This window comes from Rhinichthys klamathensis, unplaced genomic scaffold, assembly GCF_029890125.1.
Source record: "Rhinichthys klamathensis goyatoka isolate OS25496 unplaced genomic scaffold, OSU_Roscu_1.1 h1tg000170l_1, whole genome shotgun sequence".
Lineage (NCBI taxonomy): Eukaryota > Metazoa > Chordata > Actinopteri > Cypriniformes > Leuciscidae > Rhinichthys > Rhinichthys klamathensis.
The window spans coordinates 1886304-1958392 of record NW_026606701.1 but is presented as its reverse complement, the minus strand read 5'-3'; the positions used below and the strand labels follow the sequence as shown (position 1 = coordinate 1958392).

The 72089-nt window shown below is 37.7% G+C and overlaps 2 protein-coding genes across 2 annotated transcripts; both read right to left on the bottom strand.

Moving 5' to 3' along the window:
* Positions 1–2904: 2904 nt before the first annotated feature.
* On the bottom strand, positions 2905–5681 carry ccn2a (cellular communication network factor 2a). Its single transcript, XM_056259873.1, has 5 exons — positions 5385–5681; positions 4924–5140; positions 4576–4827; positions 4194–4405; positions 2905–4103 (listed from the first exon to the last, which is right to left on the bottom strand). The coding sequence occupies exons 1-5, from the start codon at positions 5436–5438 to the stop codon at positions 3807–3809; spliced, it is 1032 nt and encodes a 343-aa protein (XP_056115848.1). The 5' UTR covers positions 5439–5681; the 3' UTR covers positions 2905–3806.
* Positions 5682–42641: 36960 nt separating this feature from the next.
* Positions 42642–61800, bottom strand: moxd1 (monooxygenase, DBH-like 1). Its single transcript, XM_056259870.1, has 12 exons — positions 61399–61800; positions 59912–60058; positions 59451–59618; positions 58911–58994; positions 51062–51241; positions 50879–50981; positions 50401–50567; positions 49375–49566; positions 48826–48885; positions 47403–47545; positions 43493–43661; positions 42642–42919 (listed from the first exon to the last, which is right to left on the bottom strand). Exons 1-12 carry the CDS (start codon positions 61666–61668, stop codon positions 42758–42760), a joined length of 1845 nt encoding a protein of 614 aa, XP_056115845.1. The 5' UTR covers positions 61669–61800; the 3' UTR covers positions 42642–42757.
* Positions 61801–72089: the final 10289 nt, after the last annotated feature.

The window sequence follows — 72089 nt, the reverse complement described above, 5'->3', positions numbered from 1 at the left end:
CCAAAATAATACAACATTACACACTAACAGATCTCCCCCTATAAATAATATGGAGCAAAACACATTAAATAACACTTAATTTCAATCAAAACATTTGCTCTCCTAGTCAGAAGCAAAGCATGCTGGGAACTAGAAATCTGTTAACTCATTCCTTGAATGTGTGTATATGTGTGAATATACATTCACCTTTATGGGAACATGTACTGTATGTGCAACATGTTACAGGATACAACTTGGTGAAAATTACATGTAATGCTATTTTTGTCTTCATTTATAAATATTTTATATGCATTATTATACAGCCATACATGGTATTGCAGTATTTTGAAAACTATAAGCACTGTAGTTTCCCATATATCGAAATGTAATGTAATATGTCACATTATATTTTGCAGTTATATTCCCATATATTTTTGTTCAGTAAGGGTGGTGCTGGGGGTTGTTTTGTTTATTTGTTTAAAACAGGCCTTTAAGTAGGTTTTGCTAATTAAATTTGGTTTATTTCTTGTGACTGGTCAGCTTTTTAATGTCTTCTTATGTTGGTCCTAATCTCTAGGGCAGCAGAACACGCCTCCTATATCACTACTATCATTATCATGTCATTCAATCCTGTTTGTGTGCTACAAAGGGCCATTTCACAAGTAATTATATGTTGTAGACTACTGGAAAAAGAAAATGAAAAGAAAATTAAGTTGAAATCACAGTGACCCGTGGCTCCTACAAGCATGGCTTAACAGCTTCGGAGCTCGTGTAAAATGTCTTTGAAAAGCCATACGTTAATGTTCAAAATCAATTTCTTCATTACGTAATTCGAGTCTGACTGCAGGTATGAATATAATGATAGGCTTGTTTGAGATGAGCAAAATCTGCGCAGAACCGATCACCGGTGATCAGCGCGAGATGCATGCCGGTTAGAAATGTGTCCGAGTGCGGTCCGCCTTGCTCTGATGTCATGCTGACGTGTGTCAAAAAACTCTCGCGACCGCAAGGCGCACCTGTCGGATTCTGCAGTCGCGCGCAGTTGCTCTCCACCGACTGCGCTGATCAAAAGCATGATGGGAAACGACTTACTGACGGCACAGCTAGCTTAATGCTCATTGGTTTAAACAACCGTGATGTATTGTTCTCTTTTAAAATGTTTGATTTTTGAAACTCTGATATCATGTTTTATGTCTATAAATTATGTGTGGATATCCCCAAACTCTCTGACAGTGGGATCTATGTGATGTAATATTTTTTTTTAAAAATAAAAATAAAAACACATATCTGTATTAAAGAAAAAAGTATTCATAAACATGTAGGCCTATTTTAAATGGAATTAAATAAGTACTTTGGGTGTCTTGTTCATTATATTTATTTTCATATTCAAGCAACAAAACTTAAATTACATCCAGTTTATTAGCAACACAGTGCACGAGTGTGAATCCCGTGAATCCCGCGATATCCGCCTTTGATCTCACAGGTGTCAGATCCACTGCGAAAAGAGCGATCTGTCCGGCTTGCCTGCGCTTTTTTCACTCCTCCTCTCACTGCAGCCGCCTACTCTCGACTACATTTCAGGCGAGGCAAGGCGCATCTCAAACAAGCCTAATATTTCACTACTACAGACAGCCGATGCACTAGATGGCGCTCATATGACACAACTTTAATCGTTTGAGAAAGAGAATCTCAAATCCTGTAAGTGTAAGTGTAATGTGTGTGTGGCATCCATAGACAGTAAAAGAAATGAGGTGGCATCCTCAAATTGAAAATGATTCTGAAATCAAGTAATTTTTTTTTAATGTTAACATTATTATAATCATGGCAAAATGATTGTATAGCTATATGTTTTCTAATAGCCAAAAGAGTATATCAACGTTGTTTGACTGTTCATATTGCTGGTGCCAGTTTTGACAATTGTACATCCTTCTCATTACTGTACGTTTAAGAGCTCAGACCCCCTCTGTTAAACCCACTGCCTCACAGCCAAATATAGCTACACATATTTTAGTTATTGTCCCTTTTTAAAACCGTTTACTATCTCCTCTGTTTACTACTTTCATCTTTCGCATGTAGGCTACATCTGTTTCTCTGTGTGCTTGACCCCTGTGCAAAGAACCGTTTAAAAGGTTTTTATTGAAATATTTTAATTTTTGTATGCGGCAAAGATGTATGAAATTGATCAAATGTGCCAGTAAAGAGTAAGACTTGAATTGTTACAAACGATGTGTATTTTAAAAAAATGCTGTTCCTTTGAACTTTCTATTGATAAAAAAATGTATCAGTTTCCACACAAATATTCAGCAGCACAACATAAATAATAAAAATAAATGTTTCTTGTGCACCAAATCAGCATATTAGATTGATTTCTGAAGGATCACGTGACACTGAAGACTGGAGTAATGATGCTGAAAATTTAGCTTTGCCATCACAGGAATAAATTACATTTTAAAATATATTCAAATAGAAGACAGTTATTTTAATTTGTACCAATATTTCACAATATTGCTGTTTTTACTATATTTTTTATCAAGTAACTGCAGCCTGGTGAGCTTAAGAGACTTTAAAACATTTAAGAAAAAAAAAAGTTCTTACCCTAAACTTTGAATGGTAGTGTATATCAGTTGTATATGTTTATGTTATGAGAGTGCAAATGAGAGTGTCTATTCACTGTCTGTTTTATACATTATCTAATCTATCTATTTATGTATGTATGTGTAGGCAGGAGTGTGTGTGTGTGGTCTTGAGCTTGATGGACCGCACACAATGTAACTGTGTGGTCCGCAGTAGTCATTTAAAAATGGCATCGAAGTAAGTGTGAACTTGAGAGGCCTTTGTGAACATGGTGGTGTTCATGTGTGGTTGACATCAGGTATAGAGGTAACTAGTTATATAAGAGGAAAAATGACTCGGAAGATGGCAATGTTTATATAAAAAATATATTTATTTAAAACTACCAAAGTGAAAACATGTAACTTTTTGGTCACACTTCTCAATAAAAATATTGGACAAGCTGTACCAAGAACAGTCATGTCAGCACATGAAGCCATCATTAAACATGGTGAAGCAAGAACATAAGAAAGACAAATGCTTTGAATTTAAATTAACTTAAGCTGTACAAATATGTACATTATTTACAGCTTTCAAAAAATAGATACTGTAATTAAAAAAAGAATGAAGCTACAATTCATCCAGTCTTTTTGACAGGGGTACTGACTCTCTACCAACAGGAGGAGCCAGATAGTCGAAGTCAAACACTCAGTGCTATATTAACCTTCATAGTTCTTGGCCAAACTTCATGTCTCAGTTCAGCTCAATCAAACTCTGAGCCAACAAATTCAACTAAACGTAAGAGCACATCAGTTTTTCTGTCTTTTTCTTCCGCCTTCTCTCAGCTTGGTGAGGCGATTAGCTTCTGGGGTTAAAAGCTGCCATCTGTTTCTTACTATTTTTGCTCTCAGAATCTGAATCTGCCCACCACAGTTTAGGGGAGGGGCTTGGCATCATCTGCCAATCAGTGACATTGGGCGTCACAGAGTCGGACTATAGTGCAGTATTGTTTTTTAGGGGGCGTCCGAACTGAGCCCGGTCATTTTACAAACCCCACCCCCTAGCCTTAGACATCCACCATGACAAATTAATACACATACAGCATATAAATCCAGAACCCATGTACAAGATACAAACACATACACGCAAAAAGGCGTAAAATGAAAGCAACAAACCATAAAAAGACAAACAAGTACTTTGTGCTGAGATATGAGATGGATATCTGTTCAATTCAAGTGGACAGTCACTGCATGGAACTCCTTGCCGCCGTCGTCTCCTCACGCCATGTCACCGACCATCTTCTTGTAGTACATGGACTCAAAGATGTCATTCTCCCCGGGGCAGTTGTAGTGGCATGCGCAGGTCTTGATAAACATCATCTGCTTCTTCATGAATTGGCCGTCGGGGCACTTGAACTCCATGGGCAAGGTGGCGGTTCTGTGAGGGGTGCAGCAGCGACCATCCGTGCACACACCGCAGAACTTGGGTCGGTAAGACTTGGTAGTGGTGCAGCCAGAAATCTCAAACTTCATGGGTTTGGAGACACGTGGCGTGCGGATGCACTTCTTCCCTTTCTGTAAAGACATAGAATGAAAAATTAGCCATCAAGTTATGTGATGTCGTCATGGTGTTATGATTAGTTAGTTGGTAGGTTGCCCGCTTACCCTGATTTTCTCCTCCAGGTGTGACTCGCAAGGGCGGACCATGCAGAGGCGGGACTGCTTCTCCAGGCGGCACTCGCGGTTGTCATTGGTGACACGGGTAGAGATTCCCAATCCGCAGGTCTTTGAGCATGCGCTCCATTCTGTGGTCTGAACCAGGCAGTTCTCTCTCATCATGGAGGGATCTGGCCCGTATGTCTCCTCTTCTCTATAAGCTACAAGACAAGAGAAGACGTTACTCAACATATTCCAACCAGCAGCATGATGTCATCCTACTATTCATATCATTACATCATCGCACCGGTATTCATTCCAACCTCCTTAATGGCGACCATTACTGTGTCAATTTTGACTCAGAGAACAGTCAAGATCAAGGAATGCTCACCTGCCAAAACTGGTCCCACAAAGGTGTTCTGGTGAGGGGAGTCACACACCCACTCCTCGCAGCACTTCCCTGGAACCTTCACCCTGCGGGGCATCGGGCAGTCGGGGCTGGGAAGTCTGATGTCCATTCCACAGAGGGGCACGCAACCTACTGCACCGTCCAGACATGTACACTGGTATTTACAACTGCTCTGGAAGGACTCTCCGCTGCGGTATACCATCCCACTGAACACACAAGTTGCACCTTCTCTGGCTGTGGAAAGCAGATGGAAGGGGGCTTACAACTCTGACTCAACTCAACAACAATAGAATCAGTATCTGTACAGTATGCCAAAGCCAAGACCCTCACCTGTGCAGACCCCGATACGACGGTTGCTTGGGGAGCCGTAGTCACAGTAAAGGCCTTTGTGGGGGTCGCAAACATCTCGTTCTGTGCACAGCTCGCCCAGCTGCTTGGCACACACCCGGCAACACCCACAGGTGTCCGGCACGAGACTCACGCCGGGCGAACACTGGGGTGGCACATCAGGACATAGGCACTGTCCACTGCACTCCTGAGCCACAGCCTGAGGAATAAGACACAATGTTCTAGTGAGAGTTTGTACATTTGCTCAACATTGACCTTAAAGGAAATCTCTGAAGGGTTTCATTCTAGAAATAGAAATTTTAAGGAATTTCATGAGCTGTTTGTGTCTGACAAAAATCTGAAAATGTAACCTGATCACACTATTTCATAATATTCTAGATTTCCTCTTGCATTCAGACATGAAAGCTGTCTCGAGTTCATAATAGTGCATTAAAAGGACTTACCCATCTTAAGAAAGTCAGGCACAGCAGAGCAATCAGATTCATTCCAGAAATCATGATGACCTCTTCTTTACAATCTGTATCAAGAAAATCTTCTTTTGTGATCCTACAATGTCTTGCCGCTGTACTGCAGTCTTCTCTTCAGATTTGATCAAGCCGATCTCGTTGTGTAGTCTTTGAATCTAGTTCCTCCTGTCGAGTGAAAGCTAGAGTTTAGCTTCGGTATGAAGTTTAAGCAGAGCAGAGCTGAGTTGAGTGACTGTTGCTTCTCTCTGGAGGACTTGAAGTGTTCTGATTCTCCAGCAGCAGCTGAGCTACCTTTATACACGCTGCGCTGCGGTGGACTGCCTCCACCTCAATGGAAAGCTGGATAAACATGGGCATTCCTGGCATTCTTTCCAAGTTTCCTGCCCCCCTCCGCTCTCCACTCCCCTCTCCCCCTCCGCTAGACCTGCACCCGCTGCCATCCTACATTCCTGGGCTGTCACACAGCAAAATAAAAGTGCAGTCTTGGCATTACCTTGAAGTGCTTGGTGGTAGTTTAAGCAATTTGTTTTAGAGATAGATGGGTGTTTTTCGAAATTTTGGCCATCTTGTTCTCCAAATAGCTGCGTGGTGATTGACAGTTCAGAATGATGGTGTTAGATTATCAGTGGCCAATAAGCATCAGTTAAAGGACAGTTTATCTATAAATGAAAATTCTGTCATTATTTATAAAAAGAAGACATTTGGAAATTTTGTCCATTCAATGAAACTCAGTGGAATCCAATGTTGTTTTTTAACCCCATTGACTTTAATTACATTGGCAAAAAGAGTTGAAACATTCCTCAAAATATTTTTTCTGTTTCACTGAAGAAATAGTCATACAGGTTTGGAAGGAAATGAGGGAAAGTTAATAATGACAGAATTTTAATTTCTGAGTGGACATAGCTTGTCACAGCATTTACTTTAAACAAGTATACAGACATCTTGAAAATATTTATTTATAATTCTGTGTGATGTATTACTATTTTTAGACTTGCATCATGGACTTTTTTATTTACATCTTACATAAGTTTTCTTGTAACACTACAACTTTGGCTGGATTCTGACTGAATGCTTTATCTTGATGTTTTTCTGTAATTGTATACTTTCACCTGGCTAATAACATTTAGTCAGCTGTGTGTTTTACAGTGCAGGTGCAGTACGATTCTATTTTACTCCTTCAGACAGCAGACAGAGCACAAAAAGAAGGGCAGCAGGAAAGTGGCTAGACTTTAGCGTTTGTATATATATTTTTTTTAAACAAAAAAGAAGGATCCCCAGACTCCCCTCCTCGCTCTTATGAAAGGGAGCACTGCCTCTTACCAGCCAGCGAATCGGAAATGAAAAACTCCCAGAGAAGAAACGGGAGGTGAAGGAATGTTATCCCCCTGCCAGCAGACATACTGTTACTACATTCACACAGTCTCAGAGGAAGACTTGCCTTATATGGGAATCTTCACTCTAGTCTAGGATCTCTTGTTGCACTCCTCCCTCCTGATTCTCTTGTCCACACTCTTTGTCGCTATAGTCTCAAAACAGTGTTGCTGGTGTTGAGGATTGTAATGTGCCTGTCTGTCAACAACCTCTCATTCCAGCTGAGCTGAAAGACATCCCCCCCCCCCCCCCCTCTTTACAGCAGAGATTAGGCTCATAATGCTGAGTGCATTTACATGTAGTCATACAACGAAATGCTGATAACAATACAACGTTTTTTATTAACATGCTTAGTCCTAAACACATATTTGTAAACACATAACAGCTTTTTTTTATTATAAAAAACAGACAAGGCAAAAAAAAAAACTGTCTGAATCAGGTGAATGAATGAATGAATAAATTGAATTTTTGATCAAATTTAAGATTTTGATATGAAAGATGCCACACACACCCCCACGCACGTACACACGCACGTACACACACACACACATATACAGTACTGTATATACACACACATCACACACTGTATTTCACACATGTATTTCACACAATTATGTAATTTGTCTGTGTATATATATATCATAATTTATATATATATATATAAATTATGATATATATATATATATATATATAATATATATTGCATATACAGATTATGTTTTTGAAAGAAGAGTCTTGTGCTAGCCAAGGCTGCACTTATTTAATAAAAAAATCAGTAAAACAGTAAGTGACAGTAGCTTGCACTGACATATCTTAAAATATGCCAGTGCCATTGTTTTGTCTCAAGATGTACACCAGTAATGTTGGTATGTTAATAAAATCTACTTAAATGTCCTAATTAAGATAAGGCCTAATCCTGGCTTAATCTAAGCCCAGCTGTCTGTGAAAACAGGCCATAAAAAATAATTTATTCCTGTGACGACAAAGCTGAATTTTCAGCATCATTACTTCAGTGTCATGTGATTCATGGGAATTTGTTCTTGCACATAAAAGACATTTGCTAAAAATAACATTTATCTTTTTATTTTTTTTAATGGGAAAACACTCCTGAATCGAATCGGCCAGCAGAATACAAGTTTTGATACAGTTGGCTTTGAACTTACCTGTTGTTTGTTAAAATAACTGGTAATAACTGGTGTTGCACCCTGTCAGTCATTAACAATGTGTTGTGCGTGTGTTGGACCGTGCAAGTTTTTCTGTGGCCAAGCAGGATGGACCGTGCCCATGGTCTGGCGACTAAATAAACATAACTGTGTGTGGCACAATTCAGGTGTGTGTAAGAATCGTGTTCTTACCTTTGCACTCTAAGCTCTTTTAGTGCCTGCAGCTACATTCCTGCCTCAATGAAGCAAAGATAAATACTTTCAGCTCTGCTAAACTTTAATGTCATGCAATACTACCTCCCTAGGAGGACGAAGAAGGAGTGAAACTTTACCACCAACAGAATATTTCAGAAACAACTTTCTGCCAGGTCTTTGAACAGAAGCATATCTGCAAGCTCCCTCATTGAGTTTATTCAAGTTGGCACACTGCTCTAAAAGAAAAGCAGATGATGTTGTAAAAGAGTTGGGAAGGAAAAAGGTGACTGTTTAATAACTGTCTTTAAAAAAGGTGGTTGTAAATGGTGACCCGATTCTAAAACTGTTAGGCGTGATGTGGACTGCAAACAGGAATTTGGTGAGCTAAGACAGTATTCATGTATCAGTTGCTGAGAGAGGTCAAAGGTCACTGTCTAATGATGTAATGGAAAAGACTCCAGGCATTAGGGAAATGAAAACCTGTTGACAGAAGTCACTGGGGAATGTGGTCACATGACTGCATTTCACTTTTCACAAGCGGTGTAGGGTCAGGGTTAGGCAGGTGGGTGTTCTGCACATAATTCGGAGGCCGGTTGTTTGTTCTCTAGACAAAAGCGAACAAAGCTTGAATACTTCGGAGTTGTATTCTGACAGCCAGTAGCAATTTTCCATAGCTGCACAATTCCAGCATCCCATTTTCATTCTGTCTGTCTGTCTGTCTGTCTGTCTGTCTGTCTGTCTGTCTGTCTGTAAGTAAGTAAGTAAGTAAGTAAGTAAGTAAGTAAGTAAGTAAGTAAGTAAGTAAGTAAGTAAGTAAGTAAGTAAGTAAGTAAGTAAGTAAGTAAGTAAGTCAGTCAGTCAGTCAGTCAGTCAGTCAGTCAGTCAGTCAGTCAGTCAGTCAGTCAGTCAGTCAGTCAGTCAGTCAGTCAGTCAGTCAGTCAGTCAGTCAGTCAGTCAGTCAGTCAGTCAGTCAGTCAGTCAGTCAGTCAGTCAGTCAGTCAGTCAGTCAGTCAGTCAGTCAGTCAGTCAGTCAGTCAGTCAGTCAGTCAGTCAGTCAGTCAGTCAGTCAGTCAGTCAGTCAGTCAGTCAGTCAGTCAGTCAGTCAGTCAGTCAGTCAGTCAGTCAGTCAGTCAGTCAGTCAGTCAGTCAGTCAGTCAGTCAGTCAGTCAGTCAGTCAGTCAGTCAGTCAGTCAGTCAGTCAGTCAGTCAGTCAGTCAGTCAGTCAGTCAGTCAGTCAGTCAGTCAGTCAGTCAGTCAGTCAGTCAGTCAGTCAGTCAGTCAGTCAGTCAGTCAGTCAGTCAGTCAGTCAGTCAGTCAGTCAGTCAGTCAGTCAGTCAGTCAGTCAGTCAGTCAGTCAGTCAGTCAGTCAGTCAGTCAGTCAGTCAGTCAGTCAGTCAGTCAGTCAGTCAGTCAGTCAGTCAGTCAGTCAGTCAGTCAGTCAGTCAGTCAGTCAGTCAGTCAGTCAGTCAGTCAGTCAGTCAGTCAGTCAGTCAGTCAGTCAGTCAGTCAGTCAGTCAGTCAGTCAGTCAGTCAGTCAGTCAGTCAGTCAGTCAGTCAGTCAGTCATGTTCAAGTTGGTAATGTAAATTTGTCAGTGTTGCCCTATGCAATAGACAATGGATGGACCTTTTTGCCTAAGAAATTTAACTGAAATATCGCTATTGTGACCACACCTTTAATCATATGAATTTCTTTAAATTTCAATTCATTTGAATTTACCTGCATTCTAATTAAAATTCCAAATCCTTTTTTATACCTCAATTCAATTGCTGAAATTGAATTTGAATTTCAAAGACATTCTTAATTCCAATCTCAAATTTGTTTTCCTGGCAAATTTGCTTTTGCATATAGCCTTGAAAAGAAATGTGTAGTTCGCATTCATTATTATTTCCTTGAATAAAAAAAGACAAAAATATAGCACCATCATGTATAAGAATAAACAAATAAACAGCTCCCATACACAAGTGCTTAAATTTCATTTAACAGAAACAATTTGGTTATAGATGTCCTCGGATTTGTGGCTTTGGAAGTTTTAGCAAGGATCAGTGAAAAATGGCGTAATGCTGTTTGTATGGGTAAACACTTGAAATGAAGCAGTTAGAAATCCTGTGTTATGTTTTTTAAGTCATTTCCTGCTCAGGGTTTCCTCTGTCTGGCTGGTGAGGTGGTGGTTGTGGTAAAGGGATGCCCTCATTTGCTTGGTTGTTGTGCAGCAGAGGTTTTTGCGGCCACATTCCTGTGGGATTCAGTGGAGCATTCCTCATGGGATTTGCCTGACGTTCCTTTCGCCCATGCATCTCTCACTTCTCCTCTAGTTACATCATCAGTTCCCCTCTCTGCCCATCCTATGTGTGATGATGCCATAGTTGATGCCTTGTGGTCGGTCATCAAATAGTGGTAAGTTGAGTATTTTTTTTTTAATTGTATTTAATGAGACTGAATGAAAAAATACCTATTTTATATAGAAAAACATTTCTACACAAGTAAGTATTACAGGTTCAACAGGTTCACATGTGTTGAAGATTGAGGCCTCAGTGAGGTCTGCTAACCTTACGTTGATAGAAACGCCAAAAATGATCCATATTTTTCCACCCTGCCTCTCAGTATGTGAACCAACTCGATTCACAAATGCATCTGTGGAATTGACCATATGGAAGGCATAAAATCCACACTTAACACCTCTGCTGCACAAACATTTTCCAGTGTAACATTAATCATAATTCAGCACATTCAAGCACATTTTTGTCAACAGAGTGGGTGACTGTAACTAATGATTTGAATACTGCAAATATCAGCAGAAGACAATAAACTTAAGCATCATAAATCAGGATTATTGATTATTACATGGTTATCGTCTCAATCTGCATTTTTGATACCTCCTGCTTGATTACTGCTGAGAAAGTTGAATGTAAAGACATAAATTAGAGTGGCTACATCATATATTTCAGTGTTTAAAGCCTCACAATTAAAAGGCTCAAGCAGCTATAAGTACTGAACCATAAAATAAACTCTAAGAAAGATCGTTTAGCCCTCAATCTGCCGCCTCATCTAAAGCTGCTGCCTCTATAATTGGCTTCTGGCTGGCCGTTAAAAGAATGTTCCGCACTTTGAAACTTCAAACTGACCCTCCCTCAGCCTCAGTTTAAATACCACATGTGCCAGACACGGCAGACGGAGTTAATGGTGGTTACGGGCTGTAGTTTTGGCCCTTTGAAATGGTGCGGCTGGGTCAGACTGAACTGATTCAAAGTCCAGACTGGCCCGAGCCCACCATACAACATCACATGTCTCGAAACTAAAAACCACACCGCTCATTAGATCATTTAAGGTATTCTGAGAGCAAAAAATGTGGAAATTGGGTCCCTCAGAAAGGGTTGGTTGATTTATGAGACAAGTAAAGGGGCATGATGGGGTGGGTGGCTTGTGCGAGTTTGTGAAAAAGGCTATCGAGTATTAAGTGTTGTTTTGTTTGAAATTTAAAGGATGGAATGTGGTGGGAAACAGTGGTTGATTTGTTGAAAGGTTTGATCTGAGAGAGGAAGCTGGGATATGCACAGGCCAGTTAAGTTTCATCCGCGCCACAAGCCCATTTTTGAAGGCGTCTAATGTTACCAGCAACTAAATGAAGAATTAGTTCAAAACTTGAGAAAATCTGAGATCCCCCCCCCCCCCCCATTTTTTTCTAGCATGGCGGACAGTAGCCAATACACTTAACGGTGCCCAATAAGTCTTGTTTCTGGAGGTCTTGGACTAAAGTAACCATCTGTGTGTATTTAGATCAGTTGTTACTGAGCAGTGTATAGAGAATAACTCACTAAAAGTAGGGACACAAGAACTCTATGAACTACATTTGTCAGTATCAAGAGTGGTTCAGCTGGTTCCAAAATGTTGTAACTTTTCCGGTAACAAGCCATTTTGCACTAGATTCAAGGTTCAAGGTGTTTATTTGTCATATGCACAGATTTACACCATGCAATGAAATTCTTAGGTTGCAAAAAGGGGAGCACTTCGCAAACACGTCTGCCACGCTGGGCGCCATTAGAGGTATATAATGACTAAGTCTAAGTCTAAGACTAAGTCAAACCTACATTGACATATGCAGCATTGGAAAGTCTAATTTATTCTAGTGAATTGATACATCCAAACGGCCCCCTTTGGAATACTGTATGAAGCTCTGGACTGTCCTATTTATTTTAGTCAATCGGTTCGTCCTAAACGGTTCTCTCTTATGTTGAGTTGGAAAGTCAAATTCATTCTAGGGATTCCGTTTGTTTGGATGATTCATTTTAAACAAAAAGATTAAAAACTATTCACTGACCACTGCATAATTTTATGTTTTTTTAACCCTCTGGGGTTCTTCATTTTAGACTCACACTCAGTACCTTCGGGTCAAAAATGACCCGGAGGGCGGCATTAAGATACATTTTATTTGAGTAAAATCAATGAAATATATTTTTGTTCAATAATATTTTTTCTTTTCTTTTTTGGTGTTTTGAGATAATTTTATGATTTATAATTAATATTTATGCAATAATTAAGACCCATTTTTTCCCATTGAATATAATAGAAAATTTATATAATAATTTTTTTTATTTTTTATTAAAGCTGTATTTCATTTTAGAGTCAAGTCTAGGCCTCATGAAAGCAATTTTTGAAATGAGATCGGAGCCATCTGGTGGACACACTGAGCATTTTATCACGCAATAGCACATTTTTACCACTAGTGGATTTACAGCTCTCTGTAGAAACCTATGGTAGAAACACTCTAGTGATTTTTTTCACATATTGTTTAATTTTTTAGGTTGTTGATTTGAATATATAATAACAGATTCTCAAAGACTATTTTTGTCATTTTTTTAAATTAAATTTTTTTTTTTGGTTGGTTGGTTGGTTTAAATGGTAATTTGAAGTGGCAGTTTTACTTTATAATACAGTCAAACCTGAACACTGCATTATAAAGACAACAAATGGAAAGCATTTTGTCACCCATTGTTTTAAGAGATTCACCCCTTCACTGTTGTGTGCTTTTTTTCTGCATCCTGGCTGTTTTGTAGATTGTATGCACAAAAAAACTCTGTATTTTCACATTTTTGCCAATTTCCCATTTATTTCCTATGGGGGTCATTTTTGACCCGAAGGTCCTGAGTGTGACTATTTTGTATTAAGACCACCACTTAGACTTTTCAAATCCTTTCCCCAATTTTTTTGGGTGTTCATATACCAAGTACCAAAAAAGTCACCAAGTTTTGGACCATTCCGATGAAGCTACGATTTTTAACATTTTTTTATTTAAACGCTTCGGGACATTTTTGACCCGAAGAACCCCAGAAGGGTTAAATAGTGGAATATTTAGTGTTTCTGTTTTTTTGTGCCAAAATAGGCTCTGAACAAATTAACTGGTATTTATGTTTAATAAGACAATAACCCCTTATATAGCTTCTGTGTATTTAGTTTAGCTCCTTTTTTCAAAGGGGTATTTCAAACTTGTATCTTGGCAAACACTGATGTCAAAACACTGACTTTTTGTATGGTGATAAAATGTGAGTTCTTGGAAGAAATAACACGATGGTCAGTAAATATTTAAGGTATTCTTTAGACTAGAACAGAAAATCAAGGAAAGTGCTGTGGTCTTATGTGTCTCGTACGATTTACAGCAGAGAGAAAGTCTCCCACTAAACCAGTGCAATTTTGTGCTGTTCACCAATCAGTGATATTCCATATGGCGTTCTGACTAACTTTACTCAGTTTATTGAGTCCTATCTTCTCCTGGAATTCAGATCGTGATTTGAACGCTGTCACGACAAAGAATAAAGATCCAAATATAGGCCCCTGAACAGCCCATTCCCCTAGACATACACCAACATTACTGCTTTACCAGACAACGCCAAGGTATGCATCTCCTCCTCCCCCCACAGAGCAGTTAACCTTCTATAGATGTGGCTCCATATTTTCAATCTCTCAGAGAGATTGGCTGTTTGCAGAAGCCTCGCCAAACCTCACACAAATAGGATAGCTTTGTTCCTATGTGGCGTCTGATGCAGTGTGTATTTAGACACCCATAATGAGACTAGAAAGGTCAGACTGAGATCTGTGAGTGACAGGTGCTCTGACAACAAGAGGAATTTGTACCAGTAAACTCTGTACATTTATAGGCTATTTCCCGGTCTTCGGTCTTCTAAATTGGACCAGAGTGCAAAGATGGACTGTTTATGGAAAGTAAGACTTAAAGACTCACTGCATAAACAGGCGAAATAAACTTAAAATAATTCATTTTTATGTATAACTGTTCTTGATTTAAATATAGTGGCCCTAAAAAAGTGTAGCCAGACTTAAATGTATAAATTGTGTTGTGAAGTATTGTTACAATTTAAAATATCCGCTTTCTATTTGTATATTTAAAAAAAAAGTTATTTAAGTTATAAAAGTTATTCAGCAGCCATTACTCCCGTCTCCCGTACTCCCGAAACATTTCTTATTATTATAAATGTTGAAAACAGTTGTGCTGCTTAATATTTTTGTGTAAAGCATGATACATTCAGGTTTCTTTGATGAATAGAAAGTTCAAAAGAACAGCATTTATTTTTTTTGTAACAGTGCTGAATAAATGCTGAATTAAAGAATTATTAATTTAATTTAAAAAATGCTTTCTGCTATTTTGATATTTTTTATTTAGTGCGGTGATACTGGTAAGTCATTTAAAGTTGAATAAAGTACATGTATAAAGCATCCATTTTTCGCTCTTAGCTGTTATATAATTGCTCTTTGTCTATCTTCACTTAGATGTGTAACGCTGGCCTTGTAGAGTGCGTTCAGAGAGCGAAGGGTGGATGTCTGCGGCAGCGGCCATGAAAAGCTCTGATTCATGTGACCAGTACAGGACAGAGCTTCAGTGCCAACACAAGCTGTACAGGAATGTTACCCCAAAACAGGGAGAAAATAGCAGACTGGTGACACACAACACATGCACACAAAAACACACAGCTCTTAGCCACAAACTCAGGTCTGATGCATCCGTACCTGACATTTAAATCAACAAACAATGAAGGTCCAACACCGTATGGGACAACACCACATCAGCCAAAAAGAACATGCAAAACAGCTAAGTTAGCAACATATCACACCCTGTTGAACACAGCATATACAAACACACACATTTGTTGTCTTTTAAAGTTTCTTTGCCCAAAATGGAGATTAGCAAAACAGCACAGTCATACAGGTAACGGTAACTTGGATGATGAGAGGTGTTTCAGTACTTTTCACCCACTCATAATCCACTAAAAAGTTTGAATAACAGACATGGTATGAGTCAGAGCAGGGCAGAGATGAGGTGAAAGAGTGAAAGTGTCTGCTCATTCGGTGAGGAATCTATCACTGCTAGCTTACAGTCCGCTACTGTGCACTCACCCACTAATCCTCACAAACATGACCATTTAAATGCGCTACGCCCTGCCGTTCAACACCCGGGTCCTGTCTTCCACAGCATTTTGCTGATGATTCATGGCTCATCTGCATCATTCAGCAGTTTGTGTAAAGGAATGTTCCGGGTTCAGCACAAGTTAATGTCTATCCAGACATGCTAAATGCTAATGCGCTTAATTTTATCACACACAAACATGTTTGTTAAGCCGAGCTCAAACTTAAAAAAAGTCCCAAAACAAGTTGTGTCTGATGTTGGTCATATTTCTTTTATTTAAATGTGGTCCCAGAAAATAATGTTTTTCAGTCAAATTAAAATTATCCCATAATTTACTCACCCTCAAGCCATCCTTGGTGTATATGACTTTCTTCTTTCAGCCAAACACAATCTGAGTTAGCCTATATTAAAAAATATCCTGGCTCTTCCCAGCTTTATAATGGGAGTGAATTCCATATTTATAAATTTATATATTTATTTATTGATGTATATTTATATGAATATTTATATAGTTATTTAAATATATCCATATTTATAACTTTATAAACTATAATCACTGGTTTCTGGTAACGGCGCGAGTCGAGTTATGGCCAAAGAGTGACCTCTGACCCGATGTTTGACCTATTGACGAAAGCGGAAGCGCAGAGGATAGAGCAAAACAAAACACTGGTTTTTGGGTGTGACAAAACAGGGGTGTGACGAGACACTTAGTATCTTACGAGAAGAGACGAGATTTTTGCACAATATTTTATAGAAATCCTCAATGACAAAATTCACGACTGGAAAATAGTCTGCAGGTGCATTTTGAAATTTTTTAACTAATGGTCACAAATTATAAGTCTAAAACGTGAATTTTTAAAGCGAAATGTCGGAGGAGCTTGAGTTTGTTTGTTTTAAACCGGGATAGGCGTCTTCTCTAAGCTTACGCTTCTCTTACATCCTACGTCATGCGTCAGGTCAGAGGTTACTTTTCCGCCGGAACTCGACTCTCATACGGCTGTTACCGGAAGCCAGTGATTATAGTTTATAAAGTAATAAATATGGATATTTTTCGAACAAAAAAGCATCGCTTCGCTTCAGAAGGCCTTCATTAACTTCCTGGAGCCGTATGGATTACGTTTTTGATGAATGGATTTGGGCTTCAAATCTCAGTTACCATTCACTCCCGTTATAAAGCTTGGAAGACCCAGGGTATTTTTAATATAACTACGATTGTGTTTGGCTGAAATAAGAAAGTTATATACACCTAGAAGGGCTTGAGGGTGTGTAAATTATGGGATCATTTTCAGCTAACTCTTTTATTTTTACTTTATAAAAACATTAACAACAACTAAAAAACATAAAAAAATAAATAAGACCGACATCAGTCATAACTTTGTTTTGGGACTTTTTTTTAAAGTTTGAGCTCGGCTTAAGAAACATGTTTGTGTGTGATAATTAAGCGCATTAGCATTTAGCATGTGTGGATAGACATTAACTTGTGCTGAACACAGAACATTCGATTACACAAACTGCTGAATCCTTTAACAACCCTTTAAGTTGTGGCCTAATGGTTAGAGATTCGGACTTCTAACGCAAGGCTGTGGGTTTGAGTCTCAGTACCGGCAGGAAATGTAGTGGGGGGAGTGAATGAACAGCGCTCTCTTCCACTCTCATTACCCTAACTGAGGTACTTTACTGAGGTGCCCTTAAGCAAGGCACCTAACCCTTAATCACATTTAAGTGTGTGAAAGGCGATAATCTTCAGTCAGTTTGGTTTTATTTTAGCTGTAATGATGTTTAAATCATCTTTTTAGTGGTTGTACTGTACTGTTCTAGGCACTTTTTGCAGATAGTTATCAAGTCCCTTTTTGGTTTTGTACTGTATGAAAGTTAGCGGGTTTATTGGCTTTACATGGTCCTGGAGTAAGTTGAAAGATTGGATGGATACAACCTTAACCCACATAATTCTTCTGGCTATATTTTCTAAACATTGTGTCAAGTAAATATACACAACATAATCAGTTCCACATAATTATTCACTTGGGCTTTACATGCTAGTGCACTTGCTTATTAATTTTCAGGTTTGCTCTGTCCTGTTTAATCGAGACAGACATAATAAAATGCCTAGAGGCTCTGTGGTTAACTTTATACACAATCAAACCAGACTTAGTGTGTTACAGAATGGGTTTGCTTTGAAATTCCAAGTTATGAAAATACAGGATATGCACAAAAAACCGTTGTCTTTATTTTAGCTGTATTGCTTGCTTGTGGTGAATCCCTCATTGGAAAGGCATCTTATTCAGCTCGGGCCGTCTTTGTGCTTAACTTTCCCTTAAAAGGCAATTCATGTGGGTTCATGGGCAGGATTCTTATAAGAAACATGCTCCCATGGCAAAGATCACTGTACTGTACAAAAGAGGACACACAGTATTATCCGCACATGAGATTATCGAACGAAAACAGAATGTAAGTGATGTCAGTAAACAACATGAGAACGAGTTCCTTGTCTTTGTTATGGCTTAGACTTTGATCATTATGCTTCCTGCTATAGCTTGCAAATCATGTTAGTGATTTTTTTTTAAAGCAGGCCACAGAGGTGCCCAAAAAAAGAGATGTTTTCCAGACAACTGTCGAGTCTTGACCTACTAACAACACGTCCAATCTAGCACGCTACCCTGCCAGATGTCGAGCCTACAGTCTCTGTTTTTCTTCTGTTTTCTTATAATGTCTTCAGTCATCTAGAACTATTCGCATGCCACCTTCAGACATTGAGTTGCAGAGTATCACGATCACTCAGTCTTCTAGGCTCCAAAAGTAACCCTTTTCCTCTCTTTTCTTTTAAGTTCTCCAATTTGCCCAGGTGTTAAGTTCATTTGGCATTCAATAGACTGCGAGAAAAAAAGAGAGACGGAAACTTGACTTCCTTTCATTTATTTGTTTAATTTGCCTCGTTCATTTAGCGAGCTGTTCATGAAGCCGTGTACCCAAACAGTCATTATCCGTCTTTCATAAGCCGACATTGGCTGTTTGCTTTCGGGTGATTTAACAGGAATACAATTTTCTCTCTCTTTCTCTTTGTAATTTGGCAGGCACTCCTAACTGGTTTCCTGAAAACGCTTTGAGTACTGTTTGTCAAATCTACCTTTTTTTGTTTCATTATGTGCCAAGGTAAATGTTTCATTCATAGGGAGTGTGACTTAACTGTTTTTCTTTACCTTTCTTTTTCAAAACAGGTGTTTCATAGCGTGATACGCCGCTATCCTTCCCAATTTTACCGCGTATGATCCAAAGATATCAAAGGAAACTGGTATGTTGTTTTTTTCCCCCAATGAATATTTAGTTCAAAACATTGCATTCACCCTGTAAATTCATGTGGCTTTGCCTTTCCTGAAGGAGCTGTCAGAGTCTGACAGCCTAAAAAGACCTACAGGTGTTACGACCTATTTACTTAATGGTCACAGACAGAATCTGAATAACATTCACTTCTCACTTCAAATGTTTGCAGGTATTTGAATGGTAAAGGATTTGTGTGTGTGTGTGTGTGTGTGTGTTTTAAAATAATATAATAATATCATCATAAACCATAAATAATAATAATTTCAATATCAATAAATAATGTTATAAAATTTCATCATCGTTATTTTTATAAAAAATGTATATATTATTATAAAATTTATATTATTAAAAATTTTTTTTGTTTTAATAATAATAATGAATACTATTTTTAAATGCTATTCATTATTATGAATATTATTTTATTATTATTACTAACTCACTAAAAACTTAATGAGCTTATTCATTATTGAAATGTCATCTGACATATATAATATAATATAATATAATATAATATAATATAATATAATATAATATAATATAATATAATATAATATAATATAATATAATATAATATAATATAATATAATGTTTGAAGACTTCAGATGCAAAAGCCTCTAAGTCCGTCTAACGTTTTTCTTTAATATTAACATTTTTATCAGGGTCCTATGTATAGGTTTCTACCTAAGTACCGACATTTCTGAATGGGCCGAGACTGGTATTTAATGAGTTTGAAGAGAAAGTATTTGATGAACGTATACTATGTGCTCAATATTATTATCTCATTTTTGACATAGGTGGCTTTTAGAGGCTTTTGCATCGGAGGTCTTCATTTGGAATATTATATAAAATATACGTTTATTTTTCAAATTACATCTGCTAATGTTTCAGAACACAGAAATAAAAGAGAAGAAGAACTGATGTTCCCAATTCAGAATCAACAGTCTTCATCAGTGCTCTTTTTGGCTTAAAGGATGTGTGTCCCCATATCAGACAGCTACACTCTGTTATTGAAGCGTGACCTTTTATTAGGAAGTGTAACTGTGTTGTAAAGATACTGACACTTATAGAGGATATAACGCAGTTAATGAGAGTGGCTGTGTAAACAACCCTTGATGTCGTTGTTCATAAAGCATTATCATGTTTATTCAGTGATGGAAGAACTAACAGGCCTAGTAAAGCATTAAAATGTACTGTACAGAGTAAAGGGTTTTATAGCCATTGTGAGAAAAAGCACACATGATAAATTGCACTTGACATCTACAGTACACAGAACACTCGTTTTAGTGACATCATGCAATTGCAATGGCTTTCTGTTTACATCATGCATAATTATGACAATACATCAATAAATCTCAGTTATATAACACCATTAATGGTTTTAAACGATGACAACATGCTCTAAAAGTGATGTCAGCATACATCCGAAACGTTGTACTCCCCACTCAGAGGAACCCTGGACACCTCCCGAATCTGAAAATCACCAGAGCAAGAAAAACCGACACCTGTTTAGTCTACGCATGCAGCTGACCCAAATCTGATGCAGATGCTGGTTCAGATGAGGAACTTTATTAGCTGATGCTGCACATTTGGCCTGCTGAAGTCTAATCTGAGCTCCACCTCACTGCTGCTGAATCAGACGAGATGTGATAGGCCCAAATTCCAGTCCTGCAGAAAGAGAAGACAGGCTCAATTGTGTGTCTTAAGGGTGTAACCGGGTGAAAATCTTAATGTAGTGTGGTCTCTCAGCCTTGACTGATCATGAGCGCTTTAAAAAAAACAGTACCGCATAGCACGTGTTCAGCAAAATAACAAACACCCAGAGATCGGCCCTAAACCTTGAGTTTTCTGAGTCATTTGTCCAAGTATGCTGGGAAAAGGTTTTTTTATTTTTTTTTTATTAATATTTTTGTTTTGAATGCCCCTCCTTCCAGTGGTAATATCACCTCTCAGATCTTCCTGGCAATATCTGATTAAGAGCTCATTCTGGACCTCAAAATACTTTCTAAAGTCAAAACAGGAAAGATGAGTTATGAAAGAACATAAACTTTAGCCCCTGGGATCAAAACAATTTAGGTGCGGTCACATTAGAGAAATTTCAAAGGCAAAAAAGGTCAATTTTCTGCTGTCAGTATGTAGCGATGTATTAAGCACAGTGCACATGGAAGTCATTTTCAAACCAGGCAGCTTTCTGTTGGCCAGCACTGCGAATTTGCGTCGCTAAATTGAAAAACAACGCAAAATCTGAGTGGAGAAATTTTTAGACCTCACAAAATTCCCATTCACATGGATTTTCTTTTTAAATTTTGCACATGTAAAATTTGCCAGACAAACAGTTATTGTGACTGCACCTCTTAAATTTACATTTACTGTGTGGTCACATGATAAGCTCTTGTTCTACTATGAACATTGGGATTTGTACTTGTGTTTGTTGGCTATCAAATTAAGTGAAATGTGAGATGTCACCATAGGGCTCTATAATTGAGTAATTGTAGATAATTATAGACGCTAATTCTACAATTAACTCCCCCATCAGCTCTAAACGTGTGACATAAATTATAGGTTTGTCTTAATTTAGTTCTGGAGGATGTATTTTTGACTCTAAAATAGATGTGGCCAATACATGTCACGGTCATGTTTAGTTTCATTGTCTTGTTCAATTTCTAGTCTTGGTTTTCATTGTCTGTATTTGACTGTGTTCTAGTTCTTCATTAGTTGTCATGAGCTACTTTTCCACCGTCGGGCCAAACCGTTCTCGTTGCTTAACCGCTCCATTCCGTGCCGATCTGGCCCAGCTAATATAGATATGGTTTCATTTTCCACTGTGGGGCTGATAACAGAACTCTAAAATTTAACTCTAAAATAATTAAAATTTTACGACGGTTTAAACATCCCGGATAAGCGCAAATTAGTACCATTTTAATTAGCCGTCTTACCTACAATATCTGTTCTGTGTTACAATGAGTGACGTACACGCGCGAGAGATCACTTCCGGCGCTTGCGCAGACCGAAGCGCCCGCGCCCTCAGATCACTTGGACGTGGCTGTGGTTACAAGAGGTAAAAACGATATAAATACTGTTCGTTTTCTCACACAAACCGCTCGTTCCGTGTCTTAGGCCATCAATGTGTACTTACATTTACGAGTCATTAAATCATGTTTAATTTGGACTTCTCTGTGCATGCTCTTTGAGGTGGTGACCATAGACCTGGATTATATGACTGACAGACAAGAACGGTTTGACCTAAAAATATCAAAATTGAAACTACTGCGGAAACCCTTGAGGTAAGCTAAAACATACCAAAAATTAATTTCAAAGTGAACTATCCCTTTAAGGGCAGATTTAGTGGTATGGTTAGGTTTAAAGGGGTCATATAATGCCATTTTTGTACAAGCTAATATGATTCTTTAGGGTCTAAATTAAAAGTTTGTAATATACTTTAATTAAACATTCTCATTAGTATTGTAAGAAAACACTTATTTTACCTGGTCAAAAACAGCTCTGTTTTCAGCACGCCGTTTCAGTGTATATGACTTTAAATGATAATGAGCTTTGCTCACCCCGCCTCTCTGTTCTGTGTACACCGTTTGTAACTCGATAACACAATAACCATAACGCGTTGTTCAGTATAAACGTGGGATTATGAATTATATTGAGAACGTCATACATAGAAAACATGCCGTAATGTACCCTGAGTGTAAACCTTAGACGCATTCATTGTGAAGCGTGCAGCTAGCGATTTGCAAAGATTAATATATTAATATAAAGTTTAATAAAACGTTACACTCACTTCCGTTCTTCTGGAGATTCAGCAGGAACACGAATATCTGGTACCGATCCATTTTTCATGAGCAGCTTCTTAGCAAATCCAGCTTTATACTGACCCTCGTTTATAAAGCAGTCTGGTGTGTGAAATGATTTGCGCAAACATGAGAGCATTGACGTTGCTCGTGGGGAATATTCCCTTCGAAACCCAAACTCAGCCACTGCGTCTTCAGCGGTTCGGATTTAGGAACATTAAAATGACTGCTGTGTTCGTTATTACACCCAAGAACAGAACACCACAATCGCTTAGACGCCATTCTGCTCATAGACAGCTCCAGCATATCAACAATGACCGCGCCGGTCTGCGCGGACTATGATTGACAGCTCCCTCATGAGCGAGGGCGAGTCTGTGTTGAAACGCTCTGTCAATCAACAATCGTGGGAGGGGCGTGCGAGCCTGTGACGTCACAGGCTCGAACGGCTTGATTTGAGGCAGGGGAAAACATATAAGGAGATTAAAACAAAACTACTGGATGGATTTTTATCATTATATGATGGTTGTGTACAGACACTGCCAACACACATTTCAGTACAATCAACTTGTAAAAGTGCATGTACCATTATATGACCCCTTTAAGGGTGGGTTAAGGTGTAAAAATAATAAAGTGGTCAGTCAAAAAAATTGAATTACATTTTAATAAATCATCATTAGAAATAATAATAATTAAATGAAAATAAACATTTTTTTATTATTTTTATTTATTTATTGTCTACTGAGTCATAAGCAAATCTGTCATTTTTTACAGCTTGGTTATGATTACTTGCGTTTCTTTTCCAGCAAAAGCCAGGGACAAAGGAAAGGATTATATAAATGGGGTGGATTACATGGCCTGTTTGGAATCTGGCTCTATCTGGCTGATGTGTCTGGCAGACACCCATTTGGACCCAGAGTCATATTGTCTGTGTCAGTGAAGGAGCCCCTGAGAGCAGCACTGTCTGTCTGGGCATGACTCATTCTAAACCATGTGCTTGAACCTTCACTAAACCCACGACATGGGAAAGTCAGTGGTCTGCAATCATCACCCCCACCTGAGTTCAGTCTCAACTAAATCTATCATTGTAGCTCCTCTTTTTCTCACTGAGACTGTGGACGGAATCTCCAGTGAAGGTCTCGGAGAGAAAGTAATGTGAAAGTGGATGTCACAACACATCCTGCTGAGCTCTATAGCTGTAGTAATAATATGACCCTATGATTTAAAACAATTTATAAAACCAACATGTCTTTTGCATCTCAGGGCCCGACGAGAGAGGTTTTGACCTATGGCACTTAGGTGAGAGTTACGTAAAATGTGCGTGTACTGAGGGCTTGTGAAAAGCAGGTCTGTTTCTAATTAGAATCTCCCATGGTTCGATCAAAATGTCTGTGTGCTTGCGTGCCTATATATGTGTAATGCTGCTAAAAGCCTGAGATTTATACTCTGGAAAAGCTCAAAATGACGTGAAGGTTTAGGGTTGGATTTGAAGGTTTATGCCAGGGCACAGTTTGTCCTGTTCTTTATAGCTGGTGGCAGCTTGTTTAGCAGATTTGTCATTACTGGAGAATCCTAATGAAAAAATCATTATGTGTTAAAAAACAGGTAGCAAATGAGAAATATATCAGTTATTGACCAGATCAGTTATTAATATCAGATCATTGATTTGTTCATTGCTTTGCTCCTTGTTCTGTTAGAGTAATTGTCTTTGTAAGCGAGACATTTAGTTCACATGTTCATTTGTTTGTAACATAGGATTGGCAGTGTGTACAGATGAAGGGTTTACACATGGTTGACTGTGTGTTGCTGGGCATACAAGACTTAACTATGCGATTGATGTACAATGATGTACAGGGTCCTGTTGCTCCCGATTGGTTAGTATCCACACTGAGGGCCTATTCACTGGCCCCAGCCCCAGAATTCCCCTGTGTACAGGCATTCCAACACCTGTTGCTTTCAAACATTCTGGAAAGTTGATAAAACCTCTAGGCAACTTTTTTAAAGGATGGAAAATGAGACGCTATGTTTTCCCTTGATCCTATAGGTCCATTTGAGAGTGACGTTCCCATGTGACTGCTGGATATATCATCAAGGATGATCAGCATCTTTGAGACAAACGCAGAGTAAGGTGAAGTAAAATTGATCGGTGCTGTAAATTCTATATATGTACAATAATGTATATGCACAAAATTCTGTTTAATTAATTCGATTAATCACAATTAATTGCATCAATACATCAGTAATTTTTGAAGATGACGATAATTCATAGTAAAACTTTGAATAGACATTACAAAAAGCGGTTTTGGAAGTCAATCAGTGGTTACGGTTAACTTGTTTTTGTTAATTGAAATAAAGCTGTAATAAAATGTTAGATGAAAAACTTAAACTTGAAAATGTTGCCTTGCAATCTAACTGAAATAAGTTTGTTGAAATGCTAAAATGACTAAAACTAACAGTAAAATAAAAAACAAATTAAATAGAAATGTAAAAATAAAATCTTAAACTAAAATAACTGAAAATACAAAAATAAAAGAATAAATCCCATATATCGATAACACTAAAAAACGGTTGCACTTTATTTTACAGTACGTGCACTTTACTACAATAAGTACATAGTATGTTCATGCGAAACTGGACTGCAAAATAAAGTATATATGACAAAACAAAATAACACTGATGTATAAATTAATTTTTACATTATTTTATTGTTGATGTTTTAATTTTATATATATATATATATATATATATATATATATATATATATATATATATATAAATATATATAATCAATTGTAAATTAACCTCATAATGCTTATTTGACATTTTACACTAACTTTCTCTATGAGCTCTACAGTAAAAATGCACACATCTGTACCTGTAGGTCTCCAACTCCTAATTCAACATCTTTATCAGAATATTTAGTCATGACATTTTGATGAGATGGGTTTTACACTTTCTCAAGTTTGGTCCTGATGACGTCTGAAGTGATGTTAGTACACTGCATGTGTGTTTGCTCTACACACTCATTCTCACAGCTCCCTGTTGACTTCTCTCACCATAAACTCACACACTCATACAGCCCTCTATCCACAGGCCAGACTCAGAAAGAGAAAGAACTACAGACAGAGAGTGAGAAGGAAGAGTAATAAAAGACTTAGGTCGGACTTCATGCTCTTCTTTCATGATGCAAATCATGCTCTTTAGAACATTTAAACTTACATTGTATCCTACATTACTTAATGATGAAGCAGTACTTGTTTCTTAAGCCAGCATGTAGATCACTCACTATTGCAGGAGTTAAGAGTTGATGCTGCACAATTTACTTACTCAGATCCACCTCGGCTTAGTTCCATACTGTAGCATCTCCTGATCTTTAGACACGTCTGGAATCCCTATATCCTTTCCATCCTTTCCATATATAGGGTCTCTGTTTCTGAGTAAGCACTGGGCCATGGTCTTCACTCCTGTCAGAGGGAAGCAGAGGAACCGTTCGGTGAGAGCTGGCAGTGTGTCAGGCGGCACTGTTTCCAGCGGCTGTTGCTGAAGAAAAACGAGACTCTGGAAATAAAACCAGACAGACCCAAGTGCCTTAATAATTCACAGCAGGGCCTACTGGGACAAAAAATAACAGAAAAAAAAAAGATATAGAAGGGAGATGGAGACGGAGGCAAGGCCTGTTATGTAAAGGAAAATAGCAAGCAGTGTTTATGTTTCAATATTTGAAAACACACTTGGTGTGTTATAGCCTTTTCATTTTACCAGCCAACAAATTCATTTTAACATTTGACATGATGTAAAGACAATAATGTCATAGCTTGATTGAGTCAAGTTTAAATAAAAAGCTAAAGAAAGAGCCTTTGGCACGCCGCTCTGCCAGTTGCTTCTAATTTGCACAGGTACTGTACCTTTTTTCCTATGTATGTCATTTGTTTAATTGCACATGCTAACAGAAGGACTTTAGCACACGTGGGCATCTATATTACTTGAATACTGTAGCAGATGAAGTTAAAGGGATAGTTCACCCAGAAATTACAAATTTGTCATAATTTTATTCACTCTCATGTTGTTCCAACTGTATGACTTTCTTTTTCCTGTTGAACACAAAATAAGATATTTTGAAGAATATGCTGGTCGCTGTTTTATGTGCAAATACAATGAATGTGGACTGGAGCTTTCAAGATTTACAAAGGACATGAAAGCACATAAAAGTATCGTAAAAGTAGTCCATACTACTCGTACACTGTTACACTTCTGAAGTCCAACGATAGCTTTATGTGAGAAACAGATTACTGAGTCAGTGAGTCCAATCCAATGTGTGTATGAATCATTCAGACTGGTTTTGTGAACTGAATCAACTGATTAATTGAAAAGATGTTTAGAAGTCTTTAGAAATCTGTTCCGGAATCAGATATCACTATTTCTCATCTGAACTCACCAAGGAGAGCTAGATTTCAGGAGACTTGAAATACAGTGCAATGGTCATATTAGCCACTGTTATGATAGTTTTATGGTTCTTTTTTAATTTTGAACCTTAAAAACTTTATTTTAAGGTGATGTAGTTACACATTACTACATATTTACTATAGTAATAACAGTAAATTATGAATAATTACAAGTAACTAACCCTAAACCAAACCCTATTACTCCATAAGTACATGTAGCCAATTAACAGTCCACACAACTACCACTTTAACGCTTCAAAAAGTTCATGAAGAGATCGTAAAACTAATCCATATGAATTGGGCTGTTTAGTCAACATTTTCTGATGAGACTTGATCGCTTTATATGAAGAACAGATTGAATTTAAGCTTTTATCCACACCTGCTTTAACATGCAAGAACAAACCTCATTGGTTCTTGCTGAGGCTCAAACGTGCGTAACACAGGAGAATAAACCTCATTGGTTCTGGGCTCGCATGTCAAGCGAACATGCTAGAACTTCAATTTCCCACAACTGATGTGTTTGTTGATGAATGTTTATATGTGAATAAAAGCCTAAATTCAATCTGTTCATCATATAAAGTGACTGTGTCTCTTTAGAAAATATGGACTAAACCTCTTAATTCATATGGATTAGTTTTACGAATCGTCAAAGTTGTAGTTGCGTAGACTGTCAATGGAGAACCAGAAATGTTTCAATTTCATTACAAACATATTCATGCGTGTTCCGAAATTGAACAAAAGTCTTACGGGTTTGGAACGACATGAGGAATTAATGACATTAGATTTTTGGGTAAACTAACCCTTTGATTTTTGCAGTGAACCACTGCAAATGACATGGACTATAGCATTTACTTTTACAGTAAAGGTAAAAGTTTATTCTCTTATGACCCTAAAAATGATTGTGTGTTTACATGAGAAAAATGTGCAGGCATATCTTAGATCTAGTCTGCGTGGTTTGCATGACCTGTTTGGGTGTCAGTAGTAGAGTTTCACTCGTGCTACGGCACGATATGTTTGTGCAGGTGTGGAACGGCCCATAGGAGGAATTTCCTGCCTTATGGGAAGCTTAGAGCTGTGTGCCGTATGGCTAGACTGCTTTAACGACCCAGCACTCCTCACACACCCCTCACTGAGCACCTCCACACCCTTCACTCAACACTTTCTCACCTTCAACACAGGTTAAAGGTCACCGATGAAACTTTTAGACTACCTCTGTGATCTGTAAACAGTAACTGTAAATCTGTCCTTACAGTACATTCAATAATTCTGCACCCTGTTTGCTACCTCAGCAAAACATCACCCTTTTTTAAATACAAAAATGCACAATTTTTAAAAAATAAATAAATGCACAGCAGTGTTTCATCTTCAGGTGGACATCCATAGTCTTTAAAACAGATGAGAGCAAGAACGGAAGACAAGAGAGTGAACTCGGCAGGGGAGGTCGAAACAGACTAATAAAAATAAAGAAGAGATTCCTCAGTCAGTCAGCTGAATCTAAACAGCTATTTTTAGAGTCTCAAGACCCAGAGGCATCAGCTGTCTATGAATGAACAGTTCTTGCTCACATCCGTTACATCACTAACCTGACCCGAAACCATCGGCCCACACAGGAGATGTACAACAGATGTCTGCTTCTGTCTGCTCCTGCTTCAGTAGCCTGCAGCAAAATCACCATATAATGATTCATATATCTAGGTCGTGATTTTACACATGGCTTACTGAATAATAACAGGGAAATGTTGCTTTGGTTTTACCTTGAAACCACTTTGAGTAAAAATCAAATGTCCTAACATTGCTTGCGGAAGTACTAATGTGTTTTGCGTATGTGTGATTGCGTCAGTTGGTCACACAGCCTAGTAGCACTATGTGTTTTGGTATGAATGTAAACCTGTGTGTGGTATGATGACGCAGAGGAAAGATCGAAAGTGAGCAGGAAGGCTACATGATGTGTTTGTCTGGTTTATCAATAGTGATGCCAACAAGAGAAATGTCAGACAGATTACAGTTACTTTATATAAAAGTAGGCCGAACCACTGTTGTTTTTACCACCGTACTGCACTTTTAGTTACTTATTTCCTCTAAGCATTTCACAAGTTACTAAGCAAGAGTTCCAAGAACATGCTGGAGGTCTTGAGGCCTCTTCAGCCACACACGACGGCGGTGGGTGGCGGAAATAACCACCAAAGTAGTCTCCTCGCTCACACACTTGCAAATGCAAGGACACGGGCAGTCCACAATGCAGATGTTGGGTCTTCTTGAACTGTCTGTATACCGATACATTTCCGCTGTGCTGTTATTAGCAACGCGGCCATTACAAAGACACGGTTTGTGTGGGTTGCGTCATGGTTATTCTGCTCTGAGTCAAAAGTTCACGCCAGGCGTTCAGCACACTTTAAACATATTTAGATTCTCATGATGCAATGACACAAGTATTTTTTGTGAGCTCAAGTAGGTCAGATTCAGAGGGTGACCAGATAGCCCTCTGAACTTATGTCCCTTGCCGTTGTAATGTGATGATGTTATTCTATTGTATTGTGATGGTTGTCTTTGGTTTGGCACTTGCTATAATATTTATAAGTATGTAAGTATATAACTAGTGAGTTATATATATATCAATAATTATATAGACCTTTTTTCTTACCGTTTTATGATTACTTTTAATTCGGACATACTTTTTATCGTTTTATTACTGTTTTTCACCTACTATATAGTAGGGAAGTATGCATATTTGAAATCATATGTGCATCATAAGGTGTGTACCGTCCCAGAGTACAAACCCACCACCCGTAATCTCTGTGGCTCACCCGTAATCTTCTGTAAAGCTGCTGACCTGAAATTTTGTATTTTCCCCACTGCTACTTTGCGTGTGTATCTACCTCCATGTTGAAGTCATTGTTTCAAAGGTGCACACCTGGCGTAGAGGTCAGCAGAAAACTTGGGAAATACCCTCTCTGCGTCCTCTGAGGCTTGTGCATTTAAGATTTATATCTCAGTGCCAGAGGATCAAGATAAAAAGGCGGCTAGAAGTCAGGTCTGGGTCTCATTCGTTTCGAGTTTAATAACTGGAGCCCTGGGAAGTATAAAAACAGTTATGGCGTTAGTTCACTCATTCGCCCAGCCTATAGTCTGATCCCTGAGATCGTAAACCACAGCACATTACTGAAACACACAACTTTCATCGGGGAACTCCTGGAGCTCTCACCTCATTTAGCCATGTTACAGAATCTCTGTTTGCTCCAGTTTCAGACATGCTGTGAACATTTTTCAAAATCCACTTCAAAACAAATCAAGATGCTTAAGTTTATAGTTTAGTGCCAAATCGCTCAGCTAACCATTAAAAAACTCCAAGGCCTGGCTAAGTCTGACAAACAACTTACAGACAAGGACAGAGTTGTTGCTGCCAGGTCAAATAACTTGCCTATTCATGTCAGTCATTTCACACAAAATTTGAAAAACCACAGTATACTTGTTGTTAGTCTAGCATGTGTAAAGGCCTGTTCACACCAAATGCGAGACAAATCACATATGGGAAAGTTGCATTCACACCAGGAATAAATATTCTTTTGGACCAAATTAAAAAGTATGTTTTCTATAATATGAATTTGATCCGGATATACTACATCCACCATGTTGTCATGTGACCTTTAGCGTTAGTTATGTTCACTGTCATTCAACTCCTCCCGTGGCCTCATGGGATGGTAAAGGATCCATTGGATGCACACTTCAGAATCTCACTGGAAGTAGAAGGTCATCCAACTTGATATCATGTTTAGTAGGCCTAAACAGTAGTACTTTAGGCCTACTGTTTTATGAATTCAGATTCATATTACTCATATAACCATTACATATTGAGATAGTTTTGCTGTTTTTTATATTTTGAATGCAATATTTATTTCGTACCTTAGTTAAAGATTTAGTAATTTTGTTGAGTGTTTTTTAATTTTTAATTTTAATATACATTTCATTTTGTTACTTTAGTACATCAAGTTAAACTAAATTAAGATGACAAATTTTGCTTTGGCATCTAGCTGAAATAAAATGTTTTAGTTCACTATAATAACCCTGCTTTTTCCACACACTGGTTTTTGCCTATATATAGTAGGGAAGTATACATATGTAACAACAGTGATAGGATGCACATCAAGTAAGCTGATGCATTTTGATTAAAAAATATATTAAATATTAGAACTGAAATAAGGTGATATGTCTTTTAGGAAATGCACAGGGTTGTTGGATAAACTCTTACCCAGTCTGATAGCGCTGGAGGATGTTCTTGACATGATAAATCCCACTTTTTTGGCATTTTGGCAGAATAGGGTAAAAATCCTCTCAGTAAATGGCAGAACTGTTTGCGCTACAGTGGGTGCTGTTTGCCCTGAAAGCGGACATTCCGACTATGGGAGTGTGATTTACGGCCTCACTGTAAGGACACTTTTCCTCTGCTCTCTCTGATAGGCAGAAAAGAGAAAAACAATCTTTTATGAACCATTTTAATCTCTTAAAAACATGTTTTCTCCCAGACTTTCATTTCCAAAGATAAGCGTGAACTCAATAACTGTGCGACCTCTTGACCCCGAGTTTCTGAAAAATCTGACTGAAACAGATGGGCGTACATTACATAGCCAGATGAAAAACAAGTAGCTTAGACATTTTTGTGAAGTTTTTCTTCATAAATCAAGGGGCTTAATTGATCATTCTCTTTGTGAAATGAAACCCAGCCAAGGCTCTCCCTTGATTAGTGTATACGTGCTGTTTCAAACGTCTTTGGCGCGGTGCTGAATGGAAAGCTTGGGAAATGGGATAATTCTTCGCTGCACACACAGTAACAGCAATGACAAAAAAAGCCCTGCATTCTTTAATCATAGATCGGTTAGTGTCCGTTCCAAGTATTAGCCCTACTTAATGCAGTTCAAATAAAGCAAACAGACTGCTTCCAGGACGCATATACACACACACACACACACCCTGCTATTATTGCGGCAGAACTCGAGAGGGGTTGAAGTCATTGTAATTGTTTAGGCTGCCAAAGATGAACTGAGGAAGAGAGGTATGTGACTTGAAGGCATATATCATGGGTGAAGTTTAAAACAGGCCTTGCATCAGAGCAACTCTGTTTAGATATCATTCAATAGCTATTCACGGCTCCAGACACCTTGAATAGCAACAGTTCCATCGCCAGATGACTGGGTTTATTTCAAAGGCGCAGAGAAGCAATACATCATGTGAATTGAAGTCATTTACAGAAAATAAACTAGGAAGTCATACTCTATAAGTAATCAGGATTAGGAAAGATTTAACATTCCAGAATACACACACACACACACACACACACACACACACACACACACACACACACACACACACACACATGTTGGTGCAACAGCATTATGAGGACTCTCCATAGGCGTAATGGTTTTTATACCGTAAAAACTATATATTCTATCCCCCTACACTGCCCCTATCCCTAAACCTACCCATCACAGGAGACATGCAGCATTTTTAATTTTTTAATAAAACATTGTTTTTTATGTTTTTTAAGCCATTTGATTTATGAGGACTTTTGAAATGTCCTCATAAACCACCCATAAGTTGTAATACCAGTGTAATACACATGTCATTATACAAATTTGTGTCCTCATAAATCACATAAACCAACTCACACACACACACACACACACACACACACACACACACACACACACACACACACACACACACACACACACACACACACACACACACACGCACACACACACACACGCACACACACATAGACATAATGATTTTTATACTGTACAAACTATATATTCTATTCCCTAACCCTAAACCTACCCATTACAGAAAACTGTAAAACTTCGGATATTACACACAAGGATAAGGATATTACATTTTGTCCCTATAATGTACAGTATGGGTTTACCAGGACACACACACACACACATTTTTTGCTTTTGCACTCATTACTTACCATTGATTTTTTTCTTTACAGTTTATGGATTTTCAGAAATACAGGCTTAATAATCATTAAGCAGCATGCCAGAAACACCCACAGATTAGCTGAATGTGTTTATCAGTGAAAGGGTGAGAGATGAATGCTAGATATTCAGAAAACCACACTTTTCTTAGGAATTATGAGTTTTTATGCTGATTTTTTTATGCCAAGGTGTATGCTTGTGTGTATAAATGATATGTTCACCTTGGATAACTCTTGGTTTCTCTCCAGCATCCAGAGTCTATCCATCAGTGAATGACCTGCATTAGGCCCTTCAGGGGCCCTCTAATCATTTTCTCGTGTCCAAGATTTAATTCAAAATATGAGGGGATTAAAGGTTAGAAAACACTGTTTCTGAGAACCCACTTATTGCTGTAAAATGTTGACTATTATTTTTTACTCTCACTGCGTCATTGTTTCAGAGAAATGTAAAGTATTAATACCGAAAATCTGAAATGTGAAATTGGACACTACCACACAGATTTCACCTTCAGAGCTGTTAAAAGCAAGCCGCCATATTCACTGAAGCTAAACTTGAACTTCTGAAAATAAAAGCAAACATTTTCCTAACTAACTTCAGAAACTCACTAAAGTCTATTTCTAATTTTACTTCATAAGGTTCACAGGATTAACTGTGACAGCTAGACAAACTCCAATAGCACATACTGTATTGAAAAATGTCAAAGAAAATAAACAAGTCCTGCATGCTGCAGGACAAACAACCCCAGAATTCCAGAGCGATCTGGTGTACTGTGTGGTCAGTGAACGGTTACAAAGAGCCCCTGTGTCTGAGCGGGTGGTGAAACGGGGCCTTACGGACATTCCAGCGGACATAAGAAGGCTTCTCTCTCTACGGCCGTTCGAGCGGCTGTTTTCGTAAGCTACTTTAGAATGTTTGCGCAACTGCTGTTGACCACTTTATTAAAAATATCTTTTGATGCTGAAGCTATGTCCAGCAGTGGGGTCGGCTCAAACCGGTTTGCGAGGAGAAACAACGTTTTGTGGGCGAATGAACGAAGCGTCTGTCAATAGGCCCGGCTCGCAACTACGGTTTGAGCTCTCAGGGAGCATTTTTGCAATCCGTCCCTGTTTGCCCAGGATGTAAGTGAGACGTACAGTATTCGCACACACTCACCTGTCGAATTCAGGCTTTATGCCACCTCACTTCCTCAAACACGCATTTGTGATCTTTCTAGCCCGCATGTGTTTCTGTTAATCTGTCTGGACAGAGTTAAGACAGATGGGGGAAAAAAAAACACAAAACGGAAACGGAGTAGCCTGCGTGAGATCGGAGGCGTTACATGACGAAAGTAACAGTATGCTGAGAGTCAATAAATGCTGTGCTGTGGGGGAATCTGTGAGTGAGTGTGAGAGAGTTTGCCTATCTGGGAAATGTGAATATGTGTTATTAGAACAGGGCTCTTTAGAAAGCTCAGGGGTCACAAAGCTGCTTCAGGGTCTGTTTTTATTGACTCGTTTTTATAGTAATTCTTATATATATATATATTAGTTGTAATTAAATAGGCCTACTATTGGAGTATGTTTTACAAGAAAATACTTCATGATCTCATTTTTATACTTCAAAATTTCACGTTCAATTCAATGTCTTGTGTTTCTTTGTAATTGTTTGTGAAATCTACAAGCAAATTCTGAGTGAACATTTTTTGACACCAAATGTTTTTCAGTGTTTATATCATGATAGCTATTTTTTCTATAAATTCAACCACAAAAATTGTATATATAACATAAATTAAGTGGATTCCTGTTGCTCAAAGATTAAACTGTGGAGCTAGCAATGTCAGGGAATTCAAAAACTGATAGAAATGTATATACCTTGAATGCAGAGTATAAGCCGCTTTGAATAAAAGCGTCTTCTAAACATAAATGTAAGGGAAAACGTCAAATTGAAATGTACTTCATCTAATGGGATTTTCTTTTTTATTTGGAATTTGATGGACGCTAAAAACAAATCAGTATAGGCTAAATGATGGTATGAGTATAATAGCTAAGGTATATTATTATAGGTATACCACAATAAAATTACATGCACTGAACAGTGCTGTATTCATGTCTTTTTGTTTGGAATTGGGTGTTGTGCTTAATAAAAGGTGACTGATATATGAGAGAGGGACAGAACAACTTCCTTCTGTCTGGCTTCAGTGTAGTCAGGTCTTTGACCCTTGACCTCTGATCCCTTAGTCTGTCCGTTGAACTACCTATAGTAACCTACACTGATCCATTTTACTACCCTTACAGGCCTAGAAGACAGGACATGATCGAAGGCATAGAATAGAATAGAATAGAATAGAATAGAATAGAATAGAATAGACCTCATTCAGAGCAGTGCCATGACAGGTATGAAAGTAAGGCTGTGAGGAATAGATTGTTTTCAATGGCATCTGCTGTAAAAAGCTGTATAAAACTGCCAGATGAGATCACTTATCATTTTCTACAGCTCATGTTGCCTGGAGTTTTATGTCTACTGAAGTTTCTTGGAAAGATATTTTTGCAGTGCTTCCTCAGCAGAACAATCCAAAAACACATTAAATAACAGTTCACACTTTTCGAGATCACACAACAAAATCACACAGACACCTGAAAATATGTGTTCTAAAATTGGCTCCAACTACCAAACATGTTTGATTTAACAGAATAAATCTTTCAACTCTTCACTCATTCTATTTTTTACAGAGAAAGCTATTGTATGGCTTCAAAAGACAAAGAATACAGTGCATAAGTGTGAACTACAGTACTTTTATGATAGCCCCTTTTGGAGTTTGACATCCTCTGATCCCCATCCACTTTTATTGTATGGAAGAGAGCAGCAGACAGTTTACAGAACTTCTTTTCTTATATTTCATGGACAAAATAAAGTATTTGGAATGACATCAGGGTGAATAAATGATGACGGCATTTTCATTTTTGGGTGAACTGTCTCTTTAAAGCATATTCTTCGGTGCTGTGTCTAGGTTAATGCTAGTTAGTGGAAGCTCCAGATAGAGGCAGTTCTTCATGATGGAGAACAGGAAAAGGAAAAGTGGTATTTGTTAATGTATTTGTAGGAGCTGAACTCAGAGCAGTTGAGTCCTGGGTCTGAAAGCGATATTGTCTGGAAGTGGAAAGAAAGCTGATTTTGACAACAGCTCAGCAGCGCTCTGTGTTTTGAGTTTCCACCATGCAATTTTAACAACAAACAGTGTCTGCTGACATGGTAACGTGGGCCGTAATGGTTTACTCTGGCAAAGCTGATGTCACTCACTTGGCAGGGTGGATCCTATTTACATCACTCATTTCAATCCATTTTTTCTGTTTGTTTTGACGCAATTTGCCATGATTTCTTTTGGCACCATGTGGCACCATCCAGCCAGTTGGACACGAAATACACAAGTCATTTGACTCCCTAATCCAAGAAAAATTTCAACGCTGAGTCCTCCAAATAAGATACAATAAAACGATGCCATCCAACATGTTTTTTTTTTTCTGGACAGGAAGGGAAAGGACAGGTGGAAGGAAATGTTTGCCGTCAGTCGTGTGCGTCACTAGCATTGGCACCTCAAATGTTCCACATTCCTTGCAGACCTGAGAGGAATCCTGAACATCCCGAGGCCATGTTGCCGGACTCAAAAACACTGTGGAGTAGACTAACCCTCATCGTACACTTAACTCAAAGCTCCAGTCCTTCATGCGTCAGGACTTGAAGCAAGAAGTGAACTGTAGTTTACAGTGCTCAAATATGCTCTTTCATGAGCAAACACACAACATCTGCACACATGGAGCTGCTACAACATGGACGACGCCATCACTCCAAAGTAAAGTTTGCATTCCGTGGAGGTTTTGATGAATTTGACAGAATGTGTTGTGGAAGAGCCCCTTGAATCCGTCCGTAAGCAAATCCTAGCCTGGAACCGTTTTATTGGGCAGAGGAGGAATGCACATTTCTAACAAGAGTTGTAGCTTTTTGGTTTGCAGTTATTTCCTTTCCCTCCGGATAAAGATAAATACAGAAATGTATTTCCCGTGAGCTGGCACAGTGTCTAAAAATATTGCTGGCAGAACACTCTGGTACATTTTGCCCGGCTCTCAGCGGGATTTTGACAGGAATCAAAGACAAATGAAACTGGACTTGAGTTCTACTCTGAAGTACACCGTGAAAAACCCCCCGATATTATTTATATTGTATATTATTTTTATTGTATTATTTTTTGCTGTACTTTGTTATTTTAGTATTGTTTATATACTATTATAGTATTGAATTTTATTTTTATGTTCAAAGTCTTATTTTAATTTTAGTTTAGGTTTTAGTCATCTTGTTATTTGCTTTTGTTATTTATTTTATTTTTTATTTCAATTTTAGTTTCAGTCATTTTAGTACTTTAACATTACCTTATTTTGTGTTCACTTTTTTTAGTTTAAGTTAAGTTTATATTATATATTTTTTTGCTTTATTTGAATCAGTGAAAACTGTTTGTAATAGTTTTAAATAATAAATAAAGTTTTAGTTTTACTTAACAATAACAACACTGACTGTACTGTATTAAAAATAATCATCAATATAATATAGGCTAATATATAATATAATAATATGTTTTAATGCAGTACAGCAAAATTATTTGGACACATTTCAGCTAGCTAGACCGGCTGAGAAACCAGTGCAAACCAGCTATCTGGCTTGTTATTGTTTTCAGCTGAGCCCTTTATCGGAAACAGTTTGGTTTTAGGCCTATTGAAGGATATTTAGGTCATGGTCCCAGACTACACTACTCTGGTTACATTCTGAATGGTGACCTCAAACTCCTAATGAGGAAACCGAGATTGGGAGACAAACTGGGTTTTACCTCAGCGACAGCAGTTTGGCGCATGTGCTGTGTCCCAAAGGACCTATTTCCAAAGTCATATAATATTTAGATAAATCTAATCATGTGTTCTGAGCTTGATGTTGAATGGTTGTGACATTTCTTTAAAGCAAATAGTCTTAGTCAGTTGTCCTTCAGGGATGAATTCCAGTAATGCTTTGACTATTTTGTAACGTAGTGTAGTTGAACCTTAAAGTGACATATGGAATATTTTTATCTGGTTATTCTGAGTTTCAGTGCCATTACGAATTACTGTCAGTCTCAGAATAAAAAAGTACATGAGCAAGGACAGAATGTACTAAAGGAGCAGATGGGTTTTGTCATTTACAAGCGTACTTTAGCAAAGGGCTTTGAATGGAACAAAAAACGACTTGAAATGGCACTTGCAAAAGTCGTTACTATAGCCAACTAATAAAATGCAGACTTATTCCTTGTGTCTGTCACTTCAGAAAACTGAAGTTAAACAATCTGATATTTGAATCAACTCGCTAGTACTACCATGGGGGATTTATTTGGACATTTATGTAGGTAACATGGATTTCGTATTCTTGTCAGTATCTTATAAATACCATGGCACATTAATTTCTGTACCATGGTATATGTCAGATTACCATGGTATTGCCATCTGATAGTACTGCCACAGTACTCTATTCTAAGATAATAAAAAAGAATGGTATCATATTTATATACCATTGTATTCACATGTTAAAAAAGATGCCCAGACTATGATATGTCCAAAAACCCCCAAAATGTCCAGGGATTGAAATTGTAATTTCAATCCCTGGCAAACACTGCACTCTGCTGGCTCTTATTGGTATTAACATTATCGGAAATATTGTGAAGCTACACAGAATGTCCACACAAGTCACGTCAGGTTTTCGTTCGCTTATATAATTTAAAAATCTGAATAATTCATCACTAATAGCGTCAACAACATCAATATTACAAAACGCCTTCAGGCCAACAGTTGGCAGAGATTTATATAAAGCCTAACAACTCTTGACTTAAGTCAAAATGGAAACAAAATCAACAGGAAGTTGCCTTGGCACGACAGGATGTGTTAGCTTTCTCATTACCCTGCCATATTCTCAACTCTCTGTGATGTTCCATTACAAGAATCTAAACCTCAGTTAAAGTTCAGTTCAGACTGGAAGACGACTACCAAACATGCCTTTTTCAACTAAGTCTCTCTACTGTATATAACCCAGTTCAAGCCACAATATAAACAATAACTCAACCACAAATACATGTTTAAAAATCTGTCTTTTAATCCTTGTTTCTTTACAAAATGAAGTTTTGGACACCATCTAAGCATCTGTGGTTCCTGTGATGTGGCTAAACGGATGAAGATCAGTGTTCCCACACCAAAGCCTGGAAAGTCTCAGTCACAAAACCTCTTTTCACGGCTCCAGTTGACAAGAAGTGTAGCCCAAACCAAAGGCTATTGTCCTTGTATTACATCAGTGACTTCCTCTCCCAAACTCTACTATGACCGCAACCTCCTATAACGGCACGTCAACTATTAAGACCCATAATGCCTGACTTCTGTTTTCCATATAATAGGAGTAAACACATAAAAGACATGCGTCTTTTGAAGAGAAAGAAAAGAAGTGAGATCATACTTCGTCTCCCTTCCTCTTTCAGTCTTAGCTTGACGGTTGTGGTACAATTTTCAACACAACTAGCACATCATTAGTGTCATTTGGCTAAGCGTCTTCTGAAACAGCAAACAAGTAACAAATCTTACCGCTCTTGAAGAACATCTTGGGAGTTAGGAATGAGAGATTGAGGGAAGGAAACCATTCTGTGGCATTCTCGAGCACACATTGGCACATTTTTTGCCGTGTTGGTGTGTGTGAGAGAGCCTGAAGGCCTTAACAAGAGATGTTCCGTGCTGTACCAGGGACTCCCAGGCGCTAACAGTGGGCTTACAGTACCCTGCTGTAACAGAGGATAAATCTGGAACAATCACATCCCTTCAGCTTCAAATTTAAGGACTGTAAAATACACCCCGACTAGTTCCTGAAGAGTCTGTTTAAATCTAATTATTGCTAATGACTGTCATTTCTGATCCTGATCTTGTACCAGTCTGAATTGTGCTACATTAAAGTAACAATTGCGTCACTTTATTTTCTTACTGATTTTGTTTTTTTTGCGCTTAAGACTTAAATTTAGACCTGTGCAGCAAGCAAAGATATCGTTCGGGATGAGAAAACTTGCTTTTGTGCCCTTTTTAAAAGGGATAGTTCATCCAAAAATGAAAATCATTTACTCGCCATTGTCATTCCAAACCCTACAGTCAATGTTCCACACCTGTTTGACTTTCTTTGATCTGCAGAAAAAAAGATATTTTGAAAAATGTGGGGGCCCATTTAATTTCATTGTATGGACAAAAAACACTGAAACATTCCTCAAAATATCTTTATGTTCCACAGAAGAAAGAGAGTCATACAGGTTTGGAATTGAGGGTGATTGAATGATGAATATATCAGTCCTGATGGGTATAGTAACTGATTATATGTAATCGGAATCTGACTACAGTTACTTTTTATTGATTACATCATTACTCACAAAATGGCAGTAAATTATTCATAATTATTGATTTAATGATATAATAATTTTCCCTAATTCTCCTAAGTTTATCTTTTACAATTTTTCTTTTCTAAAAAAGGCCTATTATATGTTCGGAAAGTCTTCCAGTTTTGCGGAATTGAACACTCAAAAACAGAAGAGGTGGACAGTAACAAAGTACATTTACTTGAGTACTGTACTTAAGTATATTTTGAGTATCTGTACTTTACTGTACTGAATTTTTCTGGAAACTTTTTACTTTAACTTCACTACATTTGAAAGACAAATATCATACTTTTTACTCCACTACAATTCTGGCAATTTCATTGAGTAGAATGTAGTAACATGAGTCAGGGGATGATTTTGGTTGCAGGGGTTGCATTTTGGTTGGAAATGAAAGTCGGTCAGAACCCGACGTTGGAAATGAAAGTCGGGTTGACGTTAGAACCTGACTGATGTTGGTTTCTGACATCAACCTGATTTTCATTTTCAACGTTGGGATTGATCTTCTAAATGCAAATTTTGTCATTGTTTTGGAGCACACTAGCTTATAGATAACAGTAAGGCTAACATATTCATACTAAAAGCCAAAAAACTTTAAATAGGGCACTATTTCAGGGAACAGCCATTTGGGTGTCCGAAACCATTGTGGAAATTATTGAGTGCACTTGTTCAATCTCACATTCAATCCCACTACTGGAACTGTGTTCTAGAAATAAATTTGATATTGATATGAGGGTAGGTAGGCATAGATTCAGAGGCATAAGGTAAGTATTACATACAACAATGCAACAATAATAAAACAATGCATTGATGTTTACTTTTTACTTCTGATACTTAAGTACTTTTAAAAACAAGTACTTCTGTACTTTTACTTAAGTACACACCAGCCTTTACAACTTTTACTTGTAACAGAGTAATATTTGAACAGTAGTATCTGTACTTTCACTCAAGTAAGGAAGTTGTGTAGCTTACTTACTCCTGCAGTTCCTTCACAAACCCCAGTTTGAGAAAGCCTGACATATTTAATGCATTTCATATTATTGACAACGAGTGGAATAACTTTTCTTTCTCTTTGCATTTTTAAATGAATATGCTACAAGATTATTCTATTAAAATCAATTTGATAAATGAGTTGTCAAAAAGTAATCAAAAAGTAATTAGATTAATTACCTAAAATATATAATGTAACAGATTATATTACTGACAATTTTCACATGTAATATGTATTCAGTAATATATATATATAGGACATTCATTTTCTCATTTTGTTTTATACAGAGGAATAATTTTCATTTTCAGATTAACTAAACCTTAAAAGCAAACAAGCAAACAAATTAAATGTAATAATGCACAAAAACAACAACAATAAACATGTTAACCTAAAATACATTTGTAATATAAGATGACCATGTGTGTCATTTCATTAAACACTCCAGCTACAAATAAAGTCTCTAAATATTTACAAGAAATAAACATTTATTGCTTAAAAGACATAGACAGCATATAAAATGTAATGGTTTTGAATATAATGCCAGGATTCATTCATGAAACACACATTTAGCTTATAATGAGAGGAACACAGTTCGCAGAGCTCTGGACTGAACGCTTTTGCATGTGTTATTTTTAAGGCAGCTTTCACTTTTAATAAAACTACCAGTGTGAATGAGATAAATGTATTAAAAAATATACACCACTTCTGAGGAGTTCTGCATGACAAGTACTTTTGACTGCTTTCATTGCATACAATGAAAGTCAATGGGGTCCAAAACAATATTAGACCTCACTGGCTTTCATTTTATGGACCAAAACAACAAAAACAAAAGATTGTTTTTTGTGTTCCGCAGTAGAATGTTAGTCATACAGAGTTGGAACGACATGAGAGTGAGTAAATGACATTTTCATTTTTGGGTGAACTATCCCTTTAACTCACAAGACACGGGATGTGGTGACATTTTGAAGATGTATATGCGAGGCGTTTGTTAGAAAGGCTTTCAAAACCGCAGTGTACTAACCAAAGGAGATTCCATGAGAAGGATGAATGATGCCTACATGAATACAGCACAGCTCAGTGTTAGTGATAAACTTGATTTAGGTTAATTAAGAATGTGTCACACTCTATACTGTCTGCAAGGTGTAAATCTTGAGCTTCACTGTAGCTGGAAAACACTAGGCCCAATGGAACCTGCTGTAGGTATGTGTGTTTATGAGTACATGGGATGAGATGACAGCAGACATTAGAGGGGAAAGCAGGTCTGCAGTATGAGCAAGAGACAAGCAGTGAGCAGCAGAGCGAGGGAACTTTCACAGTGAATTTCTGAGATATTCCTACAGGTCACGACAGCAGCAGACGTCTGCTCTAACTTTAGCTCCGGAGGAGAGACGATCATCCCTTGAATCTGACAGAGACAGAGAAAACAACTTGAATCAACCTTTTAGAAACCTCTTAAAAATACTGACCACTTGAAAAAACATTGATATGGACCCTACTGTTCAGATTTTTGGGGTCGATACACATTTATGTTTTTTAAGTCTTTTTTTTATGTTCACCAAGGTTGCATATTATTTCATTATGAAATATTATTACAATTTAAAATAAAAGTTTTCTATTTTGATATAATTTAAAATGTAATTTATTCCTGCAATGGCTAGCTGAATTTTCAGCATCATTACTCCAGTCTTCAGTGTCACATGATCTTTCAGAAATCATTCTAATATGCTGATTTGTGCTCAGGAAACATTTCTTATTACTATCACTGTTGAACCGCATATTTAATGTGCCTTCGGTATAAAAAAAAAACTGCTTTTTTGTATTATTCGGCATCCACTTCACTAGGTGTCAGTATACGTCCAAGGGGCCTTACTAGTCACATATACAAAACAATTACTGAGGGCGACTTTAAAATGAAAGAATATAAAAGAATACAGTACAGGCCCTGCATAACAGGCCCTGCATAACCAAAATCACTCACCGACCACTCATCCTGGCCGATCTTGGAGCAGCGGACATTCATGGGAAGTTTCCGTACAATGTTGTTGAACGCTTTCCCTCTCTTCCTCGTCCACTTATATTTGTCCATGGCCTCCGTGAAGGAAAGGTTGCTGTATTTCTTAGGACTCTTAATCACAAATGGCCAAGTTCTACAAAAAAGCAAAAGAGATGGTTTTGGTGTAGTGCCTTTACTTAATATCATAACCATACTTAATTCTATCCACATTTGGTCTTTCCAATACATTTTTTTCCATACAGTTACAAGGAATGGGAACTGGAGCTGTCATCCAAGAGGATGCCAAAGCACATAAAAAGTATCATAAAAAGGAGTCCATACGACTCTTTTGAACTAAATGACACTTGTCCATATTACTTTTTGGAATTTGAATTTAGATTATATTAAGCATCTGCTATTTACTGAAGACATCCCTAGCTTTCTTGGTGTGTTCATGAGAGAAGTAGTGGTCTGATCATTGTTTAAATGAATCTTTTAATTAAACGATTGCTCTTTTGTAAAATGGAATGATTTGTTCATATTTTAGAGCACAACAACCTACTTTTCCACACTAATAGTACACACCACTTTTATGATACTTTTCAGGTTGTGTACTAAATTCTTCAGTTTTCATTCAGTGTGGAGTAATTGCATGGAAACAGCAACCAGCACAACTCTTTTAAATTTGTCCTTTTGTGCTTCAGAGAAGAAAGTCTCTTTTTCTCCTCCATTTTTCAGGTCAACTACTCCTTTAATTTTTAAACGATTTATGCTTGGCTTATTAGTTTATACATATCAATGCAAATATCATAGTTTATATTCATTTAATTACCTATAATACAACTCCTTTAGCAGTACTGAATTAAAAAATAAATCTTTTAGGGTAATGTGCTACTTAAATAAGGACTGCATCTGTGAAATTGTACTGAATATATACAGATATGATTTTTAAACATATTAATTATGGTACTGTTTACCGTATTACCCATATCATATATGATGGTTTGAGTGTCATAAATGTACTCACTGATCAAAGATACACCAGAGGGTCCATATCCCCTCAGTGAGCTTTATAGGTGTGTGTGTGTGTGAGAGAGAGAGTGTGAGTAGTGATCGAAAGACAGAGGGCGCTTGGGGCAGAGCTTTTGAAACTAAATCTGTTTAGAGTTGCCAGGTCTATTCCCTTACAATCCCCCCAATTCCAGCATCTGAGCACAATACTGCTCTGAGCCTCAGGGGGTCGAATAAACACACTCCACCAGCAGGGCCCTTTAGATGTTCCTCATTTTAGACGTACACACACACACCCACGTCCATCCAAAACACACATTCGCCTGCTCACACGCAACAAACAAACATGTGACAAAAAATCACAAACAAACATGTGCGGACATCACAAACCACACATCTCTCTCCCTATACAAACTAGTGAAAGGAATCTATACAAAACGTCAGCAGCTCAGCAGACGCCCACAGAGTCGAAAACACGCAGCTGCTCTGAGATGTGGACCTCCCTTAAAACTCAATTATGTCTTTAGATGTATACCATGGTTGCGATAACATCTCGAAGAGCTAGTTCCACCTATACAATTAGCTAAGAACCACTTATCTTTCTAGACGACTGCTGGAGAGCCACCATGTTTGAATGTGTTACTAAACTGATGGGTAACACAACAGTGATGTTTTGATGTCCACATATGATGTGTTTAAAAGAGAAGTTGTGAAGATTATTTATTTTTATCTCAGCAATGAAAATTGCAAACTAGGTTTCGCAAGAAGGGCAAACTAGATTTGATAACATCTGTCTTTTGGCACATTTTACAATGACCATTCCAGATGTTCCAGTTGGTCGGGCAAACAATTTGCACTTTCTGATGGAAGCAAGATGGTACATCTTCTGGTAAAGCTCTTGTGCTGACATGACAGCAAGAACATTTGGATGATAAGTGAAAACATTTATCCTCACTTGATCATCTAACTACCCGGCAGGCCATCAATCAACCGCCGTTAAGCTATTACGTGACACCGGTCTTATGTGAACCAAGCTGTCACTGGAAGGTCTACCATTTCACAGAATTGTCTCAAGTTAGTTCCATTTAAATGAACATATTGTCCTTGAACTTTCTTTCCATTGTTTTTCACCCTGTTTCTCTCTGTTTTCTTATGTTTCATAACCTACTGTAGCTTACTTCTTAGTACTACTTTTGTCATTTTAAATTTCATTTTAAAGGAGCTGTAAGTGTTAGCTGTTCTGGAACTTAAACCAGACTAAAGCCAAAAGTATCCACCTTATTTACATAACAGTGGGTCCAGTCGTTTAAAAACTTACAAGTACAAGGCTTCCGGTCTCATCCGCTTCCAGTTATTTTAGCTGTACAGAAACAGTCTGTTATCCTGCTTGATATTGCAAACTGGTATTTGTCATCATATTATTTTAATTTCTTATTGTCATTATCTCCAGTTGCGCGTCATTTTAATGAGATGTCCCATTCGATCTCGGAATCAAATTTCGTTGTTATAGAACATATCACACAGTCGCGTACGGGTGGTAATTTGGAGCGGAGACTTTTGCAGAGGGAATGTAAATGGATTTTTGACCTAAAATGTCTATATCCTTTGGGCATGAATGAGGAATATACTCTCAATTATTTTCTATAAATGTTGTTTCATTATGCATTGCAAAGTCTAATCGTGTGATGTGTAGGGATGATGAGAATAATCTTTTGTGATATTCAATAATGGGAATGAGTATATTTATGTTCATATTGATGGTCAGATTAAAAAAAAAAATGTAAAAAAATTTTTTTGAATAGAGGATTGTTGTGATATGTATATATAATCATGTAGACTATTGATGTAAATATTTGTATGGGATAAAATCAGATTCCGGTGTGTTATATGGATTACGGTAATAAGTGTTTAAATGACCGCAGGTGTACACTTGGTAACACATGACACTGATGAAGGGTTGAACCCAAAAACGGATGTTTGGCGCTACGCCTTTCCATCCTCTTCTTTATTATTATGGTCATTGTTGTCATCATGAACACCAATTTGTTTTTAGTGCAAATTGTTTTACTGCACGTTGTTTGTCTTCTAGTTATTAGTGGCTAATGAATCTAAAGTCTCGCAGATTCACCGATAGCGTGCGCAAACACAGGTGTTCGACACTTGACCTCTAGAAAGTTTCATCTTTGTCCATTTTCTGTGCTATTTCTCTCCAGACGTTATGACTGATAACCGTCCTTGTTTAAACTAGTTGTGAGTGTCTCTTTACTCTTTCACACAAGTGCTTGTTAATCTTTTGTAGTTCCGTCTCATCCGTTTCATTTTCAGAAGATACGCAACTCTAGTTTAAACGATGTCTATCAAGCACACTATCAAATGGATTATACTTTGATAGGTTATGTATTCAGCTAAGTTAAGTATTCGTGTCAAAACTGAAGCATACTTTAGCCAATGAATTAGACTTTCCAAAACCCCACCTTGAAAGATTCATTGTACTTGGAGCATGTGAGTAGTAGGATCTCTGTCCTGTCAAAGTTGTCAAAAATAACAGTAGCAAATAGCAGTAGTGAATATTAAAGTAACAATTGGCAATTGCTAAATAAGGCTGGATAGCTAAATGCAAAATGATTGACAGGCAGATAGCACCTTCAGTCTTCTGATTGGCTAAACACAATCTAGAGTCTAGTCTCACCCTGTTACAGACACATGTCTGTTATTTCAGGATTTTTAATACAGTCATATCTGTCAGGTAATTTGGATGTTTTTCTTGTGCAGCCTCATACTTTAGTGCCATTTACAATAAATGTTATTCATTGTTATGAACTTAATATGTGTATATTTGCCACTAACAAAGAAGCCCTTTTCTAAGGTGGTTTTTCAGACTTACGTAACAGGCTCCTGAATCTTTTTGACCCCAATGAATTTGAGCTGGCCGGTGATTTCTGGTAAACTCTCACACCTGGCTAGGTTAACCCTGGGGTAGTACAGCAGATACGACAAACACATCTCATCACGTGTACTAAGACCTCCCTGTAGAAAAAAAAAAAGACATTCCACATTTCTAGGGTCAAGACCTTGAAATATTACACTGACATAAAGCATCTGAATCATTGTAACAGCCAGAGGCCTGTGACAAATTATGCCCAGTACTGAGCAAAACTGAACTGACATGCACAGAGCAGCAAATATATCTTGATCTCTCTAATATGAATCCAAAACACCAGTGATTTTTATGGATTGTGGACTGTCTACAGAGAAAAAGCAGCTCGGCTCAGCCTATCAGCTCACTGTCTTCATGTGTACGGGCAAACGTCAGCAGCTGGATCCATCTCCACTTGCAGCTGTTTTCAGACACATTGTTTAGCCAAGAGCCTGCTGTTGAGATTCAAAGACGTGTTTCTAATAGAGCTGTTCAGTTTGTAGTCCTAAAGTCTATAGTTTTAGTTTATAGTCCTACAGCTTTTTTGTTGTTGAATTTTACATTTTAAATTACACACAGACACACACACACACACACACACACACACACACACACGCACACACACACACACACACACACACACACACACACACACACACACACACACACACACACACACACACACACACACACACACACACACACACACACACACACACACACACACACACACACACACACACACACACACACACACACACACACACACACACACACACACACACACACACCTAATATATATATATATATATATATATTAGGGTTCTTAAAGTTGCTTACAAGTTGTTACATTAGGACTACCGTAGTTGTGTACCTTACAACATGTAAAAGGTTTTAAACTTAAAGGGATAGTTCACCCAAAAAAGAAAATTCTGTCATCATTTGGACCCTCATGTTGGTCCAAAATCTGTACAACTTCTTCTGTGAAACAAACGTACTTATCTTTTACGTTCCACAGAAGAAAGAAAGTCATAGTTTTGGAACAACATGAGGGTGAGTAAATGATGACAGAATTTTCATTTTTGGGTGAACTATCCCTTTAAGTTGGTGAACAAAATGATAAAGTTTCAAGTAATATTCCCCACAGACCTTTTTAAGTCATACATCAAGAAATGCTATTTTAAAATCCCATTAGAAATTCCCAAAGGAAGCCATGGCAAATTACCGCTCGGGGTGGCCTAAAAATCAGACATCTTGACTGAACAGCTCTATTACAGTATTATTAAGGTTTGCTATTATCCAGGATTAATATGATAAATAATTCTGTATAAGACACACATCTATACAATTGTTAAAAAAGCAAACAAGACTTCACAAGCTTTAATCTTACCCAGGTCATGTTCATTCTGCCTTTAGTGTTGTATCTACACTCAGTGATTAGAGAATCTCCCTGGTGACAGAAAAACAGGTAATGCACGGTTAGTAAAAACATTTGCTTCTCTATTATGCTCACTGTTGGGTGTCACCTCTCGCCTGTAGGCCTTTTTAAATTGACACCAGTCGTACAGATGCACAATGTGCGCTGTTTACATGTTAAATTTATTACATCAGGTAATACAAAGTGTTTGAAAATGGACACTGGAGCAGATAATGATAATGGCTCTATTCTTTTCTACTACAATACTACCAATCCCTCAGCTATAAACTCTAAATCCTGAGAACAGTGTAAATAATTTAGTCTGAGTAAATGTCATATTTAATTTGACCCAAACGAGACTGTGAGATAAAAGCACAGTACCACAGAACCTATTTTTTGGTTTTCAAAAAATGAGTAAAGCAAACTGTGAGGTTCACTGTATCTGGTGATTAATGCAACACATCAATTTCACCCTCAGATGGAGCAATGAAGATTATGAAACTGAAATGGATTCTGACTGACAGGCAGGATGATCCTCTCCTGGCTGAGTGGCTGGAACTCCTGGAAGTTGAAATCAAACTGATCATCTGAGGCAAGTGGCTGGAGCTCGACCTGCTGGCGGAAGTGTCTGGTTCTGATAGCCCGTCCTGCCAGGTGAGCATGGAGCAGAACTGCAAACACATGAACTCCACTGGGCATCTCACTGTCTAATGACTTACAGGAAGAGAGACACGTTATACTTTTTTTTTTTTGGTCTGGGTTTTGAGACATTAAAAACATAGAAAATTAAAGCTTCTGTTCAGCAATGTAGCATTTAATTGTAAAAAAAAACAAACAAACATTTGAAATCATTGTTTTCTGTTTTTATACACTACCTTCAAAAGTTTGGAATCAATGCAATTTTTTTTTTTATTATTCAGGAATGCATTAAATTGATTAAAAGTGACAGTAAAGATTTTTGTAATGATACAAACGATTACTATTTCAAATAAATTATGTTCTTATTCTAAACTTTTTGTTCATCAAAGAATCTTGAACAATTTATCACAGTTTCTGCAAAAATATTAAGTAGCTGTTTCAACATTGATAATAATAAGAAATGTTACTTGCAGCAAATCAGAATATTAGATTGATTTCTAAAGGATCATGTGTCAATGAAGACTGGAGTTATGATGCTGAAAATTCAGCTTTGCCATCACAGGAATAAATGATATTTTAAAATATATTACAATAGAAAACAGTTATTTTAAATTGTAATAATATTTCACAATATTTATATTTTTATTGTATTTTTGACCAAATAAATGCAGTCTTGGTATGCATAAACTACTTTTACAACATCATTTATTTATATAAATAGTCATTTGTAATAATATAAGTCTTTACTGTAATTGAATGCATCCTGGTGAATAAGAATATTGATTTCTTTCAAAAACACTCTTTCATAGTGATTCCAAATGTCTGAATGGTAGTGTAGGTATCAAATATCATCTCATAGAGTGTAAATGGAGTGTAACCACTATAATTCTTGTGTTTGTGCGGTCTCACCTCCTGGAGACACTCCTGTGTGCAGTGTCCTTCTGTAATATAATCCTGCATGCCTGGGGGCAGCATGTGGTAGAGACTGACCCACACTCCTGTCTCTATGACCCCAGCATCATAGCGCCTCAGGCTGGGGCTATAGTACAAACGCAGGCCTGAACTGTCCACTGTCCCTGTGGAGAGACCAAAACTCTGAGCTCAGCTCTTTGCGGCTTAACCAACCTGATCTCAAGGAAAACATAACTATGTTACGAGGTGGTGATTTCGTATAAATTTGTGCGACGTGAATCGTACAAAAACTTGATTATTCGAAAAAAGAGTATTTCATCCACAAATACATAAAATATAATAACCGACACAAAATGTGACAGAAAATAACTGTAATGTTCTGTGATATAATGTTTAGTCATGTCATATGTCACTAAGTGAGGCAGGTTTGGCCTTAAACTGTTAAGGTATTAAATAAAAAACAAATATAACATACCTCTTTGTAAAGATAGGTTATCAAAGTGAATCTCCATCTGTACATAGACTGGGTCTATTGAGGTTCCTATAGACATTCCAACATGTGGAGGATAGGTGAAGCCCTGCAATATATAAAATAATTTTCATTCAATATCTGAAACTCTCATTATTTCAAATGAATATGAACTTATGAAATGATCACCTCTCCCCCAATAGCCCAGGCGAACAGGACGGTTTCGCAGGTGAAGAAGGAGTCTGGCATATTTGGATGGTAGCATTCATGTCCTCTGTTGATCTCACTCTTGTTCAGATTGCTGTCGCACTGGTAGAGCAGAATATGATGAACCAGATTCTCATGACCTTTCTGAATCAATGGCTCTATCTGAAAACACCAAACAAAGAGAGTGGAATATAAATAACAGGGTTGTGCGCCACTCAGAATTGAATTGAGAATGCCTTTTGAATTTCATTTCTCTTTTTGAGTTTGAACTGAGGTAGCAAACAGGGTGCAGAATTAAAATGGTGTTAAATTCATATAGCCATCTCTCAGCAGTACAGAAAAACCTTATTATAAAGGACTAACGGAGTATAAAACGATCTATTTGTTTATTATTAGTGCATTTATATCATTATAGGTTGAACCTGAAAATTATAAATGTCAATATGTATGACATAACTAGCTCAAATCAATATTTATATTTTGTTTCAAAATTCAGTACATTTGTCTTCCGGTTACACCCATTCAAATTCCACTTCAACAATCCTGGCAAATTCAGACTGTTGGATTCAAAGGGAACAAATTTTACATACATTTAGAAAAATAACCCAACCCTTTAATATTTATTATTGTTCACAAGTTTGGGGTTTGTGAGATTTCTTTGTTTTGTTTTTAAAAGAACTCTCTCATGCTCACCCACACTGCATTTATTTGATCAAAAATACAGCAAAAACCGTACTCTTGCGAAATAAATTTATTACAATTTAAAATAACAGTTTATTTTAATACATTTTAAAACGTAATTAACTCCTGTGATGGTAAAGCTGAATTTATTTTCAGAATTTTGTAAATCTCACTTTTGATTTAATTTGTAAATCCAAAATAAGAACACTTTCCACTACACATGCTGTTCCAGCCCGTTCTCATCCTTTGGCGTCATACATGTGACGCTTTTGACATTTCGTCGAAATCTTACGCACATGGCAGGGCTCTACAGTGCGACCATTTTGCTCGCATATGCCCCTAAAAATCGATACGTGCGTACCGGAAAAATGATTTACGAGCACAATGTGCGAGTAACTACAACCTACCATAATCGAAAACGAGACGATAACTAAATAAAAACTAGTTTTGAATGACAAAAACTATGACGAAAATCTATTGACATTTGTCAACAAATAAAAACTAGACAACAATGTTAGATAGTGACGATTTGGTGACGATCCAGTAAGAACTGATGTCCTGCGTTTGTGGTATGCGCACATTTGTACTGTAACGTGCTCATCTACCCAGCGGCACACGGGTTGACATGCGCTGCATCTCATAAAACGTTAAAAAATGTAAATGTCTGGGAGAATTAGTAGAGCAGACATATAGATCTGAATAAGAGTGACGATTAGGGGTGGAACGGTACACAGAAGTCACGGTTCGGTTCATACCTCGGTTCAGACATCACGGTTCGGTACGATTTCGGTACAATGGAGTGAAAAGCAAAGCAAAAATGCAGAAGGCATTTTTATAAATGTCTTAAACCTTGTATTTTTTTAAATAAGTTTTATAAATAAAGGCATAGAACCAGTTTATTTGTAGTGCACTGACAGTAGTTTTATATAATTAGTTTATTAATTAAATTATTAAAAAGACGAAAAGACCTTGAGATATGTTTGGTAATTGTACCTGAATGAATTTAAAATTAATTTGCTATTTCAGATCAAGATATTTGTTTTCCTTCATTTTAATTAACTAACTTTATTCTCATCTGAATTATAAATAATTGATTTCCGTATAAAATAATACTACCATAAAAACTTTTGTTAACAGTTGTAGGTTACAGTTTGACAAGAGTTTAGAGTGTGACAAAAGCACAATGTTGTGTTTTATTGCCAGTGTACACAAATATAAGTAAACAATTTGCAGTTTTAATGATGTCCTGTATGAAAAAAATGACGGAGTATGTTTTTACGTTTCCACTGTTCGATCGCCCGTGCCTCTCTCTCACACACACACACACACACACACACACACACACACACACTGTTCATCGCGCGATTCGCGCCCGCGCCTCTCTCTCTCTCTCGCACGCGCGCGCGCACACACACACACACACACACACACACACTGTTCATCGCGCGATTCGCGCCCGCGCCTCTCTCTCTCTCGCACGCGCGCGCACACACACACACACTGTTCGATCGCGCCTCTCACTCTCTCTCTCTCTCTCTCTCTCTCTCTCTCTCTCTCTCTCTCTCTCTCTCTCTCTCTCTCTCTCTCTCTCTCTCTCTCTCTCTCTCTCTCTCTCTCTCTCTCTCTCTCTCTCTCTCTCTCTCTCTCTCTCTCTCTCTCTCTCTCTCGCGCGCGCACACAGACACACACACTCCTGCATTGCAATCTTGATCGCAGCCTGTTCATTGCTGCGTTAACAGTCACACCAAAAGCGAATAGAGCGAAATTTATCGCTATTTAAGAGGGTTTTTTTTTTTATTTGTACCGTGTATTCTGCGTGCAAATTCGTGCACCGAACCGTGACGCCCGTACCGTTTCGGTTCAATACGAATACATGTACCGTTCCACCCCTAGTGACGATGCAAAAAAAGAGCTCTATTTGGTTCGGTTTTCTGTGCGCACACACCCGACCCGACCCGAAGCGTGCAGTTATGCACATAGACACACAGTGCGCGAGGACTGAACTGAGCTCTCTTTCGTTTCTGAAATGGACAAATAGACAACATTATGTCGAAATGTCCGTTTTGGAGAGTATTCACGTAAACTATGTTGGTTATGTCTTAAACAGTTTTGAGTCCATCGATGTGCATCAGTGCAATTGGATCCGCATGTCATTGTACATGATCCGATGTCTTAAAGTGACAGTGGGTAATACACCTAATGCGGTCTGTGTCATCAAGCAACAGAAGAAAAAGAGAATAGCATTCACTGCTCGTTAATAGCTTTAATAAGGATTCATTATATTTAATTCATACAAATAAATATGTCTGCTGCTTGAAAGAATAAAAAATTATGTATGCAAGTAGTTATAAAGAATGCATATATCATTCATTGAAAAGAAGACTATTCTACTTTAGGAAAAGTGGTTTTATTTAATTTTAAGATATTTTTTAAGTCACAGTAGTTAAATCTGTATCTCTGTTGCATGTTCAAACTTTAAAATCATTCATATTAACTGGTTAATAGATGTTTTCTCCGCGAGTATATGGGTTTAGAAATTTTAGAGAAATTCTAAATTAATGCATTACAATTGAACTAAACCCATTATATTTTAGTCATCTGAATTGTTTTAGTTTTAGTCTAGTTTTAGTCGACGAAATACAATAAGATTTTAGTCGACTAAATCTACAGTAGATACTAATACTAGTAAATACTAATACACTCATTTAAACTAGTTTCTCCTCCATGTTGTGGAAAGATGCAGATGTCCACAGTTGTGCCAATGTGCTCCTAGCCTCCTCCTGAGAGCAACACGTTCCCCTTGTTCTGTTTTACTAAAGTGATTGTGAAGTGTGCGGTTTCACACCATAGTTGAACACAAAGAGGAGCACACACGTAGTGTATATATATAATAAATAGTTTGTTTTCACTGCGCTCCAAAATTTCTTTGTGTGCTCCTACATTTTTTCATTTAGGAGCACATGTGCTCCTTGGGAAAAACATAAGCGTAGAACCCTGCATGGCATCCTTTAGCATCAATATGAGACGCAGAACCCAAGGCGTCATACAGGTGACGCTCGTCTAAATCCAACGCACATGGCATCGTTTAGCGTGAATATGAGACGCAGATCCCAAGGCGTCATAACCGTACCCTACCCCAGACCTAAACCTACCCATAACAGTGCGTGTTATATTGACGCTAAAGGATGCCATGTGCGTAAGATTTCGACGAAATGTCATATGGCGTCACCTACAGTATATGACGCCAAAGGATGAGAATGCGTTGGCTGTTCAGAGCTTTGATAAAGGGATCAGCCATAAAGATTTTTTAAAAGTAGGTAATCTTTTTAAAACACTATATTTTGATCCTCTACAAGAAACTGTGTCTGTGTCTGTATCTGTGTTTGTGTGTGTGTGTGGATTCTTGAGCTAAAACTAGCTTGGATATCTTTGGAGTAGGAAGTGGGGGATTTTAGAATTATTTTTCTCCTCACAGTGGGCTTCTTCTGTCGGAACTGGAATTCTAAATAAAAGCATTTCCAACAGAGCGAACTGTGTCCTCTCTTCAGGGGCCTCTGCCTAAAGCAGTGGGACCCAGGGCCAAACAGTGGCTGTATAAATATTCAAACATTCCTTTATTTCCCTTCCACCTCCTCTTTTTTTTACCAATGGGGAGCCGTTTTGTTTTTTGAGACCCCAAAATCTGTTGAACATGTAACATTTTGTATAGTAGTATAATATTGTATCTAACTGATAACAGCATGTCTAATCCATCTAATGTAAACCCATCACAGATTCTGCTCTCACCACCTATGTTGTCTTTATATTGAACAGCATGATTTCATGTACATGGCTGTATTGATATTAATCAAAATGTTGCTATGAAAGATGCACTTTTTTGTTTAGGTAACGAAATTGTGTGTTTTGTCATTGAGAACACACTAACGTCGCTTGCAATCATTAAAAAATGTTGCACCAGGGTATTCTGATAAAATGCTCATCACAGAGTCCAGAAAATGAGCTGGATGACAAACATTTGTGACAATTACTACAAGCACATGCCTAATTTAAATATGGGTGGCCATTTGTGCTTTTATTGTAAGTAAATCATCTGCAATATGCCTACAAAGCGTGCATGCAATCTGTTAGACTACACAAGCAAATGAACTACCCTTTATTTGGGATCTTACTGTATAAAGTACACCCTCATCAGGCATCAAATAGCATGAGGCTTAGACTGAATAAGGACAGTGACAATATAGCCTGAACATAGACAGTGAGAGCATAGTGTCTGGAAAAATCTGCTCCTGTTTGACAGTTCAACATCCGCTCTTTGAAACTGAGCAGGAACAGAGCAGACACTGCTGTGGTTATATGGGGCAGCTGGCATCAGACTAACACAGCCTGGAGCTTCACAAATACCAGACTAGTGTATGTAGAAAGGACAGGGTGAAGAGGGGTCACAATAATTATTCACTTTTTGGTTTTAAATGATTTGTGTTCAGTTGATGTTAATGAAAGCTTCATTTGAGGCTAAATGTAATGGTCCATTTACATTGCATGTACCCAAGTGATATGACAAACTTTATTTTACAGTATGCTCCAGTATAAGTATTTTGGTCATTTACAATTGCTTGATTTAGGCCACAACTAAAGTCTGCATGCCACTGACTAGTGAATGCAATTGTGCATTTGTCTGTAATATGTTTGATCATCTTGTAAAACATGGACTACTCAAGTCTATTCACTGTATGGAGTCTTTGTATCCATCACACTACATGCTGAACATTGCAGCAAACTAAATGGCTTACATTCATACTGCGTGCTGCTCACTTCTGCATGTGCAGCGCTTATGTTTTTGTTAAAAACGTGGAGCTGTAGCCATAGTGATGAATTCATGGAGATGAATGCACGCCTGTCTTTCCACAGCTGAATTTTACATAGGCACGAACTGGTGACTACAGCAGTTAAATTAAATTAAAGGTTGGTGCATCTGAAAAATTAGCCTGAAAGGATGAAGCTTAATTGTAGTAGTTTATCATATGATTAAAGTACCTATTCTGCCTTTAATTAAGTAACACTTGAAAAGCTTAGCTATTGGAAGACTCTTTCATCTGGGTCAGAGAGTATAATTTCAGTAACATGTCTGATCTACAAATAGCAGCTGCAAAAGACAATAATAAGCAGGTGAGACATAAAATAGAAGCGAGGGAGACAGAAAGGAAACCGACTCAGGTGACAACATAGCAAAATAAACTGATGTAAAAACAACCAATATGAGGTCAAAGTTAACATACCATGTTTTCAAACATGCATGTGGAATCTAATTTATGTACAAATGGTTATTCACATAGCTAATCACATAGTTGTCATGAAAAATCAGAGTGTTTGGCATGGTAATGTAGCCTGGATGCCAGCCCGAACCCCGCCCACAACATTTTTTGGTCGGGAAGTTCGGTCTGGACTCGATCCATTGAGGAGTAATTATGATCGGTTCAGAAATCGTCGGGCCAATCAAATTGCCAGGGCGGGCTTTATACGATGATGGACAGATGATCTGCAGGGACGTAATCCTCACGTTATCAAAGAGCGCTTGGGTTGAACTGGTTTCCCTCAAAGTTGACTGCAGCTGGAGAATAGAGATGTATAGATTCCGCTATCGCGTCTGTTGTAAAAGAAATCGACAGCGCATTCATTTCAAAAGACGAACAGAGAACTGCAATCAAGGCATTTGTCGATTGGAAAGATGTGTTTGCCGTCCTTCCTATGGGATTCGGCAAAAGTTTAATTTATCAGCTGGCTCCGATGGTCACTAAGAAGATGGGACGCAATGAAAACCCTGTGGTCGTTGTGGTTTCTCCTTTGGTCGCACTCATGGAGGACCAAGTAAAAGAAGCAACACTCATTATTTTACTTCTTCCAGCGTGCGTGCATTTGAGTTCTGTTGACAACTATGCGCAGATCAACATACGTCACTTACTGCGTTGCTCTGATTGGTTGTAGGTCTATCCAATTGAGTGCAGAGTTTTTTTTTTTTCTGGCTCGGTTAAGACACGCCTCATAATCAAAGCCCTTATGGAGCAGTATCAGACTCACATTCTGACTAGAATATGAGTATGACGAAGTCAGGCTAATGGTAATGGGTATGACAATGTTGATATATTTGCTCTTGGCAGAATAGATCTGCAAATAGATTGCTGCTGCAGAGTAGGTACGGGACCTGCTACTGCCAATACATACATAGACACACTGCTGTGATCATGTAAGACATGCTGCTGCTGTACAATATAGCATACATGAATTACCCGTAGCAGATTTATACAGGTGGAGCTGGGGAGGGTGGAGGGTTTCTGAAAGCACGCTGCACTGCTACAGCAAACACTGACCAAGTATTTTAAAAGTTGAGTAGCGAGCTCATTGGCTGCTGATGCAAGAGGAACCAATCAGCTGTTCCCTATAGAAAAGGATGTGATTGCTAGCAGATTGAGTTAAGGATATCAGCTATTAAATCAGTAAAGATTGTCAAGTCTGATCCTCTCTGTCATACTGTACAGCATTGGATCCGATTCTCTCTAGTGAATCGGTTCATCCTAAGTGGTTCTCTCTTCTTATATGTATCATTTTAATGTTTCATGTTTTCATATTTAGTGTAAATTTACCTGTTGAAGTTTGATACTTTCAATGTAAAACTCTACATTGTTATTATGCCAGTAAAATATATGGCACCAGTAAAATATATTGTTTGCTACTTGCAGAGTACCTAGCTACTTTTTGAAAACAGAAGCTTGAATGAAGTTTAACGACAAATTACACTAATTATGGTAGTAGCCTGCCAAACTACAGTAAGTAGCTTCCCCATCACTGTGGTAATATAATAGTAATATCTAGAATTTCTTTGTAAGGACTTTGTTTAAAACTGCAGAGAGAAGTAAAATGCATAAGCTTCATTAAAGCCCATAAATATAGGTACAGTAGAAGTTAACTGAGATAGTAAAAGGTACTTCACAACAGGGAGGATTTAATTGGCGATATGCAAGCCTATAAGAATGCATCTCTGTATAGCTATCTCATCTCTGGATTAAAACATGACTTAAATTAATGCAAGTGTTTTAAACATTATGATTTCATTAAGATGGGCTTGCTTTACCATTTAAATAATTGTATCACTCACTCTGATTACATGATGTTTCTTCTTCAGCTCTGGAAATCTATAGATCTGACACCAGTATGTTGTATCCTTATGAGGCACAGGAACCTGCAATATTTAAACATGTTTACAAAATTCCCAAAACAGTTAAACATAGCAGTTAGATGGCAACAACCAGCAATATTCCATTGTGGACTGGAGAGTGTGGACTTCCAGCTTTTTATTAATCCCATTTCCTGTTTTTTTTTTTCCTATTCAATGCTGAGCATTTGTTATGAGGTTGTAAATATGTACACTCTTATAAAATCTGGTGTTTGGCAGTATCCCACAGGCATAAAAGGAGCCTTGTTTTCATTGAAAATACCCAATCAGCAGGCAAAAGGGTCTGTATTTTAAAAGGATTCATATGTAACCACAAAACCTTGACATTAATGACCTTGATTTTTAAGCATGCACAAATAGACAAAACAGTTGGCATAACACTGCCTTAGGCTAAGCCGTTCTATGTCACTCTTAGCTCATCAAACGCTCCAGCAGTCTGCTGCATGCATGCACTTTCCTCACCTCCTCGTTCTGAAGGTCAAAGAAAGCTGTTCCTGCTGGGATGCTGGAGCTGCTTCCAGGGTTGAGTAATCGCAGACTCTTTCTGCCTCTGTTCATCCCATGGTAGACTAGTCCTGACACTCCCACGTCCTCCTCATGGAACGCCCAGATCACTCTCACTGTACTGCCCTGCTCAGTGACAAATTATGGGTAATTGTAAGCTTACTGTAAGTGCAATAGGCTTTTTATATAAGTAATAATTTGACAACATTTTAGGGAATTGAGTTTATTGAACTCCTCAATAAAACACCATACTATTGTTTTCCCTTGAACAAAAGGCTATGTGCTGACATTATAATTACAACTGAGAGCGCAGTTACAAAGCTTTGGTTTGGTGCACGCTCCAAAAATTGGATAAAGAGACCCTGACACTAAAAGCTGTTTCTTTTTAGACTTATGGAGGCAGATGTAGTCAAACCTACCGTAATGACTTTGTCATTGTCATCACAGGTCTGGAGGTTTCTGCTGAAAGCCAGGACAGTATGTGTGCCATTCTCTCTGCCGTACAGAAGCTGGTAGCTCTGCAGTGGATCTTTGTGGACCTTTCTGTTCGAGTCTGTAAAGTAGTCCTGAGCAGAGTGAGGAGGAACCAAGTTAGTCCATCTCAGGTTTGCATCTTTTAAGTCTGAACCTGTTTTAATGGAGTATTGGGATCATGTGAGTAAATCTTCATGGTTTTGGTCTGCATGCGTTCACATTTGATTACCTTTGATCAAAATGTTTGGTCAGCTGCCCTCGCAAATGTTCTGTTTTTGTCCAATGCATGCAGACAGAACTACAGCTAAGTTTTGGAACATACAAGAGTCTTCAATAAACAATGCTGATGAATAGCCCCGTGCTGAACACTAATCATAAACATCTTGGACTATTCTATACATCATACAGTTAGACAGAGCTGGATGGGGATTATAATCTGCAGAATATGGACAGTTGGGGTGGATGTATTCAAATATTGCCCTGTTTTCATTTGAAAAGGTATAGTGTATGTGCAAGTACTGTCTGATTAAAATCCAGGTCACAACAAGGCAGCTGATTATAGTCAGGTCAGTGGGTTACTGTTGATGATCTCATTGCAACAGATTTCAGAACACAAACAAAAAACTATTACTGCAGATTTGAATGTTCAGACAGTGGTCTTTAATGTTGCTCACACTCTTGAAAAGTACGTAATTTTATAAACTCTATGTTTAAGTAAAATAAAAAAACTGATACAGTTTTTGCGACCACTACCAATACAGATGATCTGGCAATGACATGCAGAACAGATGATTATTTTTTGTTTTATTTCTGCTTTATTGGCACAAATAATTAATAAAACAATACTACAACAATTAATGATTGCATTATGCATTAACATAAAAACATGCATTATGAATGCTTTATTAATAATAATAATAATTATCATTACATTATTAATTAATAATAGTATGCCACTGTATGTTGTTTTGTGATCCAAATCAGTGCAGATTAATTTTGATCTATGTTTTGGCGTATGTCTATTACTATTAAGTTTAAAAAGCTCATAACAGACGGCTGTTTGAATTGATGTCAAAATTGTGCAAAAAATATGCATTAAATAAGTTAGTTCGCTAATCGTGTGACTATGTTTTAAAAACTTTTTTTTACTTTTTTTTTTTTCTTTCATTTTTACATAGGCTATTGTTGTATAAGTTAAATGGATGGGAGCAAATATGTTGTTGATGATTTTTTCCATCACATATCCATAAACATTTTATTCAAAATAGCTACTTAAATCATTTGAGTAACCTGCTTAAAACTGAAATAATAATAATAATGATCAATCCAGCACAACATTTACAGAGGTCAAAATGCAGCAGGCTAATTTTAAACTGTGAGATGTGTATAATCAGAGATGCATTCACACCCAAAGGTGCGTGCACACACTTACCAGCAGATACGAACTTCCGTTGAGCACACCACCTATCACGATATCAGACGAAGACATCGCACCGGTCGGTGACAAACCGAATCCTATATATCCTCTCGTTTCCACTTCTACTTCAAAAGTTATCGTGGACTCGTCAAATCCCCACTTAATGTTGTATCTCCCATCCGCATCTAGGGCAGCTGAATGAACGAACCGTGTCCCATGTGAGCATGTCGAGCAGAAGAGTGAAGTTAAGAAAACCAGAGCGCAAAGAGGCTGCTTTTCAGACATATCGAGCTGAATCACAAACAACACTGACGGCACTCAAGGACGCTTTTTATCCATAGAGCAGTTTATGGAAATATGCAACTTCCGAGGGCAAGAGTGTTTGTTTGCTTTGGTGCATTGGAGGCGAACGATCCTTTCAAGCGCTGGCAGCCTCCCACCGCTGAACTGTTGGAACTTGTGTGATTTCCCTTTGATGTGGAAAGACATGTAGAGCTGAACACCGTGTCTACGAGCGCGCGACGCGACACAAGTCAAGCAGCCATTATAATCACCGGCGTGATTACAATACACTATTAAACTGAAGTTCAAGTACTGAGTGTAGAATCACTTGAATGTTGGTGACTTTGACCCAAACTCTAGGTTTCAAATAAAATCTTGCTTCGTTAGGCTATTTTTCTCTGTTATGTATCTTCAAATGTAATTATAACAAAACTGATAACCTAATTAATTTCTTCATCAGTAAGTGGAAAAGGTAGCCTTGAGCCCATCAACACTTCGGCATACTTCCATTTAGTATGCAAAAAGCAGTACACCAAATGAGTAGGATGCAGTGTAGGCTACTGTAAATTTATAAAATCATGCGAACAATACCTGGATGACCTCTACTGCAAAACAGGGGGCCGGGGCCCACTAGGGCCTAAGCAAACTTCAGAGGTATCCTCAAGAAAACTTCATTTTAAAAAGACATGTTTTAAAATAAGGCAAAAACAACAAAATCTAGATACTTCTTTTTTTTAATACCCCCTTAACTGTTTTTTGTTTGTTTTGTTTTGAGGAACCAGGATCACTGTCTGGAAAAAATATAAAGCATTATATTAAAAGTGTGATTTCTAGACATTGAAAAGTCATGTAAGTTAGTAAAATCTTATATCTCATTTGTTTGGGAATTCTATAATGAATGTCAACCTCTAAAATATTCTATCAAGTTACATTTTAAATCCTTTTCCATCATTTTTTCCAGTAGATCATGAAAAACTGAGAAATCTCTGGGCTTTCCAATATTGTTGTCGGCAATGTCAAAAAGGTTGAGAACCAGCTCTACGCATTCAGTGACATTCTGAAGTGTGCAGCCAGTGAATGTAAGATTATAAAAGTTTAAAAGTCTCATTTACAAATACTAATTACGCAATACCACACAATGTTCTTGTTCTGAATAGCAGCATTGTTGTGTAGACACAAAATATTTAGTATTACAGGACAATTGTGTGTGTATTGCAGAACAACTCATTATGTCGGTGTGAAATAAACAGTTATGGAAATGTAGGAATTAAAGTTGAAGCTCCAATTTCCTCCCGAAAAAAGTCTGTAGGTGCCTCTGTGACTCCTTCACTCAGAGAAGCTGTCAATCATGACGTCACCCCCCCCCCCCCCCCCCCACCTTGTCTTTATAGCAACAAAAAAACCTGCATATTTGTAAAAAAAACTATTAATTATTAGAAATGAATAATTATTTGATTGTTTACTTTGTCTCACATCCCATTAGATTACATGGAGAGGGCAAGGTTTTTGAATGATTGATTGAAATTCGTAATAAAAGATTTTACAACAGAGCAAGCGAAAACATCATATCTTCTTCTGAGAAAAAAGTGACTCATCTTTCTGTAGTTTAATTACTGTACCTTGTTTGTTTGTGCTAGAGTAGAAGACAAGTTAGACAACTATATGAGTTTTGGCAATTTGTCATCTAGCAGGTTATGTGTCTGTTTGGATCATGCAAAACCATGATCTTAAAGACCTCTGCATCTCTAGACTTTTGTTTTAGCATACTTGTGAAAGTTTTAATAATTGTAATAATACAGTTTAATTGGGCCCTGGTTGTGTGGCAACAAAACTATTTCTATTCTATTCTATTCTATTCTATTCTATTCTATTCTATTCTATTCTATTCTATTCTTCTAGGGGATTGAATTCTAAGGGTTTGAATTTGTGATAGATGACTGCCATCTAGTGGTGACAATGCATACAAGAGTAGGCTATACTTGTAACAAGAATGTCAGTCATTCATCCATCCATCATCCATCAAATCCTATTCTGAGTGATGACAAAATACACTTGTGCTGTTTTAGACAAACGATTGAAATCTGAATCTTAGAAAGACAAAGTACAAAGTATGAATTACTTTATTAAATATATTCATTGGCTGGGCATTGTTTAGGGCATTTTAAAAGTAAATTGCCATTGACATCAATTCGTGGACAGAAAAATGGTAAGTGTATGTTAGTGGGTTTGGATGTTTGGATGTCTTGGAAACAGATCAAGATAGTTAAAAAACAAATGATTTTTCTATAGTGGCTTACTTTGGTTGTTTAATTTAAAAATGCTGTCTTGGAACATATCGAAATAGTCGAAAAACTAACGATATTTTTGACATTGTATTTTATTTCACATTTTTTTGAAACACCTGAGGCTTGTTTGTTTTTGCCCTCTGATTAATTCCATATCATTTTACACAGACATTTACAATATCTACTTGTAGTTTCATCTGACGACACTAGAGGCCAGTAGAGTACAACGATTAACTGAATGGCATCAATACCATCATCAAAACACTGTTGTAACCTGTTTCGTCCCAGTGGCATGACTTCAACTCCCAACTCGGACGTGTTCAGGATCCAACATAATTTTCCTACACGAGTCACCTCTTCCTTAAATATATCCTACAAAAATCGTTGTTGTTGTCGTCGTTTTAATCAGAATTTGAGATTGGAGCATTAAACATTATTTACTCCTTAATGCTGCGCAAGCTTATATTTAGATTTTTTTGTCAGCACGGCTTCCTGAATTCACACCAAAAACCAAACAAACCTCTAAGTAAGTAGATACATTTATAAATTTAAGAGTTGAAATTGTTGTTTTTAAGGGCTATTTAGGATTCTAAAGGTATTTTTGATGCGATTGATGATATTATCATGGGAGGTTTTGTTAACAAGATATGCTATCATATACTGATAATTAAGTGGTTTTAATGTGCTAACAAAGTTTTCGGGTCTTGGTATTGCCTAATAATTGTTAATTCCAATAAGGTAGTGTTTGGATCTTGGAATGAAGCGTGAAATTGCTTTTCTTTTGGAAATGTAGAGTACTCCTCCACCAAAGTTTCAAAGTTGTTAACAAACAACTTTCCTTAATTTCCTCACCAAGAATCTTGATGCAGCATTAGAAAAACCCTTTAAAAAAAGTTACTCTTCTCTTCAGGTGATGCAACTCTCCTCTCTGGAGGCTTCCAACAGCGTTTTAAGAGTTTCTTCATATTGACTACGTTTACAAGCAGCCAATAACCCGTTCAAAACCGGAATATTAGCAATAACCCGGTCGCGCACAGCCATGTAAACACCGGCAAAACCCCGAATATGCTCATATTCCGGTTTTTAAAAACCCGAATATGATCCCAGCTGGGTTACCCCTTTTCTAACCCGAATATTTGGTCATGTAAACGCGTATCGGCATATCAATATCCCCATCAAAAGGAACATTGATTTGTGTCTTGGTCTCCTATCTTGGTCTTTTGAGTAGAGGAACTTCTTGTATGCGCCATCTGGCCATACCCGAATATTGACAGCTTGTACATTAGCCTACTATATTTGAGCAGCTATTTTATATAGACACTGTAAGTTCTATCTATCTATCTATCTATCTATCTATCTATCTATCTATCTATCTATCTATCTATCTATCTATCTATCTATCTATCTATCTATCTATCTATCTATCTATCTATCTATCTATCTATCTATCTATCTATCTAACCTAAATTTATAAATATTATTTTAAATGCTATAAAAATGCATTCTCAGAAAATATATAACATTGTATATTATATGTTATATTATATATTATATAATATAATATTGTATATAACATTAATACATATATAGAGGTAGGCCTATGTATAATACCTAGTGTTGGATATTTACTTTTTTTGTTACAATTCTACACACACACACACACACACACACACACACACGCACGCACGCACGCACGCACACACACACACACACACACACACACTTTATACTTAATATAAAAACTGCAATTTGTATCTCCGTACTCGTATATTTAACAAGCTGTATAGGCCAAATAACTTTAACTATACTAATAATTTATATTTATATTTCAAGTATATTCCCATACCTATTAGCGAGGTTCAATAGATACTGAGATTGGAAAAGTTCCTCCCCTCAACTCTCACACTTGTGTTTTCACTGATGCACATCACACACATACAGCAGCACCTCATGTAGTGCTGACTCACAGACAGACCCGCTGCGGACGGTTCAAAAGGTCTCTGAGGGCAGCCGAGCCTCTCTAAACATGCCTCCTGTCCCTGTGTCTTTCCATTCTGATGGATCTTTCTGTCTGGTTTAGACTCAGTGTCTCACACTCGCTGCTCTCTTAGTCTCTCCTCTTGCTCTGTTTCTGTCTCCCTGATACTTTCCAGTCTGTCTGCATTACTGTCGTCCTCCTAGCGTTTCTCTCTCTCTCTCTCTCCTCTCTCTCTCTCTCTCTCTCTCTCTCTCTCTCTCTCTCTCTCTCCTCTCTCTCTCTCTCTCTCTCTCTCTCTCTCTCTCTCTCTCTCTCTCTCTCTCTCTCTCTCTCTCTCTCTCTCTCTCTCTCTCTCTCTCTCTCTCTCTCTCTCTCTCTTCTCACCCCCTCTGATTAACCCTAGGCCCCCGCTGAGCTGACTGCCAGACGGAGCCATTTAATTTTCACTCGGATCCTTTTCATTTCTCTCCTCCAGGCATATCCCTCCATCACCTTAGAGTGGATAAAATACGAGCAGCTTTCAGGGGACGCTCTCTCTGCGAGAGGAGACTCGGTCGTTCAGCTTTCGTACATGAAATGTGAGTTGAACTTTCGAATTTTTGTTATCCTTTATATGGTGTCACCATGAACTACTGTTGTTTTAATGTTCAACAATCAACTTCATTTACCATCTGTTTCTCCACGTATAATTGGAAATAAATGTGCATGCATTTCAAACTCTTGTACCCCATGAGACTCCCCTAAAAGTGTGTGATGTTCACAAAAGAAGAGGATTAAACTGTTGTTTATGTAATGCTAAAGAAACATTTGTTAATAAAATGTAAAAAAAAAAAAAAAACTTTTTCCATCAGTGCAGTTTTTCATTTGGGCTGCTCACACACTGAAACATCTAAACAATGGCTTTCTGGCAGGTTAGATTGGGCTGCTCAGTGAGTGTGTATAAATGTTTAGTATAGTACATCTTATGCTGGGAGATTTTATTACTGTGTCCACCTAGCAAGATCAGCCAGGCCTAAAATAATGGGGTTTGCATTTCACGCAGTGTTAAACTGGCAGAAGTCCTGCAAATCGCCAGTACGGTTACCTTATGTTTTGAGAATAAGAAAAACATTGTTATTTGATTATATTGTGCCATTGAAAAGTAAATGTTTATGTGCATTACATACAAATATACTTTTGGCCATTGGACTGAAAGCATGAGCAGAGTCCTGCATGTCCTTCAAGTAGCACACAGAGGAGGTCACAGTCAGCTACTGTGCTTCACTCCAGTGGTGCCATGTTCAAGCTCAACACTAGCAGACGGACCAAAATATGCTTCTGTCTGTTCGTTTACTCCCGTCATATTTTGCCAGTCCTGGAAACCAACAATTTTCTGTTGATTTCCCCACCTAGAGATCCATAACCACATAGCGCATCAACATCTTACCACAACAACTAGTAAAAACCTATGAAGCTTGTTTCCGACACAGAAAAAAGGTAATTGTGAATTGTGAGATAAAACTTTGCAGTTACCTTTCTTTTTTTTCCACGGCGGAAAAAAAAAAAGTAAAAAAATTCCAACAATGGACTCAATGCACCACAACTTTGCTGTTTGTGGAAATTGTGAGCACAGAATGGACACTTGAGGAAGTGTCACACAACAGGACAAGTAATAATGATACAACCCAGCTCCACACTAATTTTTAAAGGTAAGTTTCATTTTTATTTAATATATGAAAATATTATGTTTGCTTAATAATATTTAACATACTATATTATAATTTAATATAATTAGTTGTGATCAACAGGTATTAGGACAGAGAGAGTTTGCTATTACTTCTGCTAAGGGAGAATTCTATAGCGGAAGTTTGGGTAGAACTGAGATTTGATCAGAAATAGGAAGCAAGTGTGCATTGAATCTATTCAAGATGCATACTTACGCACTATTCTTTGACAATTTGTTATAGTGTCAGTAGTGTTCACACTGAAAATACAAACAACCTGGATGATGCACTTAATTAACTGAAAAACAAAGTGGAATGTTTGACACTTCATGAACTCGATAAAACGTATCAGGTTTCATCAGATTGAATTACTTTACATCATTTTGGAATGCGGTTAGGAATAATCCTGGAAGAATTTACCTCAGAAGAAGAGCGCAATTGTGGTTTCAGTTTCATTTTGAGGAGTGACTTGATCCAGCCGAGGAGAGGCTATAATATTTAAGGGGTAAGTTATTTATTCTTTCTTACCTTAGAAAACATTACATTTTTTGTACATATACATTTTATGTACATATTGACTAGTTTGGCTTTTCCCAAACTATATTGCTACAGTATAGCCTAGAGATGAGTGAAGTCAACTGAAATTGTTATAAGCAACTATTAAACTATAGGATGAACATTTATATAACATGATTTATAATATTTTATAAAAGGAATGTTTATACAATATTTCATTGGCCTGTTTTGAATAGTTTAAGAAGTGTTTACTGTAAAATACTGCCTTATCAATTAAGCTTTTCTTCTAAAATTTCTGCTCAGATGTTGGTTTTAAATGTGCTAAATATATAATATGTAAAATATATACAAATTTTCTTCATGTATTGTCTAATAATTCATGCATGCATGTATGAAATTACTAAAATAATGTTTTCTGTTATGAGTGGACATTATGTTAAAACTGTATTTGATATTATGTTATCAGCATGCTCACAGATGTATGCTTTATTTATTTATTTATTTATTTTAACAATACTTTTTCCCTCCAGTGCATAGAAACATTCCAAAATCTTGGAAATGTCATGAATGTGATGTTCTCTTGTACAGTGTATTTGTTGTGTAGGCCTAATTGTTCTGGTGTGACATCAAGGGTTCTGAACAAACAAAAGATGGAGCTGTAATGCTGTTTTATTTTGCCAATGTGTTTCGCCGCACAGGCCTTCATCAGGCATAGGTTCCTTTACAAAACTAAAAGGAGTGTTCACTGGCTGACTTTGACAGTTCCAATATGACGGACGGCTTATATACACTCACCTAAAGGATTATTAGGAACACCATACTAATACTGTGTTTGACCCCCTTTCGCCTTCAGAACTGCCTTAATTCTATGTGGCATTGATTCAACAAGGTGCTGAAAGCATTCTTTAGAAATGTTGGCCCATATTGATAGGATAGCATCTTGCAGTTGATGGAGATTTGTGGGATGCACATCCAGGGCACGAAGCTCCCGTTCCACCACATCCCAAAGATGGGATGTGGTGGGTTGAGATCTGGTGACTGTGGGGACCATTTTAGTACAGTGAACTCATTGTCATGTTCAAGAAACCAATTTGAAATAATTCGAGCTTTGTGACATGGTGCATTATCCTGCTGGAAGTAGCCATCAGAGGATGGGTGCATGGTGGCCATAAAGGGATGGACATGGTCAGAAACAATGCTCAGGTAGGCCGTGGCATTTAAACGATGCACTAAGGGGCCTAAAGTGTGCCAAGAAAACATCCCCCACACCATTACACCACCACCACCAGCCTGCACAGTGGTAACAAGCCATGATGGATCCATGTTCTCATTCTGTTTACGCCAAATTCTGACTCTATCATCTGAATGTCTCAACAGAAATCAAGACTTCTGGAACATTTTTCCAGTCTTCAACTGTCCAATTTTGGTAAGGTCTTGCAAATTGTAGCCTCTTTTTCCTATTTGTAGTGGAGATGAGTAGTACCCGGTGGGGTCTTCTGCTGTTGTAGCCCATCCGCCTCAAGGTTGTGCGTGTTGTGGCTTCACAAATGCTTTGCTGCATACCTCGGTTGTAACGAGTGGTTATTTCAGTCAAAGTTGCTCTTCTATCAGCTTGAATCAGTCGGCCCATTCTCCTCTGACCTCTAGGATCAACAAGGCATTTTCGCCCACAGGACTGCCGCATACGGGATGTTTTTCCCTTTTCACACCATTCTTTGTAAACCCTAGAAATGGTTGTGCGTGAAAATCCCAGTAACTGAGCAGATTGTGAAATACTCAGACCGGCCCGTCTGGCACCAACAACCATGCCACGCTCAAAATTGCTTAAATCACCTTTCTTTCCCATTCTGACATTCAGTTTGGAGTTCAGGAGATTGTCTTGACCAGGACCACACCCCTAAATGCATTGAAGCAACTGCCATGTGATTGGTTGATTAGATAATTGCATTAATGAGAAATTGAACAGGTGGTCCTAATAATCCTTTAGGTGAGTGTATAGCGGCCCACAGAAACAGCGGCAAATAAGGCATCTATGCTTTTATATATAGCATATGGTGTATAATAGGTCATTTGTGCTTGTCAAAATGGCAGTCGTTTCTGTCGTCTTTTACTGACACCTAGTGGTCTGGATGCATAATCATTCTATAGTTTTCAGTTGCAGTGCCATTGCAAAAATGCTTTATTCAGGGTCGAAATTAATTTATTCAGCTATAGTTCTGCTCCTGGAGAGCACTGTCCAGAGTTTAGCTTCACCCCCAATGAAACACACCTGAACCAGGTAACCAAGGTCTTACTAGATAGGTTTCATTGATGAGGCAAGTTGAAGCTAAACCAAGTCTGGACACCCCTGAGCCTAGTGAAAGGCTCAGACTGCAAAAAATATTTGTGTCCAGAGTCCCGACATAACCAACCTATCTGCATGGGTTGCTTTGGTAACTATGTAGGCATACCCACATGTGACGAGGCTTTCAAAACGGATTCCAGAAAAAATGGAGGTACATCATCTCTTTTTCCAAATAGAGATTTTTCCAAAGCGCCCTGTCGAGTTGTGGTGCAGAACTCCTGTCGCACAGGAAAATGCAGATCATTTTGGACATGCATTTTAACACCTTATGAATACTTCCAACATTTCTGTCACCAGTTTTGATGTTATAATTGTGTCACGTTAAGAGTGATGCAAAAGACCGGTTTGAGTAGTCCAGACTGAGACGCATGCTGGCAGTTTGAAAATGGCCATGAGTGATATTAAGCTGTGAACTGATTTATTTTCTGTACAATAAAAATGTAGAATAAAAACAGCTTTTGTTATGTTAAGTTTGAGAGTGCATGATTTTAAACAGGTTGTACTATTAATTTCTATGAATATGTGTACAACTTTTTTTTAATGAGGAAAAAAACACCTAATGCACCTTTAGTTTATGCTGGAAAGATAACATATGTACTTACTATATTCTTTTTTTAAACTGCTTTATGTTTTTTTATGTATTTTGTAAGTTCATGTATGCAATTGTTAACAATGAACTCTGTCTCCCTCTGCAGGCACATTGTAACACTACAAGCTGCACAATAGCAGGTGAGAAAGCACAACATCTGGAGAGGGAAGGAACATTAACACCCGTACCAAAGCTGTTACTAGGTGTTCCCAGCTTTCTCCGTTTAGAGATAATTATGTAATTGCTGTTAACATTGAGTCAACATCAGCACATTTTTTCATTCCATTCTCTTTGACACCTTCTTTCTGTAGCCTTTAGCTTGTTAATTTTGTCACTGATTGTTAGTATTCAGCTTACGTGTCTGAGAAAAGAATTTACAGTAGGCCTACCTACAACACACGTATGAGACATACAGCCATGTGCATAAATCAAATCTAAACCATTTCCAATGAATGGCCACTGTGACCTAGAAGACCACCGTGCTACTTTAATCGAAAAATAAACTCCAAGTGAGAATTAGCCTTCAGGTGCTAATTACAGTCCTTCAGCTGCCCGCTGTCTCCTCTGAGGAGCTGCGAGCGCGAGCTGAGTGAAAGAATAAATGCTTTCATAGTCTGCACTTTCCTACAGGAGACTACAAAGACAGCACAATTGGTGGCTTTCACATTATTTCGCTAGTATGGTTAGGCAGCAAAGTGGCCATTGAGCGTGACTGATTCACATAACATTCGGTGAAGTTGTTTCGAAATGGTCGCGGTTCAGCTAAACCCGTTGTTCTATACTGTGAAAATAAACGGCACTTTATTATCTTAAATATTTAAGGGAACGGCAGCATTAAAGTGAGACCTTTGTCTTGGGGCAATTCATCTGCGTTACTGCGATACTTTTTCTAATCCTGAAGGCTGATATGAAATATTAATCGCTGCCTTTGAATATAGGCCTATGTCCTAACATTTACAAGCGCTTGTTTGTGGAGTGTTTTGATGAGATCAATTGTCTGAATGCCTCA

What these genes read in the sequence shown, in the direction of transcription:
- ccn2a (XM_056259873.1), bottom strand. Translation starts at nt 5,438, where the DNA reads ATGATTTCTGGAATGAATCTGATTGCTCTGCTGTGCCTGACTTTCTTA. An exon ending in GCCTGACTTTCTTAAGATGG is followed by an intron (nt 5,141 to 5,384) that starts GTAAGTCCTTTT and finishes CTTATTCCTCAG; the next exon opens with GCTGTGGCTCAGGAGTGCAG. An exon ending in TGTGGGACCAGTTTTGGCAG is followed by an intron (nt 4,406 to 4,575) that starts GTGAGCATTCCT and finishes CTTGTCTTGTAG; the next exon opens with CTTATAGAGAAGAGGAGACA.
- moxd1 (XM_056259870.1), bottom strand. Translation starts at nt 61,668, where the DNA reads ATGTCTGAAAAGCAGCCTCTTTGCGCTCTGGTTTTCTTAACTTCACTC. An exon ending in CCTGGGCTATTGGGGGAGAG is followed by an intron (nt 50,982 to 51,061) that starts GTGATCATTTCA and finishes TATATATTGCAG; the next exon opens with GGCTTCACCTATCCTCCACA. An exon ending in TAACCTATCTTTACAAAGAG is followed by an intron (nt 50,568 to 50,878) that starts GTATGTTATATT and finishes GTCTCTCCACAG; the next exon opens with GGACAGTGGACAGTTCAGGC.